Genomic DNA, 58,927 nt, shown 5'->3' with positions numbered 1-58,927 from the left:
CACGTATTTTTCATTTCGGGGCTCACAAAAAAATACTTTTTGTAAAAAAAAACTGTCAGAATGAAGATTAATAGTAGTATGATTACAAACCTGAAATATATTATTTTACTTTGAAATTTTTTGATTGGCCCTCCCATCAAAATCATTGGTTCGTGGAGGTAGATGTACCATTCGCATGGTACATCCGTTCCAAAAAAAAAAACAAAAAAAAGCCCAGGAAAAATATTGTACAGTATAGAAATATAAGGAACATTTAGTTAAAGTAAAAATAACATGGTATAGAATTGTAAAGAACATAAGTCTAAAGTGAAAAGAACATATTGTTAAAATGTAATGAACGTGATAAAAGAACATAAGAGATATACAAAAATTAAAGAACATAAAGCTATTAATAACAATGAACATGACACTATTCGGGTAAACGGGTCGGGTAAGAGTGGGTCGGGTCAACTCGGGTCGGGTCAATTCAGATTAATTCCATAACGTATGCGGATCGGGTTTGAATTGGGTCATGCTTGAGTCGGGTCACATCGGGTCATACTTCTTATCGGGTTTGGGTTGGGTTAATAACAGGTCAGGTTAAATTCAGGTCACGTGAACAATAGGTCAGGTTTAATTCGGGTTAAAACGGGTTAGGGTAATTCTCAGGTTCGAGTCGGGTTCGGTTCAAGTCAATAAATTGCTGGTTAGAATCAGGTCGGGTCATTCTCGGGTTTGAGTTGAGTTCAGTTCAAGTCAATAATTTGCGGATTATAATCAGGTCGGGTCATTTTCAAGTCAGGTCATTCTCAAGTTAAAATCAGGTTCAGTTCAAGTCAATAATTTGCGAGTTATATTCAGGTTGGGTAATTTCCAAGTCGGTTCATTCTAGGATTCAAGTCGGGTTATGTTCAAGTCAATAGTTTGCATGTTATATAATCAGGTCAGGTCATATTCGAGTTCTAACTATAAATATATAATTATCATTTTTATTAAGCTAATTATTATATGTTGTCATAAATGTTCGTAGTAGACTTGAGTTAATATTTTAGGGACACATCTCGGGGTCATATAATGCCGTTTGGAATCATATATGATCATTATATGTTGTCATAAATGTTCGTAGTAGGCTTGAGTTAATGAAATCCGTTCAAGTTATAAACCAGTAATTAAATTGGTCGTTTAAAGGAAAATTGGATGGTTCCACCAACCCAATTGGAATCCCAGAGGGTATTAAGTACCATGGAAAATATTTCGTAAATTTTTATTTCCGGGCCTAAAAAGTCATAAAATTCCAAATTGAAGACAAATATTCACGTTTTTTGAGAAATTTTTGGTGTCGAAAATTCATGAAATTTAAGGGGATAAATCTCGGGGTCATATGATGTTGTTTGGAACCATATATGATCATTATTTTCTATCATAAATGTTCGCGGTAGGCTTGAGTTAATGATTCAGGGCAAATTGTAAACCGGTTAACTGGTCGTTTAAAGGCAAATTGGATGGTTCCACCCACCCAATGGGACTCCCAGGCGGTATTAGGGATCATGGTAAACATTTTGAGAATTTTTATTTCCGGAAAAAAAAAGTCAAAAATTTCAAAATTGAAGACTAATATCCACGCTTTTTGAGAATTTTTGGAGGATTCGAGACCCGGTGTCGAAAAGTCTTGAAATTCTGAGCGATACATCTCGAGGTCATTTAATGCAGTTTGGAACCATATATGATCATTATTTGTTGTCATAAATGTTCGTGGTAAGCTTGAGTTAATGAAATCGGTGCAAGTCATAAACCGGTAAATAGGTCGTTTAAAGGCAAATTGGATGGTTCCACCCACCCTATTGGACTCCCGAAGGATATTCGGGACCCTGGTAAAAATTTCGGAAAATATTATTTCCGGGCGAAAAAAAGTCTAAAATTCCGAAATTAATGGCTAATAATATTAACGTTTTTTTAGAAATTTTGGAGGTTTCGGGGCCGGGTATAGAAAAGCCTTGAGATTCTAGGGAATACATCTCGGGGTCGTATAATTTCGTTCTGAACCATATATGATCTCTATTTGTTGTCATAAATGTTCGTAGTGGCTTGAGTTAATGAAAATGGTGCAAGTTAAAATTCGGATAATAGGCCGTTTAAAGGCAAATTGAATGGTTCAACCCAGCCAATTGGACTCCTGGAGGGTATTTAGGACCATGGTAAATATTTCGGCAGTTTTTATATCCGTACGAATAAAAGTAAAAAAATTCCAAAATTGAAGGCTAATATCCACGTTTTTTGAGAAATTTTGAAGGGTTCGAGACCCGGTGTCAAAAAGTCTTGAAATTTAAGGGGATGCATCTCGGGGTCATTTAATGCCGTTTGGAACCATATATGATCATTATTTGTTGTCATAAATGTTCGTGGTAGGCTTGAGTTAATGAAATCGGTGCAAGTTATAAACCGGTAAATAGGTCGTTTAAAGGCAAATTGGATGGTTCCACCCACCCTATTGGACTCCCGAATGGTATTCGGTACCCTGGTAAACATTTCGGCAAATATTATTTCCAGGCGAAAAAAAGTCTCAAAATTCAAAAATTAAAGGCTAATATCCACGCTTTTTAAGAAATTTTGGAGGTTTCGGGACTCGGTATTGAAAAGCCTTGAGATTCTAGGGAAGAAATCTCGGGGTCATATAATTTCGTTCAGAACCATATATGATCTCTATTTGTTGTCATAAATGTTCGTAGTAGGCTTGAGTTAATGAAATCGGTGCAAGTTATAAACCGGTAAATAGGTCGTTTAAAGGCAAAATGAATGGTTCAACCCAGCCAATTGGACTCCCGGAGGATATTTAGGACCATAGTAAATATTTCGGAAATTTTTATATCCGTACGAATAAAAGTAAAAAAATTCCAAAATTGAAGGCTAATATCTACGTTTTTTGAGAAATTTCAAATGTATCGAGGCCCGGTGTCGAAAAGCATTGAGATTTTAGGGGATACATCTCTGGGTCATATAATTCCGTTTGGATCCATATATGATCGTTATATGTTGTCATAAATGTTCATGGTAAGCTTGAGTTAATGAAATCGGTGCAAGTTGTAAACCGGTAAATAGCCCGTTTAAAGAAAAATTGGATGGTTCCACCCGCCCAATCGGACCCCCTAAGGGTATTAGGGACCATGGTAAACAATTCGGTAATTTTTATTTTAGAACGTTAAAAAGTCAAAAAATTCCAAAATTGATGACAAATATTCACGCTTTTTGAGAAATTTTTGAGGTTTCGGGGACTGGTGTCGAAAAGTTTTGAGATTTAAGGGGATACATCTCGGGGTCATATAATGTTGTTTGGAATCATATATGATCATTATTTTTTGTCATAAATGTTTGGGTAGGCTTGATTTAATGATTAAGTGCAAGTTGTAAACCGGTAAATTGGTCGTTTAAAGGCAAATTGGATGGTTCCACCTTCCCAATGGGACTCCCAGACGGTATTAGGGATTGTGGTAAACATTTTGCCAGTTTTTATTTCCGGACGAAAAAAGTCAAAAATTTCAAAATTGAAGAATAATATCCACGCTTTTTGAGAAAATTTGGAGGATTCAAGACCCGGTGTCGAAAAGTCTTGAAATTCTAGGGAATGCATCTCAGGGTCATTTAATGCCGTTTGGAACCATATATGATCTTTATTTGTTGTCATAAATGTTCTTGGTAGGCTTGAGTTAATGAAATCAGTGCAAGTTATAAATCGGTAAATAGGTCGTTTAAAGGCAAATTGGATGTTTCCACCCACCCTATTGGACTCCCGAAGGGTATTCAGGACCCTGGTAAACATATTGGATAAAATTATTTCCGGGCTAAAAAAAAGTCTAAAAATTCCAAAATTAAAGGCTAATATCCACGCTTTTAGAGAAATTTTGGAGATTTCGGGGCCCGGTATCGAAAATCCTTGATATTCTAGGAAAGACATCTCGGGGTCATATAATTTCGTTCGGAACCATATATGATCTCTATTTGTTGTCATAAATGTTCGTAGTAGGCTTGAGTTAATGAAATAATTGCAAGTTATAAACCGGTAAATAGGTCGTTAAAGGAAAATTGAATGGTTCAACCCAGCCAATTGGACTCCCATAGGGTATTTAGGACGTTGTTAAATATTTAGGCAATTTTTATATCTAGGCAAATAAATGTCAAAAAATTTCCAAAATTGAAGGCTATTATCCACCTTTTTTGAGAAATTTCGAATGAAACGAGGCCCGGTGTCAAAAAGCATTGAGATTTTAGGGGATACATCTCGGGGTCATATAAGGCCGTTTGGATCCATATATGATCATTATATGTTGACATAAATGTTCGTGGTGAGCTTGAGTTAATAAAATCAGTGCAAATTGTAAACCGGTAAATAGGTCATTTAAAGGCAAATTGGATGGTTCCACCCACCCTATTGGACTCCCAAAGGGTATTCGGGACCCTGGTAAACATTTTGGCAAATATTATTTTCAGGCGAAAAAAAGTAAAAAAATTCGAAATTCAAGGCTAATATCCACGTTTTTTGAGAAATTTTGGAGGTTTCGGAGCCTGGTATCGAAAAGCCTTGAGACTATAGGGAAAACATCTCCGGGTCATATAATTTCATTCGGAATCGTATATGATCTCTATTTGTTGTCATAAATGTTCGTATTGGCTTGAGTTAATGAAAATGGTGCAAGTTAAAATTCGGATAATAGGTCGTTTAAAGGCAAATTGAATGGTTCAACCCAGCCAATTGGACTCCTGGAGGGTATTTAGGACCATGGTATATATTTCGGTAATTTTTATATCCAGGCGAATAAAAGTTAAAAAATTCGAAAATTGAAGGCTAATATCCACGCTTATTGAGAAATTTCTAATGTTTCGGGGCCCGGTGTCGAAAAGCATTGATATTTTAGGGGATACATCTCGGGGTCATATAAGGCCGTTTGGATCCATATATGATCATTATATGTTGTCATAAATGTTCGTGGTAGGCTTGAGTTAATGAAATCGGTGCAAGTTGTAAACCGGTAAATAGGTCGTTTAAAGGAAAATTGGATGGTTCCATCCACCCAATCGGACTCACGAAGGGTATTATACTATTATGGACCAAGGTAATCATTTCGGCAATTATTATTTCCAGGCGAAAAAAGTCTAAAAATTCCAACATTAAAGGCTAATATCCACGTTTTTTGAGAAATTTTTAAGGTTTCAGGGCCCGTATTGAAAAGCCTTGAGATTCTAGGGAATAACTCTCGGGGGTCATATAATGTCCTAAGGAACCATATATGATCACTATTTGTTGTCATAAATGTTCGGGGTAGGCTTGAGTTAATGAAATCAGTGGAAGTTGTGAACTGGTAAATTAGTCGTTTAAAGGCTAATTGGATGGTTCCATCAACCCAATTGGACTACCGGAGGGTATTAGGGACCATGATAAACATTTAGGCAACTGTTATTTTCTGGCTAAAAAAGTCAAAATTTTCCAAATTGAAGTATAATATCCACCCATTTTGCTAAATTTTATAGGTTTCGGGGCCCGGTTTCTAAAAGTATTGAAATTCTAGGGAATACATCTTGGGGTCATATAATTCCGTTTGGAACCATATATAATCATTATATTTTGTCATAAATGTTCGTGGTTGGCTTGAGTTAGTGAAATCAGTGCAAGTTGTAAACCGGTAAATTGGCCGTTTAAAGGCATATTGGATAGTTTCACCCACCTAATTAGACGCCCAGAGGGTATTAGGGATCATGGTAAACGTTTCGAATTTCGTTTTCCAGGTGAAAATAAGTTAAACACTAGTAGAAAAATAGCAATGGGAACCGGTTCAAACCCGGCCTAAGGCACCGGTTTGAACCGGTGTCAATGTCGGGGGGGGGGGGGGGGGGTGCCCATTACCCCCCTTTTTGCCACCGGTTCAAAACCGGTGCCACAATTGATTTTTGGCACCAGTTAATCGGTGCCATAACTATTTTTTTTTTTTTGGAATTAAAGTCATTTGGCACCGGTTAACCGGTGCCAATTCATATATTTTTCTTTATTTTTTTTAGTTTGCTTTATCCACTTAAACATACAATCAGAGATATATTGATCAAAATTGATCAGTAAATAAGAAATATAATCAGAAACATATAACCAAGCTTGAATACGAAATATAATCAGAAATATATTGATGATTAAATTGTTATTTTACAATACAGAAAAATAAAATAAATTACAACATCAAAATCCAAAAAAAAAATTACAACATCGAAGAAAAAAACATTATAACATTGAATCAAAAATCCAAAATCAACACCTTGATTATTTACCTGCATCAATTAAAACAACGAAATTAATAAAAACTCACAATAAACTAAAATTACGAAAATTAAACCCAGAAAATAAACTCAGAAATCACGAAATTAAAAGCAAGAAAATAAACCCAGAAACCCCCCCCCCCAAAAAAAAAAAATACTCACGAACTGAAAATAAAAAAATTTAAAAAAAACCCAGAAACTCAAAATTATAAGAAAAATTGAAAAAAAAATACAAAATCCCCGAATTTTTTTTTAAAAAAAAAAACCAAGAAAAATCAAAATATAAAAAAAAACCCAAAAGACACATGCATGTACCCAAAAAATATTGATTAACTAAACCCAAAATTAAACCCAGAAAAAACGAGAAAAAATCGAATTAAAATACAAAACCAATTAAATTCGGATAATTATACCCATAAAAATTGAGAAAACTCGAATTAAAATCCAATAATCGTTTAAATAAACCCAGAAAAATTGATTTGAATCCAAAATCAAACCCAAATTTAAATCCAAAAAAATCGATTAACATCGAATTAAACCCATAAATTAAACCCTAACCTCGAATGATTATTGACAGGGTAAAGTCGTATCCCCTAATCAAAAGTAAATACCTAAATCCTCTAATTAAAGTAGATAGGGAAGTAGGGTCGATCTCCACAAGGAAACAAGTCTTTTTACTCCTAATTAATTATTATAATCTAAATTATCTAAGTAACCAATATTTATATTTGAGTATGAAACTAAACTACAAAGAATAGGAATAGGGAGAAAACAATATATAAAAGGATCTAGGGCATAGGTTCACCAATAAATAATACTCCAGGGTAAAACATAGTAATCAATCATTGACATTGCATAAATAACACGATTAACAGGCTCTCGCAATTTATTAATCAACATAGATCTAACAGGCTCTCGCAATTTACTAGATCTAAGTTCTTATTGAAAATAGCCTTTAATATCAAATTAACATCTGCTCGATTCATCAATTTAATATTGCTATACTTTTACAAGCCGCAATTGTAAAACGTTAAAACAATTCGATAAGAAATTATCATGCAATACCAACAATCAATAATAGCCAATCATCAATGCATCAATTAACCAGATTGAAAAGGGCTTTCGCTACGTATTACAATCACACAATTAATTTATCGGTATTAAATCTCATCTCTCGAATCTCGACTTAACCATTTATAAATTAACCTGCCTATTGAAACTAGACCTAAACATCAATTCTCATCTCTCGCATCTTGAATCAATATTGTCAAACTCATGCATAAAAGATAGGCCTAATCTAGTCACATAGCATTAAATCAATCAATAGGAAATTAATCTAGCATTGATAATTAACAACAATAAATTACTCCTTCATATTATTTATTAGATCCCCATAAACCCTAGAAATAAAACTACTCAGACATAATAGAAACTAAACAAATCAAAGCAATAAAATAAATCATGATGAAAGGAATAAAATAAACAATTAAGATTAAGGGAAGAGAAATCGTTACCAAAATAAATCTAGAATTAATGAAAGAATTAAGAACAAAGGTTTAGAGAGAGATTAAGAGAGAGAGAAAACTAAGTAGAGAGAGAAAGTCTAAGAAAAGAAGGTCCTAAAATCGTATTACGGAGGAGTATTTATACTCCGTACAAAAATCCTAAACTAAAGCAAATTAAAACGACGCTAATCGTCTCCTAAAAATACACGCGCTCGATCGGGCGAGGCACCGCCCGATCGGGCGCGCCTTTTTTGACTCTAACACTAATCTCGCGCCTGGCCGGGCGCGTCACCGGGCGCCAGACTAAGCTTCTCCCGCCCGGCCGGGCGCGCCTTCGGGCGCCAGCCTCTTTGGCCGGGCGGCTCATTTGGGCCACTATTTGGACTTCGATTGGGCTCCAATTCTTCGGGCCAATCTGGGTTTCCTCTTTGGGTCTTGAATACTCGGTCCAAATGCCCCGGTATCACCTATACTGATCCCTTAATCACCAATTCGATGGCTCTAACCGGCCCTGGGTTATAAACTCTGGTCGTGCTTCTCCAATGCTCGTGATTGCTCCAAAATATCTCGGGAAAATATTCCAAAAGTGTAAATCCCTGCAAAAGTCAACCAAATCTACGAAAACACTGGAAAACACCAATTAGTAATAAAAGTGGCTGTAAAGAGCCAAAAACACTACTAATTATGACCAAGGGACGGGGGTAAAATAATATATAAAATAGACACATCAATTATACCCAGAAATTGTTGTTGATGTCGGTGGGCATTGCGGCGGTGGTGATGTGGTGGTGGTGGGCTTTGTTTCGGTGGTCGAATTTTTGGTGGTGAAGATCGAAGAGAGAGAGGAGATCGTAGAAGCTAGGGAGAGGAGATGAAAGAAGATCGAAGAAGCTAGGGAGAAGAGATCGAATAAGGGAGATGAGAGGGATCGAATAAGGGAGATGAGAGGAGAGAGAAGGAGAGAGGAGAAAATGGAATGAAAGAGGCGGAATGAGAAGTTAATTAGGGTTATGTATGTGATGAACCGGTTTTTTGTTTTTTTTTTACATCTTTTGCCACCGGGTCAAAACTGAACTGGTGCCATATGTCTAGCCCGGTTTACAATTGCTTCAATCTTAGCCTTTTTTTCCACCGGTTTGCCTTGAACCGGTGGCAATATAGGGGTGCCCTTTGTTGTTTTTCTACTAGTGAAAAAATTCCAAAACTGAAGGCTAATATCCACACTTTTTGAGTAATTTTGGAGGTTTCGGGGTCTAGTGTCGAATATCCTTAAGAATTAGGGGATACATCTCGGGGTCATATTATGCCGTTTGGAACTATATAAAATAATTATATGTTGTCATAAATGTTCGTGGTAGGATTGAATTAATGAAATCGGTGCAAGTTGTTAATCGGTAATTAAATTGGTCGTTTAAAGGAAAACTGGATGGTTCCACCCATCCAATTGGCCTCCTGAAGGGTATTAGGGACCATGGTAAACATTTCTGCAATTTTTATTTCCGAGTGAAAAAAAAATCAAAAAATTCCAAAATTGAAGACTAATATCCACGCTTTTTGAGAAATTTTGGAAGTTTCTGGGCCCTGTGTCAAAAATTCTTGAAATCTTAGAGGATACATCTCGGGGTCATATAATGCTGTTTGGAACCATATATGATCATTATTTGTTTTCATAAATGTTCGATGTAGGCTAGATTTAATGAAATCGGTGCAAGTTGTAAACCAGTAAATTAGTCGTTTAAAGGCAAATTGGATGGTTCCACCCACCCAAGTGGACTCCCGGATGGAATTAGGGAACATGGTAAACATTTTGGCAATTTTTATTTCCGGGCGAAATAAAAGTCAAAAATTCAAAATTGAAGGCTAATAACCACGTTTTTTGAGAAATTTTGGTGGATTCAGGGCCTGGTGTCGAAAAGTCTTGAAATTATAGAGGATACATCTCGGGGTCATGTAATTCCGTTTGGAACCAGATATGATCATTATATGTTGTCATAAATGTTCGTGGTAAGCTTGAGTTAATGAAATCGTCGCAAGTTGTAAACCGGTAAATAGGTCATTTAAAGGCAAATTGGATGGTTCCACCCATACAATTGGATTCCCAAAGGGTATTAGTTACCAAGGTAAATATTTTGGAAATTTTATTTATGGGTGAAAAGAAGTCAAAAATTTCAAAATTGAAGGCTAACATCCACCCTTTTTGAGAAATTTTGGAGTCTTCGGTGCCCGGTGTCTAAAAGTCTCGAAATTCTGGGGAATATATCTTGAAGTCATGTAACGTCGTTTGGAACCATATTTGATCATTATTTTTTGTCATAAAGCTTCGTGGCAGGCTTGAGTTAATGAAATCGTTGGAAGTTGTAAACCGGTAAATTGGTCATTTAAAGGAAAATTGGATGGTTCCACCCACCCAATTGGACTACTGGAGAGTATTAGGGACCATGGTAAACATTTCGGCAATTTTTATTTACGGGTGAAAAAAAGTTAAAAAATTAAAAAATTGAAGGCTAATATCCACGCATTTTAAGAAATTTTGGAGGTTTCAATCGAGGCCCGGTAACGAAAATTCTTGAGATGTTAGGGGATACATCTCGGGGTCATATAATTCCGTTTGAAACCATATATGATCATTATATGTTGTCATAAATGTTCGTGGTAGGCTTGAGTTAATGAAATCAATGCAAGTTGTAAAATGGTAAATTGGTCGTTTAAAGGCAAATTGGATTGTTCCACCTAGCAAATTGGACCCCAGATGATATTAGGGACCGTATAGGAATATAAGGAACATTTAGTTAAAGTGAAAATAATATGGTATAGAATTATAAAAAACATATGTCTAAAGTTAAAAGAACATATTGTTAAAATGTTATGAACGTGATAAAACAACATAAGAGATATACAAAAAGAGCATAAAGCTATTAATAACAATGCACATGAAATTATTTTATAAAGAACATACAGTTAAATGTTACTTCTTTATCTTCGTGTTATTTGATTGTCAGTGTAGTGTATTTTTATTTGTAAATAATATTAATCACTGTGAAATGTTATTTAAAATTTGTTTTTATATTATGGTGGGTGAATGTAAATAATGTTCATTATATAATATGATCATGCTCTTTATAATACTAGGGATGTTCTCTAGATATACAAAAATAACATAAAACTGGATGTTCTCTGTAAAATACCTACACGTTCTTTACAAAAAAAATAGATGTTTATTCCGTCTTTTATCAAATATCCGGGTGTACCATGCTTATTAAATCTGCCTCCACAAAGACTATTTCACTTCTCCCCTACCCTATTCCCTAAAAACACTTATATCTTGGAAAACGAGGTTAGCGGTTCTTATTATAAACTAGAAAATGCTAAGTACTTGATTGAGAGAATTCACAAAGCCTAAGTGTTGGGGTATGAGACTGGGCAAGGGGGTGTGTGGCATGTGCACAAGACATGTGCGCCCAAGAACAAGGCATACAAACAACTAGTTTGGTCGTTTGAGGGTATGTCGTCGTTACCTTAACACATGATTATTAAGCACGAATGAGATGGTTCTGGGCATTTCCATGACTCCAAGGCCCTTTGGGAAACCATGGAATTACTTGGATGTATAATCTTTTCGGGTGAAAAACTGATGTACGGATTCCAAATTTGAAGGCTATAATACACGAACTTGGAGCAATTTAGGAGGTGACGAGACCCGGTGTCAGAAATTCATGAAATTATACAGGATTCATCGCAAGGTCATATGATGTTATTTGGTCCCATCTACGACATAAGTCGGCTACATAAAGGCCCAATGGAAGCTTATAGCCAATACAAGAGGCGCGTAAGAAAAAAATGGGTTTAATTGGATGCTTAAAGGCAAATTGGATGGTTCCACCCACTCAATTGGACTCCCGCAAGGTATTAGGGTCTATAGGTAACTTTCGGCAATTTTTATTTCCGGGTAACAAAAAGTCAAAAATTATCAAAATTGAAGGCTATAATACACGTTTTTTGGCCAATTTCAGAGGTTTCGGGACCCGGAGTTGAAAAGTCTCGAGATATTAGGGGATATTTCTCGTAGTCATATAATGTCATTTTGAACCATATATGATCATTATATGTTGTTATAAATGTCCGTGGTAGCCTCGAGTTTATGAAATCGGTGCAAGATGTAAACGGATAAATTGACTGTTTGAAGACATATTGAATGGTTTTACCCATCAAAATGGACTCCTGGGGTGTATTAGGGTCCATGGAAAGCATCTCGGCAATATATGTTTCTGTTTCTAAAATAATGAAAAATTGTCCAAAATTGAAGGCTATAGTACATGATTTCAGGTTAATTTTTGACGTTTTTTCAAAAAATGAACTGAATGCGTGGGGTGAGTCATGGGGCCATATAAGATGGTTTGAAATCATAACACACCTATAAGAATGTCTATAAAATACTAAGAATGAGTTCTGTTTCTATTTTGAAAGTCGTGAAATTTTGAAATATAATGATGTCATATAAGTATAATGATGTGATATGATTTGATCATAATTATGTCATAAAAGTATATTTAATTGATGTGACTTGACAATAATGATAATGATAGCATATAAGTATAATGATGTCATATTATGTAATTATATTTATAAATGTGATGTCATAATGATGTGGCTTGACAATAGTAATGTCATAAAAATAAAATAATTTCATATAAGGAAAATGGTGTCATGTAATCATAATTTTGGTGTGATTTGACTTGACACTAAGGCTTGGAATTGAAAAAGAACACATGTTATGATGTAGCTATGGATAAATCATATTACTATTCACATGTGTATTGATTAATGCGATGCAATGTGATGTGTTGATTGATAGACTATGGATAATAATCATACTACTATTCATGTTTATAATCTAAGTATCACTCTTATCTCATATTCCATCATCAATTAACATAAACTATTCCTCAATTACCCTATTTCGGGGTCAATTGACACATTCACAGTAAAAAACAACCCCTAACCTATAAAATGTGCAATAATGGTAATATGAGATGTACTAAAGTGTTAAAACCCATCCCCCTACTATTTCAAACTTTTTCTCCGTCTTTTGGGATTGATTTAGTAACTTTCTCTGTTTTTCCAATTACCGTCCTTTTGACTTATTTTTTTTTTTTTACTTTTGGGGCCTACAAAAAATATTTTTTGGAAAAAAAAGTGTCAAAATGAAGATAAGATTTACCTATTCTTTGGATTTCACCAAAAAAATTTGGGTGTTCTTATGAAAAACGAGATTAGCGATTCTTCTTATATACCTAATAACACATTGTATTCCAAGTGCATAAAATAATTTATGCCAATTGAAATGAAAAGAGTCATATTTAATTAATCAGATTACGATTTTCCCGTTGTTTATTATTGACTAAATGCTCCTAATTAATTTTTCTAACTCAACATAATTATTCACACATCTCATTATATCCATTGTTTACAATCTCCTAGACACACCATACATGTATTTCATTCCTTTGATAAGATAATAAGTTGGGGGCCGGGGAAGAGTGTGAGCACGGATCCAAGCGTGCATGAAATACAAAGAAAGTTGGTTCACACTACTCTATGAGTTATGATTTACGATATTAATTTAGGATGTCCAACAAAGGTTAAGTTATTACTGTCGAAGTTTTATTTTTTAAAACTGGAGTAACTCATTCTACGTTAGGAATAATAAATGTCACAAAAATTGTAAATAAATTTATAAAATTAGTCATAATCTACAATCTAACACTTGTTATCAATCAATGTCACCACTTAAAATAATCCTAGCCAAAAAAATTTAGTAATCAGCGAGTTGAGAAGATATGGTGGCTAATTCAAGATATATTAAGTAATGTGCAGGAATGTAGGATCAATGGAAAATGTAAATAAAGTGTAGTAAATGTTTATTAGGTACATCCATACATGTAATGTCATATGTGCTAGCGTATGAGATGCATATCAATTTTTTTTTTTCTAAAAAGAAAGATACACTCAAATTAAGAAAGCATACGTCCCAACTTAAATGTGGTGCAAACCGAGGGGCAAGCCCCTACATGTGTGCATTTTTAAAGATGCTTTTATAACACATTATAAATAAATAATATGATGATTTGAAAACCTTATAAATTAGTGGATATAGCCTCATGTACGTATATATCACTCGGCAAGAATCTCTAATAAATCATAATGATGTACAAAATACTATTAACATACAGAAAATTAAAACACATAAATATCAACATCATAAAATGATGTAAAAACTGGTGAAACGAATATTCACAATAGCTGGAGAGATTATTGTCAAGTAATTGCTATACCGTAGCCATCACCTTTCTTTTCTTATTTATGCCTTTCTTTTTTTCTTAATAGGAGTACCTTTTTTTTTAGCATTACAAGATTTACAACTCGTATTTTCATCCAAAATAAATACTACCTCCGTTAATTATTATGTGCAACTTTGAAATATTTTATATCTCACAAATAATGCCTCAAAGTTGCACATAATAATCAACGGAGGTAGTATATATTTTTGCTAAATCTTTTGTGTGGATGGTGGATAATCGAATCCTTTGAAAGAGGAGACAATAAAATCATGTTGAGTGGGAGTACTTTCTATAATTTTCCAATTAAGTCAAAAAGAAAGATCCTTTAATGTGATCCTAGCAATTTTTATGTACGTTGAGATATTAACCAATAGATTTGGATGATCATAAAAATGATCAAGTGGTGCTTAATTGCTTTTCATGTATATATACTTTTAGCAATTACATCCGATCCAATGGTTTTTGATCAATGAAGCTTAAAAGGCTTGGCAAGTTTAGTTAGAATTATCATGTCGGCTTCGTGGTCTTCAGTGGAACATTCTAGGTGTAATAATTATGCACTTCATATTGCATTTTGATGTTGATCGATACAAAGAAAAAAGGAATAAGTTGAGTAATGAAAATTATTTGTAGCTTTTTATTTCAATCAATAATCTTGTACACTCTTAATGGCATCATATTTTTTTGGATTTGTAGACTCTATCAATCACTTTCCCTTGCAAAACTCTGTTTAATTTGGAGAAATTATCATTAAAATATGAAATAAGCCTATTCATCTTTGGGCTACAATGGGCTGAAAATGGGCTAAAATGGGCTGAAAGTGGGCTAAAACTATATCTTTGGGCTGCTATGGGCTTCTATTTTTGTCACAATTAAGGTTGTATTCAATTCATGTCACTGGTCCTACTGACCTAAAAGATCATAATTTTGGTTGTTAGAAAATCACAACATACTAAAACCACTAGAACTAAGGAAACAACATTTCTAATACTAGAACATATTAAACAAACATTAAGACTAGAGCTGTCAATTCGGGTAAACGGGTCGGGTTTGGATCGGGTAAGAGTGGGTCGTGTAACTCGGGTTGTTCAATTCAAATTAATTCCATAACCTATGCGGGTCGGGTTTGGGTTGGGTCATGCTTGAGTTGGGTCATACTTCTTATCGGGTTTGGATCGGATTTAGGTCGGGTTAGATTCAGGTAGGGTGAACAATAGGTCGGGTTTTCACGGGTTAAGGTGATTCTCGGGTTTGAGTCTGGTTCTGTTCAAGTCAATAATTTGCGGGTTAGAATCAAGTCGGGTCATTATCGGGTTTGATTCAGGTTCGGTTCAAGTCAATAATTTGCAGATTATAATCAGGTTAGGTCATTTTCAAGTCGGGTCATTCTCGGGTTCAAGTCGGGATCAGTTCAAGTCAATAATTTGCGGGTTATAATCAGGTTGGGTCATTTCCAAGTCGGGTCATTCTCGGATTCAAGTCGGGTTATGTTCAAGTCACTAATTTGCAAGTTACAATTAAGTCCGGTCTTTTCCAAGTCAGGTCATATTCGGGTTCAACTAACTATAAATAGATAATTGTCATTTTTATCAAGCTAATTATTTCCTTTGAGTACAATATATATAGCAATATACTAGGGAACTATAGTCTATAATTTAGGAAAATAATTATCTCCTTTGACCATACATCAAATATATACTATATTTAACTCTTAAATTTGAGGATGATGCTCCTTTCTTTTGCTAGCTTGGACCGACTTGGTCTCCTAAGAAAAAAAAATGCTTTGATCAACAATAATAGGTGGTCTAAATTGCATTTAAGGTGATTTGAAATCAGGTCAGGAACAATTTGGGTTGAATTTAAGTCGCGTCAATAACAAGTCGTGTTAATTTTGAGTCGGTTTAGTAACAGATCGGTTTGAATTTTTTGGTTGGGTAAGTAAAGGTATGGTAAAATTCGGGTCAGGTCAATAACAATTCGGGTTGAATTTAGGTCAGGTCAATAACAAGTCGGGTTGATTTCAAGTCAGGTTTGTAAAAGGTAAGGTTAAAATCGGGTCGGGTAAGGAACAGGCCGGGTTGAATTCAGGTCAGGTTAAATTCGGATTTTGACGGGTTAAAACAGGTTTGGGACAATTTCAGTCAAGCCGGGTTCAGTGCAAGTTAATTAAATTGGCCGTTATAAACCGGTAAATCGGTGCAAGTTGTAAACCGGTAAATTGGCCATTTAAAAGCAAATTGAATGGTTCCACACACCCAATTGGGCTACCGGAGGGTATTGGGACCATCGTAAACATTTTGGCAATTTTTATTTCCGGGAAAAAAAAGTCAAAAATTCCAAAATTGAACGCTAATATCCATGCCTTTTGAGAAATTTTGGAGGTTACGGGGCCTGGTGTCGGAAAGTATTGAAATTCTATGGGATATATATTGATGGGGTCTTATACTCATATAATGCCGTTTGGAACCATATATGATTATTATTTATTGTCATAAATGTTCGTGGTAGGCTTGAATTAATGAAATCGGTTCCTGCTGTAAATCGGTAAATTAGTCGTTTAAAAGCAAATTGGATGGTTCCACCCACCCAATTGGACTGCCGGATGGTTTTCGGGACCATGGTAAACATTTCGGCAATTTTTATATCCGGAGAAAAAAATCAAGAAATTTCAAAATTTAAGGCTAATATCCACGCTTTTTGAGAAATTTTGAAGGTTTTGGGGCCTGATGTTTAAAAGTATTAATATGTGAGGGGATAAATCTCGGGGTCATATAATGCAGTTGAGAGCATATATTATCATTATATGTTGTCTTTAATGTTCGTAATAAGCTTGAGTTAATGAAATCCATGCAAGTCGTAAACCAGTAATTAAATTGGCCGTTGAAAGACAAATTGGATGGTTCCACCAACCCAATTGGAATCCAGAATGGTATTAGGGACCATAGTAAACATTTCAGCAATTTTAATTTCGGGCGAAAAAAAGTCAAAAAATTCCAAAACTGAAGACTAATATCCATGTTTTTTGAGAAATTTTGGAGGATTCAGGGCCCGATGTCGAAAAGTCTTAAAATTCTAAGGGATATATCTCGGTTCATTTAATGCCGTTTGGAATATATTATTATTTTTTGTTGTCATAAATGTTCGTTTAAAGGCAAATTGGATGGTTCCATCAACCTAATTGGACCCCCGGAGGGTATTAGGGACCATGGTAAACATTTCGGCAATTTTAATTTCCAAGCGAAGAAAAGTTAAAAAAATCCAAAATTAAAGACAAATATCCACGCTTTTTGAGAAATTTTGGAGGTTTCGGGGCCCGGTGTCGAAAAGTCTTGAAATTTTAGAGGATACTTCTCGGGGTCATATAATGCTGTTTGGAACCATATTTGATCATTATATGATGTCATAAATGTTCGTGGTAGGCTTAAGTTAATGAAATCGGTGCAAGTTGTAAACCGCTAAATTGGTCGTTTAAAGGCAAATTGGATGGTTCCACCCACCCAATGGGACTCTCGGATGGAATTATGGACTACAGTGAACCTTTCGGCAATTTTTATGTTCGTGTGAAAAAAGTAAAAATATTCCAAAGTTGAAGACTAATATCCAGGCTTTTTGAGAAAGTTTGAAGGTTTCGGGGTCCGATGTCAAAAAGTCTTGAAATTTTAGAGTATACTTCTCGGGGTCATATAATGCTGTTTGGAACCATATATGATCATTATATGATCTCATAAATATTCGTGGTAAGATTGAGTTAATGAAATTGGTGCAACTTTTAAACCGGTAAATTGGTCGGTTAAAGGCAAATTGGATGGTTCCACCCACCCAATGGGACTCCTGGATGGAATTATGGACCATGGTAAACATTTTGGCAATTTTTAATTTTAGGCGAAAAAAGATCAAAAAATTCAAAATTGAAGGCTAATATCCACGCTTTTGAGAAATTTTGGAGGATTCAAGGCCCGGTATCAAAAAGCTTTGATATTCTAGGCTTGAGTTAATGAAATCCGTGCAAGTTGTAAATCGATAATTAAATTGGTTGTTTAAAGGAAAATTGGAAGGATCCACCAACCTAATTGGACTCCCGAAGGGTATTAGGGACCATGGTAAACATTTCGGCAATTTTTATTTCCAAGCGAAGAAAAGTAAAAAAATTCCAAAATTGAAGACTAATATCCACGTTTTTGAGAAATTTAGGAGGTATCGAGGCATGGTGTCGAAAAGTTTTGAAATTTTAGAGGACACTCGGGGTCATATAATGTTGTTTGGAATAATATATGATGTCATAAATGATCGTGGTAGGCATGAATTAATGAAATCGGTGCAAGTTGTAAACCGGAAAATGGGTCGTTTAAAGGCAAATTGAATAGTTCCACCCACCCAATGGGACTCCTGGATGGAATTATGGACTATATTATACATTTAGGCAATTTTTATTTCCGTGCAAAAAAAAGTCAAAAAATTCCTAAATTGAAGACTAATATCCACGCTTTTTGAGAGATTTTGGAGGTTTCGGGGCCCGATGTCGAAAAGTCTTAATTTTAGAGGATACTTTTTAAGGTCATATAATGCTGTTTGGAACCATATATGATCATTATATAATGTCATAAATGTTCGTGGTAGGTTTGAGTTAATGAAATCGGTGCAAGTTTTAAACCGGTAATTTGGTCGTTTAAAGGCAAATTGGATGGTTCCACCCACCCAATGGGACTCCCAGATGGAATAATGGCCCATAGTAAACATTTCGGAAATTTTTATTTCCGTGCGAAAAAAGTCAAAAAATTCCAAAATTGAAGACTAATATCCACGCTTTTTGAGAGATTTCGATGGTTTCGGGGCCCGATGTCGAAAAGTCTTGAAATTTTAGAGGATACTTCTTGGGGTCATATAATTTTGTTTGGAACCATATATGAACATTATATAATGTCATAAATGTTCGTGGTAGGCTTGAGTTAATGACATCGGAGCAAGTTGTAAACCGGTAATTTGGTCGTTTAAAGGCAAATTGGATGGTTCCACCCACCCAATGGGACTCCGGGATGGAATTATGGACCATAGTAAACATTTCAGCAAATTTTAATTTTCGTGCGAAAAAAAGTCAAAAAATTTAAAAATTGAAGACTAATATCCACACTTTTTGAGAGATTTCGGTGGTTTCGGGGCCCGATGTCGAAAAGTCTTGAAATGTTGGAGGTTACTTCTCGGGGTCATATAATGGTGTTTGGAACCATATATGTTCATTATATGATCTCATAAATGTTCGTGGTAAGCTTGAGTTAATGAAATCGGTGCAAGTTGTAAACCGGTAAATTGGTCTTTTAAAGACTAATTGGATAGTTCCACCCACCTAATGGGACTCCCGGATGGAATTATGGACCATGGTAAATATTTCGCCAATTTTTAATTTCAGGAGGAAAAAAAAGTAAAGAAAATTCAATATTGAAGGCTAATATCCACGCTTTTTGAGAAATTTTGGAGGATTCAAGGCCCGGTATCAAAAAGCCTTTAATTATATTCTAGATAATACATCTCGAAATCATGTAATGTAGTTGAGAACCATGTATGATCATTATATGTTGTCATAAATGTTCGTAATAGGCTTGAGTTAATGAAATCCGTGCAAGTTGTAAATAGATAATTAAATTGGTTGTTTAAAGGCAAATTGGAAGGATCCACCAACCTTATTGGACTCCCGGAGGGTATTAGGGGCCATGGTAAACATTTCAGCAATTTTTATTTCCTAGCGAAAAAAAGTGAAAAAATTCCAAAATTGAAGACTAATATCCACGTTTTTTGAGAAATTTTGGAGGTTTGGGGGCCCGGTGTCGAAAAGTCTTGAAACTTTAGAGGATACTTCTCGGGGTCATATAATGCTGTTTGAAACCATATATGATCATTATATGATGTCATAAATGTTCGTGGTAGGCTTGAGTTAATGAAATCAGCGCAAGTTGTAAACCGGTAAATTGGTCGTTTAAAGGCAAATTAGATGGTTCTACCCACCCAATGGGACTCCCGGATGGAATTATGTATCATAGTAAACATTTCGGCAATTTATTTCCGTGTGAAAAAAAGTCAAAAAATTCCATAATTGAAGACTAATATCCACGCTTTATGAGAGTTTTGGAAGGTTTTGGGTGCTGATGTCAAAAAGTCTTGAAATTTGAGAGGATACTTCTCGAGGTCATATTATGCTTTTTGAAACCATATATGATCACTATATGATGTCATTTATTACATAGTAGGCTTGAGTTAATGAAATCGGTGCAAGTTGTAAACCGGTAAATTGGTCGTTTAAAGGAAAATTAGATGGTTCCACCCACCCAATGGGACTCTTGGATGGAATTAAGGACCAAAGTAAATATTTTGGCAATTTTTGTTTCCGTGCGAAAAAAAGTCAAAAAATTACAAAATTGAAGACTACTATCCACGCTTTTTGAGAGATTTTGGAGATTTCGGAGCCCGATGTCGAAAAGTCTTGAAATTTGAGAGGATATTTCTCGAGGTCATATAATGCTGTTTGGAACCATATATGATCATTATATGATCTCATAAATGTTCGTGGTAGGCTTGAGTTAATGAAATCGGTGCAAGTTGTAAACCGGTAAATTGGTCGTTTAAAGGCAAATTGGATGGTTCCACCCATCTAATGGGACTCCCGGATGGAATTTTGGACCATAGTAAAATTTCGGCAATTTTAATTTCGGGCGAAAAGAAAGTCAAAAAACTCAAAATTGAAGGCTAATTTCCACGCTTTTTGAGAAATTTTGGAGGATTCAAGGCCCGATATCAAAAAGCCTTGATATTCTAGAGAATACATCTCGAATTCATATAATGTCGTTGAAAACCATATATGATCATTATATGTTGTTATAAATGTTCGTAATAGGCTTGAGTTAATGAAATCCATGCAAGTTGTAAATCGATAATTAAATTGGTTGTTTAAAGGAAAATTGGATGGTCCCACCATCCTAATTGGACTCCCGGAGGGTATTAGGGACCATGGTAAACTTTTCGACAATTTTAATTTCCAAGCGAAGAAAAGTCGAAAAATTCCAAAATTGAAAACTAATATCCACGCTTTTTGAGAAATTTTAGAGGTTTCGGGGCCCGATGTCAAAAACTCTTGAAATTTTAGAGGATACTTCTCGGAGTCATATAATGTTGTTTGAAACCATATATGATCATTATTTGATGTTATAAATGTTCGTGGTAGGCTTAAGTTAATGAAATCGGTGCAAGTTGTAAATTGGTAAATTGGTCGTTTAAAGGCAGATAGGATGGTTCCACCCACCCAATGGGACTCTTGGATGGTATTATGGAACATAGTAATCATTTCGGAAATTTTTATTTCCGTGCGAAAAAAGTCAAAAAATTCCTAAATTGAAGACTAATATCCACGCTTTTTAAGAGATTTTGGAGGTTTCGGGGCCTGATGTCGAAAAGTCTTGAAATTTCAGAGGATACTTCTCGGGGTCATATAATGCTGTTTGGAACCATATATGATCATTATATGATGTCATAAATGTATGTGGTAGGCTTGAGTTAATGAAATTAGTGCAAGTTGTAAACCGGTAAATTGGTCGTTTAAAGGCAGAATGGATGGTTCCACCCACCCAATGGGACTCTTGGATGGAATTATGGAACATAGTAAGCATTTCAGCAATTTTTATTTCCGTGCGAAAAAAATTCAAACAATTCCTAAATTGAAGACTAATATCCACGCTTTTTGAGAGATTTTGGAGGTTTCGGGGCCTGATGTCGAAAAGTCTTGAAATTTCAGAGGATAGTTCTTGAAGTCATATAATACTGTTTGGAACCATATATGATCATTATATGATGTCATAAATGTTCGTGGTAGGCTTGAGTTAATGAAATTAGTGCAAGTTGTAAACTGGTAAATTGGTCGTTTAAAGGCAAATTGGATGGTTCCACCCACCCAATGGGACTCGTAGATGGAATTATGGACCATGGTAAACTTTTTTGGCAATTTTTAATTTCGGGCGAAAAAAAATTAAAAAATTTCAAAAATGAAGGCTAATATCCACGCTTTTAAGAAATTTTGGAGGATTTAAGGCCCGGTATCAAAAACCCTTGATATTCTAGAGAATACATCTCGATGTCATATAATTCCGTTGAGAACCATATATGATCATTATATGTTGACTTAAATGTTCGTCGTAGGCTTGAGTTAATGAAATTCGTGCAAGTTGTAAATCGATAGTTAAATTGGTTGTTTAAAGGCAAATTGGATGGTTCCACCAACCTAATTGGACTCCCGGAGGGTATTAGGGACCATGGTATACATTTCGGCCATTTTTATTTCCAAGCGAAGAAAAGTCAAAAAATTCCAAAATTGAAGACTAATATCCACGCTTTTTGAGAAATTTTAGAGTTTTTGGGTCCCGGCGTCGAAAAGTCTTGAAATTTTAGAGGATACTTCTCGGGGTCATATAATGCTGTTTGGAACCATATATAATCATTATATGATGTCATAAATGTTCGTGGTTAGATTGAGTTAATGAAATCGGTGCAAGTTGTAAACCGGTAAATTGGTCGTTTAAAGGCAAATTGGATGGTTCCACCCACCAAATGGGACTCCCTGATGGAATTATGGACCATAGTAAACATTTCGGCAATTTTAATTTCCGTGCGAAAAAAGTCAAAAAATTCCAAAATTGAAGACTAATATCCACACTTTTTGAGAGATTTTGGAGGTTTCGGGGCTCGATGTCGAAAACTTTTGAAATGTTGGAGGATACTTCTTGGGGTCATATAATGGTGTTTGGAACCATATATGTTCATCATATGATCTCATAAATGTTCGTGGTAAGCTTGAGTTAATGAAATCGGTGCAAGTTGTAAACCGGTAAATTGGTCTTTTAAAGACTAATTGGATAGTTCCACCCACCTAATGGGACTCCCGGATGGAATTATGGACCATGGTAAATATTTCGCCAATTTTTAATTTCAGGAGGAAAAAAAAGTAAAGAAAATTCAATATTGAAGGCTAATATCCACGCTTTTTGAGAAATTTTGGAGGATTCAAGGCCCGGTATCAAAAAGCCTTTAATTATATTCTAGAGAATACATCTCGAAATCATGTAATGCAGTTGAGAACCATGTATGATCATTATATGTTGTCATAAATGTTCGTAATAGGCTTGAGTTAATGAAATCCGTGCAAGTTGTAAATAGATAATTAAATTGGTTGTTTAAAGGCAAATTGGAAGGATCCACCAACCTTATTGGACTCCCGGAGGGTATTCGGGGCCATGGTAAACATTTCAGCAATTTTTATTTCCTAGCGAAAAAAAAGTGAAAAAATTCCAAAATTGAAGACTAATATCCACGCTTTTTGAAAAATTTTGGAGGTTTGGGGGCCCGGTGTCGAAAAGTCTTGAAACTTTAGAGGATACTTCTCGGGGTCATATAATGCTGTTTGAAACCATATATGATCATTATATGATGTCATAAATGTTCGTGGTAGGCTTGAGTTAATGAAATCAGCGCAAGTTGTAAACCGGTAAATTGGTCGTTTAAAGGCAAATTAGATGGTTCTACCCACCCAATGGGACTCCCGGATGGAATTATGTATCATAGTAAACATTTCGGAAATTTATTTCCGTGTGAAAAAAAGTCAAAAAATTCCATAATTGAAGACTAATATCCACGCTTAATGAGAGTTTTGGAAGGTTTTGGGTCCTGATGTCAAAAAGTCTTGAAATTTGAGAGGATACTTCTCGAGGTCATATTATGCTTTTTGAAACCATATATGATCACTATATGATGTCATTTATTACATAGTAGGCTTGAGATAATGAAATCGGTGCAAGTTGTAAACCGGTAAATTGGTCGTTTAAAGGCAAATTGGATGGTTACACCCACCCAATGGGACTCCCGGATGGAATTAAGGACCATAGTAAATATTTTGGCAATTTTTGTTTCCGTGCGAAAAAAAGTCAAACAATTCCTAAATTGAAGACTAATATCCACGCTTTTTGAGAGATTTTGGAGATTTCGGAGCCCGATGTCGAAAAGTCTTGAAATTTGAGAGGATATTTCTCGAGGTCATATAATGCTGTTTGGAACCATATATGATCATTATATGATCTCATAAATGTTCGTGGTAGGCTTGAATTAATGAAATCGGTGCAAGTTGTAAACCGGTAAATTGGTCGTTTAAAGGAAAATTGGATGGTTCCACCCATCTAATGAGACTCTTTGATGGAACTATAGACCATGATAAACATTTCGGCAATTTTTAATTTCAGGCGAAAAAAATTCAATAAATTCAAAATTGAAGGCTAATATCCACGTTTTTTGAGAAATTTTGGAGGAAATTCAAGGCCCGGTATCAAAAAGCCTTAATATTCTAGAGAATACATCTCGAAATCATATAATGCCGTTGAGAACCATATATGATCATTATATGTTGTCATAAATGTTCGAAATAGGCTTGAGTTGATGGAATCTATGCAAGTTGTAAATCAATAATTAAATTGGTTGTTTAAAGACAAATTGGATGGTTCCACCAACCTAATTACACTCCTGAAGGGTATTAGGGACAATGGTAAACATTTCTGAAATTTTTATTTCCAAGCGAAGAAAAATAAAAAAATTCCAAAATTGAAGACTAATATCCACGGTTTTTGAGAAATTTTGGAGGTTTTGGGGCCCGTTGTTGAAAAGTCTTGAAATTTTAGAGGATACTTCTCGAGGTCATATAATGCTGTTTGGAACCAGATATGATCATTATATGATGTCATAAATGTTCGTGGTAGGCTTGAGTTAATGAAATCGGTGCAAGTTGTAAACCGGTAAATTGGTCGTTTAAAGGCAAATTGGATGGTTCCATCCACCCAATGGGACTCCAGGATGAAATTATGGACCATTGTAAACATTTCGGCAATTTTTTTTTCCATGCGAAAAAAAGTCAAAAAATTCCAAAATTGAAGACTAATATCCACTCTTTTTGAAAGATTTTGGAGGTTTCAGGGCCCGATGTCGAAAAGTCTTGAAATTTTATAGGATACATCTTGAGGTCATATAATGCTGTTTGGAATCATATATGATCATAATTTGTTCTTATAAATGTTTGTGGTAGGCTTGATTTAATGAAATCGATGCAAGTTGTAAACCGGTAAATTGGTCGTTTAAAGGCAAATTGGATGGTTCCACCCAACTAATGGGACTCCCGAATGGCGTTAGGGAACATGGTAAATATTTTGGCAATTTTTATTTCCGGGAAAAATAAAAGTAAAAAAATTCGAAATTGAAGGCTTAGCTAATATCCACGTTTGTTGTGAAACTTTGGAGGATTGGGGCTTGGTGTCGAAAAATCTTGAAATTATAGGGGATATATCGCGGGTCATTTAATGCCGTTTGGCTCAATATATGATCATTTTTTGTTGGCATAAATGTTCATGGTAAGCTTGAGTTAATGAAATCAGTGCAAGTTATAAGTCTGTAAATAGGTCGTTTAAAGGCAAATTGGATAGTTCCACCAACCCAATTGGAGTCTCGAAGATTATTAGGGACCATGGTAAATATTTCTGCAATTATCAATTCCGGGAAAAAAAAAAGTATAAAAATTCCAAATATAAAGGCTATTATCCACGCTTTTTTAGAAAATTTTGAGATTTCGGGGTCCGGAATCAAAATGCCTTGAACTTCTAGAGAATACTTCTCGGGGTCATTAAATGTCGTTGAGAACCATATAAGGTCATTATATGCTGTCGTAAATGTTCGTAATAGGCTTGAGTTATTGAAATCCGTGCAGGTTGTAAATCGGTTGTAAATAGGCATTTTAAAGACAAATTGGATGGTTCTACCAACCCAATTGGACTCCTAGAGGGTATTAGGGACCATTGTAAAGATTTCAGCAATTTTTATTTTCAAGTGAAAAAAGGTCAAAAAAATTCCAAAATTGAAGACTAATTTCCACGCTTTTTGAGAAATTTTAGATGATTTAGGGCCCGGTGTCGAAAAGTCTTGATATTTTAGAGGATACTTCTCGGGGTCATATAATGCTATTTGTAACCATATATGATCATTATTAGTCGTCATAATGTTTGTGGTAGGCTAGATTTAATGAAATCAGTGCAAGTTGTAAACCTGTAAATTGGTCGTTTAAAGGCAAATTGAATGGTTCCACCCACCCAATGGGACTCTTGGATGGCATTAGGGACCATGGTAACATTTCGGCAATTTTTATTTCCGGGCAAACTAAAAGTCAAAAAATTCAAAATTGGAGGCTAATAACCACGTTTTTTGGGAAATTTTTGAGGATTCGGGGCCCGGTGTCGAAAAGTCTTGAAATTAAAGGGGATATATATCGGGTCATTTAATTCCATTTGGAACCATGTATGATCATTTGTTGTTGTCATAAATGTTCATAGTAGGCTTGATTTAATGAAATCGGTGCAAGTTAAAGGCCGCTAAATAGGCAGTTTAAAGACAAATTGGATAGTTCCACCCACCCAATTGGATTCCCGAAGTTTTTAGGGACCATGGTGAATATTTCGGCAATTATTAATTTCGGGTAAAAAAAAAAGTATAAAAATTCCAAATTTAAAGGCTAATATTCATGCTTTTTGAGAAAATTTTGAGGTTTTGGGGCCCGGTATAAAAAATCCTTGAGTTTCTAGAGAATACATCTCGAGGTCATATAATGCTATTAAGAACCATATATGATAATTATATGTTGTCATAAATGTTCGTAATAGGCTTGAGTTAATGATATTCGTGCAGGTTGTAAACCGGTAATTAAATAGGCCTTTTTTTGGCAAATTGGATGGTTCTACCAACCCAATTGGACTCCCGGAGGATGTACGGGACCATGGTAAACATTTCGGCAATTTTTATTTTAAAGAGAAAAAAAGTCAAAATTCCAAAATTGAAGACTAATATTCACGTTTTTTGAGAAATTTTGGAAGTTTTGGGGCCCGGTGTTGAAAAGTCTTGATATTTGAGAGAATACATCTCGGGGTCATATAATTCTGTTTGGAAACATCTATGATCATTATATGATGTCATAAATGTTCGTGGTAGGCTTGAGTTCATGAAATCGGTGCAATCTGTAAACTGGTAAATTGGTCGTTTAAAGGCAAATTGGATGGTTCCACCCACCCAATTGGACTCCCGGATGGCATTGGGGACCATGGTAAACGTTTCGGAAATTTTTATTTTCGGGCGAAAAAAGTTATAAAATTCAAAATTGAAGGATATTATCCACGCTTTTTGAGAAATTTTGGAGGATTATGGGTCCGGTATCCTAAAGCCTTGATATTCTATAGATTACATCTCGTGGTCATATAATGCCATTGAGAAATATGTATGATCATTATATGGTGTCATAAATGTTAGTAATAGGCTTGAGTTAATGTAATCTGTGCATGTTGTAAACCGACAATTAAATTGTCCGTTTAAAGGCAAATTAGATGGTTCCACCAACCTAATTGGACTCCCGGATAGTATTAGGGACCATGGTAAAAATTTCGGCAATTTTTATTTCCGGACCAAAAAAAGTCAAAAATTTTCATAATTGAAGACTAATATCCACGCTTTTTGAGAAATTTTTGAGGTTTTAGGGTCGGGTGTTGAAAAGTCTTGAAATTTTAGAGGATACATCTCGGGGTCATATAATGCTGTTTGGAAACATATATGATCATTATATGATGTCATAAATGTTCGTGGTAGACTTGAGTTCATAAAATCGGTGCAAGTTGTAAACCGGTAAATTGGTTGTTTAAAGGAAAATTGGATGATTCCACCCGCCCAATGGGACTCTCGGATAGCATTAGGAACCATGTTAAACATTTTTGTAATTTTTATTTTCAGGTGAAAAAATTCAAAATTGAAGGCTAATATACACGCTTTTTGAGATATTTTGGAGTATTCAGGGTCCGGTATCCAAAAGCTTTAATATTCTAGGGAATACATCTCGGGATCATATAATGCCGATGAGATCCATATATTATCATTATATGTTGTCATAAACGTTTGTAATAGGCTTGAGTTAATGAAATCCGTGCAAGTTGTGAACTGGTAATTAAATTGGTCGTTTAAAGGCAAATTGGATGGTTCCACCAACCCAATTAGACTCCCAGAGGGTATTAGGGACCATGGTAAACGTTTTGGCAATTTTTATTTTCGGGCGAAGAAAGTAAAAAAAATTCCAAAATTGAAGACTAATATCCACGGTTTTTAAGAAATTTTGGAAGTTTTGGGGCGCGGTGTAGAAAAGTCTTGAAATTTTAGAGGATACATCTCGGGGTCATATAATGCTGTTTGGAACTATATATGATCATTATATGTTGTCATAAATGTTCATGGTAGGCTAGATTTAATGAAAACGGTGCAAGTTGTAAACTGATATATTGGTCGTTTAAAGGCAAATTGGATAGTTCCACCCACCCAATGGGACTCCCGGTGGCATTAGGGTCCATGGTTAACATTTTGGCTATTTTTATTTTCGGGCGAAATAAAAGTCAAAAAATTCAAAATTGAAGGCTAATAACCACGTTTTTTGAGAAATTTATGAGGATTCGGGCCCGGTGTCGAAAAGTCTTGAAATTCTAGGGGATAAAACTGGGGTCTCATTTGGAACCAAATATGATCATTTTTTGTTGTCTTAAATGTTCGTGGTAGGCTTGAGTTAATGAAATCTGTGCAAGTTATAAGCCGGTAAACAGGCCGTTTAACGGCAAATTGGATAGTTTCATCCACCCAATTGGACTCTCGAAGGTTATTAGGGACCATGGTAAATATTTTGGCAATTATTATTTTCGGGCGAAAAAAAGTATAAAAATTTCAAATTTAAAGGTTAATATCCACGCTTTTTGAGAAATTTTTGAGGTTTCGGAACCCGGTATCAAAAAGCCTTGAGCTTCTAGAGTATACATCTCGAGGTCATATAATGTCGTTTGGAACCATATATGATCACTATTTGTGGTCATTAATGTTCGTAATAGGCTTAAGTTAATGAAATCCGTGCAAGTTGTAAACCGGTAATTAAATTGGTCGTTTAAAGGCAAATTGGATAGTTCCACCCACCCAATTGGACTTCCGGAGTGTATTTGGGTCCACGGTAAACATTTTTTCAATTTCTATATCCGAGTAAAAAAGTCAAAAAATTCCAAAATTAAAGACTAATTATCCACGCTTTTTGTGAAATTTCGAATGTTTCGGGGTCGGTGTCGAAAAGTATTGAGATTTTAGGGGGTACATCTCAGGGTCATATAATGTCGTTTGGATCCATATATGATAATTAATTGTTGACATAAATGTTCGTTGTAAGTTTGAGTTAATGAAATCGGTGCAAGTTGTAAACCGGTAAATAGGTCGTTTAAAGGCAAATTGGATGGTTCCACCCAGCCAATTTGACTTCCGGAGGATATTTGGGACTGTAGTAAACATTTCGTCAATTTTTATTTCCGGATGAAAAAAAGTCAAAAAAATTCTAAAATTGAAGGCTTATAGCCACACTTTTGAGAAATTTTGGAGTTTTCAGGTAGAGCTGTCAATTCGGGTAAACGGGTCGGGTTTGGGTCAGTTCAATTCGGGTTGGGTCAATTTGAATTAATTCCATAATCTATGCGAGTCGGGTTTGGGTTGGGTCATGCTTGAGTCTGGTCACGTCGGGTCATACTTCTTATCAGGTTTAGGTCAGGTTAAGGTTGGGTTATATTTGGGTCGGGTGAACAGTATGTCGGGTTTAATTCGGATTTTCATGGATGAAAACGGGTTAGGGTAATTCTCGGGTTCGGTTCAAGTCGATAATTTGTGGGTTGGAATCAGGTCGGGTCATTCTTGGGTTTGAGTCGGGTTCGGTTCAAGTCAATATTTTGCGGGTCATAATCAGGTTGGATCATTTTCAAGTCGGGTCATTCTCGGGTTCAAGTCGGCTTCGGTTTAAGTCTATAATTTGCGGGTTATAATAAGGTTGGATCATTTAATTTCCAAGTCGGGTCATTCTCGGAGTCAAGTTGGGTTATGTTCAAGTCAATAATTTGCAGGTTACAATCAGGTCGGGTCATTTCCAAGTCAAGTCATATTCGGGTTCAAGTAACTTTAAATACTACCTCCGGTCCAAATTACTCGCAACTTTGGAATATTTTATATCTCACAAATAATACCCCAAAGTTACGAATAATTTGGACCGGAGGTAGTAGATAATTATCATTTTTATGAAGCTAATTATTTCCTTTGACTTTAATATGTATGACAATATATGCTAGGGAACTATAGTTTATAATTTAGGAAGACATAATTATCCCCTTTGACCACACAACAAATATATACTATATTTAACTCTTAAATTTGAAGATGATTCTCCTTTTTTTTGCTGCACTGGACTGACTTGGTCTCCCTAGACAAAATGTTTTGATCAACAATAATAAGGTGGTCTAAATTGCATTTAAGGTGATTTGAAATCGGGTTAGGAACAATTTGGGTTAAATTTAGGTCGGGTCAATAACAAGTCGTGTTGATTTCGAGTCGGGTTAGTATCAGATCGGGTTGAATTTTCGAGTCGAGTCAATAACAAGTCGCGTTGAATTTGGGTCAGGTCAATAACAAGTCTGGTTGATTTCGGGTCGGGTTTGTAATAGGTTGGGTTAAATTTGGATGGGGTTAGGAACGACCAGTCGGGTTGAATTCAGGTCAGGTTAGTAACAAGTCAGGTTAAATTCTGGTTTTGACATGTTAAAACGGGTTTGGGTCAATTTCGTTTTAGGTTGGGTTCGGTTCAGGTCAATTTTTTACAGGTTACATTCGGGTCGGGTCATCTCTAGGTCAGTTCATGATCGGGTTCGAATCTTACATAATCGGGTCAATTCGGGTCTAGAGTTGGTTTCAGGTCGGGTTTGGGTCACCATTTTTTCAGGTTTAGATGGGTCGGTTATTAATCGGGTTTGAGTCGGTATTTCGGGTCGGATCAACTTTTGACAGCTCTAATTATGACATAATAATATACACTAGAGGAAAACACTTTCCTTAGCTTGGGTAGCTTAAGTAATCCAATATGTTTTCTCAGTGTGTACACAACTTTTCGAATTGGAGTACTCTCGCTCGCTGTTTCTTTTTATTTGCTAGGATGTTTATTTACTTATAAAGATCAATGTTTCCATCTCCTCACACGAAAGATTCTAAATGGAACGTACATAAACGAGCGAAACAAGCAGCAATCTCAATAATGAAATGTACGTCGTAGTAGTTAAAAGAGAAGATATACTTACAATGCATACATAACTTCCTACGTTGAGAAGATGAAATGCTTCGAAATGATGACTGCATAGTAGCTAACATTCACATGTTAGGTTTTTCTTTGTTTCTATACTCACTCAATCACTTACAATGTCACCTCTTCTTTTAATTGACTATTTCCACAGTGATTCTAACCACTATTCCACCTTCTTACGTTCACTACATCACTATAAATAGATCATCACTTGCATACTAATCTATCATCGATTTAAGCTACTTTAGCCAGCAATCATTATGTGTTCGAAAATGAGCGTGTTCAATGTTTTGGTGCTAGAGTTACTACTACTAGTAGTTGTTGCTCATGCAGCAAGACCGCCGAAAGCCTTGAATAAAACATGTCTTGAAGATGGCAATGTAGCCTATTCAGGATCTTCTCCAAGTGGTGTACTGCGAGTTGATGCGTATCAAGATAGCTGCCCTGATGCTGAATCAATAATATTTTCGTGGGTCGAAAAAGCTGTGCTTAATGATCCTAGAATGGCTGCTTCTTTGCTTCGCCTCCATTTTCATGACTGTTTTGTTAATGTAAGCATCATCTCTATCTTTCTAGTCTAACTCTTACTATTAAACTTGTTGCAAAATAACATGTTACAATAGAAGAAATTTTAATGTAACTAAGTATTCCCGTTAATTTAGAGTTAATAAACTGAGTATGACTTTAATGAACTTATGTATGAGTGTATGACTTTGTTTGCCAAAGAGGTGGAACTTAATCAAATGGTTTATAATAATAAAAAAATTGTCGTTAAAAAATAATATTGTACTCGATGAGATTAATCCTAAAGCAATTATTGCACGTATATTATTTTACTTAATAATTCAAATGGAATAAGATATAACTAATGGTAATTATATCAAAGGTTTGACCTCAAAAGTTAATTGGGACTGTTTTGTTGAATGCATAGATTAACATGAAGCCCTATACAAATTTGTTTTAATGTTACAATAGTATATAGATAATTTGATTTTTCTTTGTATTTGTAGGGATGTGATGGTTCGGTATTGTTAGATGACACTGGTAACTTTGTTGGAGAGAAAACCGCTGCACCGAACTTAAATTCTCTAAGAGGCTTTGAAGTGATTGATTCCATTAAATTGGAATTGGAGTCTAATTGCCCTGAAGTTGTTTCTTGTGCAGATATTTTAGCTGTTGCGGCTAGAGATTCCGTTCTTATGGTAATTTCTTGGTTGAGTTTTATTTTCATGAATAAAAATTAAATATTTTTTTAAAGGCTACTGAGCTTTGTCTGATAATATTTTTATAGTCTAATGGGCCTGGGTGGGAGGTCCAGACAGGAAGGAGGGACAGTTTAAGTGCTAGTAAATCAGCAGCAAATACCAACATTCCAGGCCCAAATTCAACAGCCCAAACCTTGGTAAAAATGTTTCAAAATGTGGGCTTAAGTCTCTCTGACATGGTAGCTCTCTCAGGTAAAATATGCTTTAAGTTTGGCTTGCAATTTATTTATGCACACATTATTTTGTTGCAAGTTAATTTACACAAATTTAATTTAATAATGGCGAAAAAGTTGCAACTTCTTGCATGCACTCAGATGTAAGACGATATTGATGTTCATTTCAATTCCAAATGGTTAGACTTTTACTTTATTTCCATCTGTTCTAAGTACACCCAAGTGTATAATAGATTGCAGCGAAAAAGTTAGGAAAACAATGTATACTTGTATAGCCGTATAGTCATGAACTAAAATTTTAAAATGACATTTTTTTTAAGGTGCTCATACTCTTGGTAAAGCTCGGTGTTCATCCTTCAATTCTCGGCTTCAAACCAGCAGAGGGGACATCAATGTTGATTTCTTGCAATCATTGCAGCAGCTTTGCTTACAATCTAACAGCAACAGCAATATTCTAGCTGACTTAGACCTAGTAACTCCAGCTACATTTGACAATCAATACTATGTTAACCTTTTATCCGGAGAAGGATTACTGCCCTCTGATCAAGTCCTTGTAGGCGGCGATATTGATCAAACAGGTGAGATTGTCCGATCATATGCCGAGGATGAAGGTGCATTCTTTGAGGACTTCATTGCTGCAATGCTCAAGATGGGAAGCATAGGAGTTCTTACTGAGAGTGGTGAAATTCGTCGTAATTGCCGTGTTATTAACTGATGATGCATAAACAAGTAGTTGGTGGAGTATTTTAATTTATACTATTGTGTGAACTGCGAAGTGTTGCTGTTTGGAATTTTCTAATTTATGTGTTAAATGTAATCGTGTACTATGTATGGCTAAGAAGTTGGTGAACTCTGATTTGAAAATCATCTGAAATAGAAATCCATAAAAACTATCCTAAACATTGTGCACTGCTCTTTAAATTGTGTGCAAATTCTGTTTTGGGTTAGATGCAAATCAAGCAATAGTAGAGTTTTGTCATTTTAGTTAGGAAGATTGAATTGGACTGATCTACATGACAAATTGACAAGTGAATAATTTATATGATCAAAATTTTCAGACTATCTCAAATAAATTAATTTCACGAAAATAAGTTGAACGAAACTAAACCTTAAGGTGATCAGACAACCCACAAGTCAGGACAAAGTGTGTTGTAGCAAAGATCAAAATGAATACTTTAAACTTAGTAAAAATACTACCTCCGGTCCAAATTACTCGCAACTTTGGGGTATTATTTGTAAGATATAAAATATTTCAAAGTTGCGAGTAATTTGGACCAAAGGTAGTATACACTTTTAAAGTAGCACGTAAATAAGCTCCATGCCACTCTTTACCAACACAGTAACACCGCCCAATTCCGGACACAATTCATATACTATCCGTTCCTAATTATGCCTTGACTTTTATGGTCACTTTCTGAAAACTTTGATCACAAAACTCACCAACACAAATTACAAACCTCAAACAATATCAAGAGATCTTGTTAGTCAACTTTCAATACATTTCAAAATTTTAATGTTATAAATTCTAGGTGTGTTTAAAATAAAAAGGGACAGAGAGTAGTTTATAATATAATGATGATGTTATTGAAAGATTGGTGTAACACTATCATTTTTCTTTATTTTCCATGGTATGAGTGATTATCAATAAATATATGGTACATATCTATGCTATTACTTTGGCAACTTCCCACTCCAAGTTGGGATTAGAGCACCTACTCTCATGACTCTAGTCAGTTACCAAAATGATAGCGGGGATGAATAAGTTACTACATACTACACTATTAAAGCTCCACCTAGAATGCCTCAATAATAGAAGCAATAACAATGCTGCGATCAGGAGACCTACTGTAGACAGTAAACTAACTTAGGCTGATAAAATTATCAGGACGAGAGCAAAATACCCAACATTTACATTACATACACAGCGCCCAGGTATTTGTAACTGATGATACATTGGCTCCAAAACGTCATGGATTCCATTGACCCAATCCTTAACTAGACCATCACTCAGATGCAGAGCTGGATTATGAATTCAGGTTCCTACAGGTATGCCAAAAAACAAGATGAGAAAATCAGCACTATTTTACTCAGCGGGGAGGGGGGTGGGGGTGATGGGGGGAGTTATTTTGAATGTCCAAGCGAAAATGAAATACTTTGACTGACCACCAGAGTTGCTCTTCCAATTCCATTCCTGTGCAGCCTGTGGGCCCTGCAATAAATGAACCCATAAGATGAAAAACTAACTCTAAAAGACACTAACTTTATTCAAAGCAGAGACTACAAGAGAGCTAGGAAGTACTTGTTGGAAGCGAGCATTGGCTAAATTAGCAGGTGCCTGTAATTGTGGATAAGAAGCCTCCTACAAAATAAAGCACAGTATATCAACCCCTTACAATTATTTAATATACACACACATGCAGACTTGCATACACAATCGCGGATGTTAGGCCTTATATATCTCAGTAACAATTAATGAGAAGGAAAATAAGACCTCAGATGGGACAAAGTAAATACATGAAAAGTTGAGCCACCCTAAAAATATTAATATATTATACACTTCCTAAATTTAACAGGTTGTGCTTTGAAACATGTCATAATAAGTGATAACCTTGACAAAAAACAAAACTTGCACTTACATTGTTAAGACATAAAATTTGATATAATGAACAATAGTTGTAGTATATCAACTCTTAATCCTTAAAACACCAAATAAAATGTTGCCCTCCTTTCAAAAAAAAAAATAAAAAAAAAAAAATGTTGCCCTATTATATCTTTATACGGACAAAAAAGAAAAATCCATCTGTTATTTTTGTTCTTCCTACAAGGAGTTTTTTTTTTCGCGAGACAAAAAGTCTGAGAAGGAAGAACATTAAAAGAGCAGCAGGAGTATTAATTAGACAAGAATACAGTACATGCATTTCAGAGGATTCAAAAGCTGGTGATACTGCATAGGATGACCTCCCTCTACGTCCATTATTGCTACCCACTCCTTATCTATACCCTTCTGTAAATAAATTTTACCCAGAATAGGTTACAAAACCAAGTTCCACAAACACCCTAATCCCTACCATATTAATACTGCAAATTCTAATCACAATTCTTCAAATTAACATAATGCTATGTTCTCTGTCATCTTTTCAATATATGAAGTTCCTAAAGAGTTAAGATTATAAACACAGACGACTTGTAAAAGAACCAGATAAACTAATCAAGATTTAACCCTCCAAATCACCCAGATAGCCCGATCACTAACAGCCATAAGTACAAGCTTTACACAAAATAGATGTACATTTTGGGTAAAGAGAGTCTTATGGTTCTAAGCCAATCATCGAGGAGCAGACAGAGCCTGGAAGCAAAAGGCAAAGACTTGAGGCATAGGGGAAGCTGCTGCATATAGTGTAGTAATACAGAACAACCAAAGTAGTCAGTAATGGAAGCACCAGAATCAAGGCAAGATCAGCATCACAAGCAGAAATGTCAGCAATAAGGCTTGGACACTGATGTGACATGCCGAGGAAACAGGGTCGAGATAAGAATTGGCAATAAGACTGCAATGATGGCAATTAAAAACCCAGACAAGGCAAAGGTGAAATTTCGAAACATAGCTATTGATATTGTTGGTTTAATTAATAGTTTGGGTTTTACCGATAAAGGCTAGGAGCGGGGGAAAAAAGAAAGAAAAGATATAAATGAGCTGCCTTTGAAAACAAGTGCATGATTTGAAGTTATACAATAAACGGTTGTAGCATAGATTAGAATCGGGACAAATATGTCAGACAGTGCCCAGAATAAGCCAAGTTATACCACCCTTTATATTGACAAGAAGCCTGAAAAAGGAGAGTACGAAATTGAAATGCTTAAACAGTAAATTAAGCAACCTACCTGAGCCATAACGTTGCCCATACCTCGCGGAGCCTGGTACTATAATCATAAAGAAAACAAGACAACAAACAAAAGTGAGCAAAAGCATAGTAAATTGTAAAATAAGCATTTATAATAGAAAACATGGACGATGACTAACCATTGATGACAAAGGCGGATTCTGTAACTGCTCAGTGTTGCGAAATTGTGTCTGAAACTGCGGTGGTTGTGACTGAGTTGCCTGCTGATTTGGAAGCAGGCTTGGCTGGTTAGATGGTGGTAGAGCAGTTGGCTTCTGCTGTTGCTGCTCATATAACGCCAATTCCTCGGGTTTCACCCACTACATATTTTGAATGTACAATTTCACATGTTAACTTAAATGAAAGAAAAAGTAAGACAACAAATCTAAGAAGTGAAAGAAATACCATCTTACCCTGCTTTCACCAGTTATACTGTTATAATAATATTTGTACCCATCAGGAGAGGTATGCTCTGTCCAGTTACATTTAACTGGAGCTGGTCTAGCAGCAGCACTTGCAACAGGTGTAGAAGATGTGGAAGGTGTGTCAGAGGGTGGTGGGACAGCAGGTGTACTGGAAGCTGTTGTTGGTGTGGCACCAGCCCATTGTGACTAAACAAAAGGGCATTGCTTATTAGAGTATGAAAAGACTAATAACTACTCAGTGCATGACAACCAAGCACAGAAAATAAAGCTCACAAGACAAAGATTATGGTAAGATAAGCAATTAAGATCAATTAAAATACCGTAGTATAAATTTATCTACATGACAATCCCTGTACAGTCAACATTTACAAACCACAATTTCAGTAAATGAATCCAAACACGACAATACCTGAACAGATAACCTTTACAAACCATAAAGTCAGTGCATGAATCCATACAGCTGGGTATGCTTGCACGGATGCACACACACAACACAACACAGCACACACACACACACACACACACACACAAACACACACACACACAAACACACAATATCACTTGTCTGCAAAGACGAGAGGTGAAAACATGATATATTACCAAGTAAGTCCAGAAACAAACCCCTAGAACTACAATTCTTTCATGGAAAAAAATTATCATACAGCTAAGAAAATCATACAAAAATCCATATTAGTATAGCATAGTATCAAATTGTTAAAACAAACAAGCAAATAAGAAAAATGCACTTGCAGAATTGTCTTTTGCCCACCTGCTGCCTGGAAGCCTGAAAATTCTGCTGTACTGGTTGGTTATGCATTGATGGTTGCATCATTTGAACCTGTTGTTGAAGTTGAGAGAATGCCAGCTGAGATGACTGAAAGCTAGCTTGCAGATTCTGTCGCTGTTGTGATAACATCTGTGTTATCTGAGATGGAGATTGTTGATAAGGAAGCGGTTGCTGTGGTGTTGAAGTAGGCAGCTGTGAATTTGTGTTTGTAGATGCAGCATTAGGTCGGGGTTGTATGGTCATAGGTGTTGTGGCACTCTGCTGCGCTTGAAACTGAGTAGGCATACTGCCAGTTGAACCATGAAGCTGTTGCAATGGATATGGTTGGCTGTATGGGGCTTGAACACCAGCTTGGGGATAATGGGGCCTCACAGAAGCTTGAGAAACAGGTGCCTGATTATATGTTCCTGCACCTTGACGTAGTTGTAAGGGAGTCGGGATGTGCTGAGGTGACTCAAGGGGCTTCTGCAAAGGTGATATTTGCTGGCCACTTGGAGGCACTTGTGAAAAAGATTGCTTGAAATTCTACAACCAACGTTTAGAAGTTACTAATAGCACATGAAAGCGTAGAGAAAAAAAGGAACACAATGGACACACTTACATAGAAAAAAGACTTACCTGTGGAGATGTTGAAGCAGCAGGAACAGTTCCTCCAATGGAAGCTTCTGTGAGCCTGCCTCCAGGACCAAAATGAGAACCCTAGCATTTGGGGCAAAATAAGTGACTAATTCACAGTTCATACTACTCGAGTTATTGCTATTTAAAAAAAAAAAAAAAAAGAGAGAGAGAGGGAAAGATTGGCAATACATTGTAGCAAAACCCTCATGCTAAAATATGTAGTAAGAGAGGTAAAGAGGTGTAGATATAGTGGGGTAAGAGGGGTATGATGGTAACTGAGTATATCAAAAGATTTATCTAACTAGCATAGTTCAACCACATATATTTTCTCTGATTTCAACTTTAACAACATACTACAGTGAAGATAGATGCTCCACGTCCACCTATTTTTCTGAGAAGTATATATACGTGATAATACTTCACATATATCCCAGGCCTTAAAATACTCCCTCCGTCCTTTTATTAAGAACCCGTATTCCTTTTTGAGGAGCCCAAAATTAAGAACCTATTACTATTTTAAGGTTGTACTATATGAGAATATTCTCCACTTTTTGATGAGTTGTCATCTCTATTTTGTACTTTTACATCAATTCCCAACACTTTCTCTCTCCCTCTCTTCAACTATTCCCAACCACTTTTTTTCTATCTCTCTCTAACTCCACATGCACTTATGTACTTTCACCAACTTTCTTAATTCCCGTGAAAAAACCCAAATAGGTTCTTAATAAAGGGACAAAGGGAGTAATTTTTTTTGTTTCTTCTTCACAGGGATGTCAGATGTTTTAAGAAGTGAACAAAATTAGATATTTTCCACTTACAGGAGTCGCAGAAATTGCTGTGTCACCAGACCTAGGAGGAAACTGATTGCCAAACCCATGGACACCAACGCTTGGAGATGGGCCTAGATTTTGCGGGCTCATAGGCTGCCATGCATTTGGTGGTCCCCGACCACCCATAGGAACAGGAATATTGATACCTGAGGCTGGCCTGAAAACATAAATGTATAAATAACAAACATCAACAAACAGATCGTCAAAACAACTTATAAATTGTCAACAGATAGATCATCAGACCATTTTAAATTAACATTTTTCTGAACTTTGAAATTGATAACAAAAAAATTCTTGCTTCCCCACCCCCACAAAAGAGAATTTTATGAAAAATTGTACTGTACCGGATTCCTTGTGGTGGGGAAGGACCGAAACCTGGACTTCCAAAAGCAGGATTAGCCCTAAGAAAAGCAAAAGAAATATATTGAATAAACCACCTTGAAAACCCCCTTTGAAACCAAGATATATTCATTTGCAATTAAGGTATATCAGTAGCAGGCTAGCAGCCAAATATTTAGCATCAACCCAAAGAATTCACTTACACAGCATTTTATACCTGAAACTTCCTCTATTAAGGTAGTGTAATATTATAAGAAGTCAATTTTTACTAATCAAAAGCCTATGTTAGACATTAAGTCCCATGGTAAGAAGAGTACAGCAATCTCTGTATAATTATTCAAAGGATGAAGAATATCAAACTCTAATTGAAGTTAGAGAGGTATTTTCTGCATTATTCACAGGTCTCATTCACTGGTTGCTCCACAATGCCGGACACAATATTCAACAGACAACACCACAGTAAAAAGAGCACAGCAATCACATTGATATACTTTGTCATATGATGAAGATTATCCAGAGTCATTGTCTGCGTATAAGTTTTGTTTATGGGTCTTATTTACTGGTTGCACCACAATGTCAGAGATAATATTTAACAGAATAACAGCTAACATTGAATCAGATAACACCATAGATGAGCCAAAAAACATAGATAGGCAAATATTAAAAGGCCCGGTGGATAAAATGCTAGCAAACCACAATCCAAAACAAAAGAAAATTACTGGACACATGAGCAAGTTAAAGACTTACAGGTAAAGAAACTATAAACAACACCAAAATGTTCAATGATATTATTGTTCTACAAGTTGGGGTTAATTGCAGCATCTAGTGTTTATTGACAAAGAACAGAGACGTTGATCATCACAACAGTTCCAGAAGAAACACATAATGTAAGATACAAATTATAAGCATAGTCAAACCTTGGTTCTCCAGCCCTAGGCCTCTTTGGATCAGCAAACCGAACAATCAGAGGTTGATCACAACCCTACAAGCAAATTGAGTTTGTCGAATAAGATACTATCACAACCCATGCATACTATCAATGGGAAGAAGATAGCAACAAAATTTTTTACAAATAAAATAATCATAAAATATATAAAAGCATACTCTCATTGTAAATATTCCATTCAGAGTGTTGATAGCTGCCATTGCCGAATCCTTACTGGAAAACTTGACAAATCCACAGCCTTTACAAAAGTAGTCATAAATCAGTGACAAAGAAAAACTGGTGACAACTAAGAAACAAACAAAGCAAAAACTACACTAGGTATGTAGAAGGTTGTCAAGGTTTCTTCTATGGGGTTAAATAGAATCTCTCTCCATCCAAAAATAAGTGTCACGCCTTTCATAGGGAAAATACAAAAAATGATGACTTAATCAGTGAACCAATCTCTATACATACCTTTGCATGTGTGTATAATTTGGCTACTGCTAAATAGTGAATAACTAAATACTGATTGAAAGTGGGAGGAAGAACTTCATAACAAGAATTCTTAAATTCACACACGGGGCCAGAAAAGAATTATCATTTGGACCACACAGTGACAGATATTACAAACCAAAAAGTCAAGACACGGAGAAAATTTAAATTTTCCTTTTCCTCCACGGCCCAAGGCTAGATAGCTATGTTCCAATCACCAATGCTTTAACAACAGGGGTATCAGTTCCACTGAGACATAGTGCCAATAGATGGATCAACAGAGTTACTCTCCATAAATAAAAGAATTATCAATCAAACGACTGAGAAAGGTTCACATAAATCTCACTTGGGGTACAAAAAGAAGCATTAAAAGTAAAAGTATAAATGAATTTTTATTTTCAGGAGGGGTGAAGGGAAGGAAGAAGGGTAAACATAAGATAGAATAGTTATTAATAGAGGAAAAAAAAAACATAAGATAGAATAGTTATTAATAGAGGAAAAAAAAAATTATCAAATTAATCAGCAAATAGCACAAACCTCTACTCTGCTTCCTTTCATCACGCATGAGGTATACATCTTCAATACGACCATATGGTGCAAAAATCTGTTAAACGGGAAAATGCAACTAAATATGTAGCTAGCATTCAAGGAATTATAGCACAACAGAAGTAGATAATTTTACAAAATTAGAAAGGCCTGAAAATTAGGGCATGAAAGAGCAGGTAACACCATAACAGAAAAAGACCAAGGTTTACATATGAAACAGCAGCAGAATTACAAAAAATATTTAATACGGAGTAACTACTAGTAGACATGACAAGACCCCACCCAGGCACCTATCTCAAGCTGATGACTCCAAATGTCCCTAAATCCCACCAAGGATTTAAGCTACACTAGTTTTGTGCCCCGTGCGATGCCCGGATTGTTTATTGAAGTTTAAAATAAAACAATTTATCTAAAATATATATGTTATACGAATTTTCTACTCATGGATTATTAATCACTTGATAATCATACTTGTCCGTTTATGGGTATTAATAATTGTACAACCAAAAAGTACGGCCAACTAAAACTGTGATCTCTTTTAATTTTATCTGAATATCTAGTGAAAAAACTTAAGAAAACAATTATATACATGCGTCTTTGATATTTTATTTTTTCCTTCTATACGTCTATGGATCCGTCATTTGTATAGAAATATTGGTATTTTATTGAAAATAAAATTTAAAACTAAAATTTCTATTGAAAACAAAACTCTAAAATAACTTTTTTACCCTACTAGATCTATCTAAATTTCATTGAAAATAAAACTCTAAAATAACTTTAATTTTTTATCCAACTTTTTTATCATAATTTTACAAAAACAATATATTCAAATAAATCTTACATGGCATGATTATAATTAATTGTCACCTATGTGGCACGGCACTTGGCGAACAGTTGGAATACCTAGTGTCGTTATCTCGTGGCCTGGCTAAAAGTTTAGCTTTATATATTAGTTATATGATGTGGCTTGGAACAAATACAAAAGGTTAAAAACAATATTTTTGCACAATGAAATTTTTGGTTCCAGTAGTACCATGAATTTTTTTGTTACTAGAAAGTCTTATGATAGTAAAATGAAATGTATGGAGGTGCTCAATAATGTTTGGTAGGACTATTGAATATAAAAGTTTGTCCCACACGTGAGTAGTGCCTTGGTAGTACTCTATAAATGTTTGAGGTTGCTGGAAAACCTTTTGGTGGTACTAAAAATGGTTCTGAAAGACCTAGGAAGGTTTCTAGCAGTACTGGAAAGTGTGCCGGTAGTACCTCGCCAGGTAAGTGAACAATGCAAGACCGATGTGTATTGGCAGTACTATGAAGGTTTTTAAACGATACTAGCAAGTGTTGGGAAGTATTATAACATTTTATAATGATAAATTGTAACGTTTTGGTAGATCTGTCAAGTTTAAAGTTCTTTTCATACGAGCCTTGGCAGTACTATATGATGGTACTAGAATATTATCAGGTGAAAGTTAAAAGGTTTCCGGCAGTATTAAAAATTAATCTAATAGTATCTCCACAGGTAAGTTAATTGACACAAAATGAGTAGCTTGCCCCAGTTATTGGCCAAGTGACCTCCCATTGCTATAGATACAATCCCCAACCCCCAAGCCCCCCCCCCCCCTCTCTCTCTTTTCCCAGGCACATACAGAAGTTGAAAAATCGGGTATCACTGTATCCTGTAGGCATGTTTTGTGGAACGTGGAGACAAGTTTTACATATGTGATTGGGATTTACTTAGTTGCATTTGAGGCACTCCAAAAAGGAGATTTTGTGGAAGTACAATGAAGTTGATGATCGGTTTACCCAAGTTCATTTGAGAGTAATCAGAACTCAATTCAAGTCTTTGCACAAGAAAAGCTCTAATACATTATTCCTTAGATCTAGTTCAAGCTGTTGCCAACCATCCAAGGATAATTTGCAAGGAAATCAATGGTAAGATGGCAGTAGAAAAAACTGCAAACCTAGACCGCAAAAAATCATTTCAACACAGAAACTATTCAAGTGAACTGAAATCTTTCACAATCATCCATTAACAGGTTGTTGAGTTCCTATCTGTAAGTACAAGTGTACAACATAACTATGATGGATGTAAAGACCTTGATGGCTAAGGCTGTAAATGCCGTCATGATAGAGGTAAAGGAGGAATACAAATCCCCCTTACCAGACAAGAATGGTAACAGCAGTTCTTCACTAGGTTTGGGGGAAGAACCTATAAATTCTGAAACTAGCTATTTTATCATATATTGGCACAACCATAGACTAGAAAGAGGGAGCTATCAAGTAGAAGCCGTTTTGAGAAAAGATTTAAAAATCTTGCGATAAGCAGATTTAAAAACCTAGCGATAAGCTAAAGGTAATAATAAATTAATAATATCAGATCAAAAGATGTACCTAAAAATCTAAAATTACAAGTGCTTTAAATGAATAGATGGTATTAAAACACTTAGCGGAAGGCTTGCAGAGCTTCTCCATCATAATGCCCTTTGATTTTACCTTAGGAGTCACTACAGCTCGAAAGCCGGCAGTATTACACTGAACTTTTGAACTCCAGCAAAAATTCTTACAGTCTTACTGTAATCACTGCCAATCAATTATTCACCTAAAACTACTAATAGAAAGGGACGGGAGACCCAAAATTTAAGGGAACAAGAGTAACTTTTAAAAATATTGAACCAAAAAAAAAAAAAAAAATCAATCTTTTGGTAAATGGAGAGAAGCAGAACACAGCATAAACAACAAGAATACCAATAAAATCATTTACAAGGAAAGGAAGGTGAGCATAAAACTGTAAGATTGGTGAGAAGGTATTGTTATAAGAGAGAAAGATGAATCAGTTGTTTAACAAGAAGAATAGGTAGGGAGGCAGTAGTGCTGAATGGGGGTAACATAGAGGTGAAGGAACACTTTAAAACTGTTTCTAATGGTTTGTAAATCAAAGAGTAGACCCTGGGTGAGTAACAAGAGTCTAGGACCTCATGAACCCCCCCCCCCCCTCTCAATTGTTCAGATGGAAAGAATTTTAATGCCTATAGGAAAAAAAAGATATTAACATTTATGCCATTAGATGTGATGATTTAAACAGATTTCGGCTCAAAGACAGCAAAAGATCCAATTAGGTTTAGAAGATGAACAAGACATTAATCACAAGAATAGTGGTCTTCATATTAACAGATGACCTGATGACGTGTCATTCAAAAAAATTTCAGCAAAGTTGAGCAATAAGGTGAAGTGGTAACATACTTTTATATTTATTAACCTCATCAGCTGGATCATATGAAACAGACTACGGACTACAAATACCAAAAAAAAGATAAGAATTTCCAAATAATACCTCCTCCACTTCCTTCTCTGTAGCAAGCTTGTTCAGTGAACCCACAAACAACTTGTACTCAACTGTGCCTGACAAATTAAACAACACAATGAGCTTTAAACAATCAAGCAATAATGCAGAATGGTGCCTATTTAACTAGTTCATGTCATCCCTTCAAAATTTAAAATCTCCCACCACCAAATTCCAAAATCTCCAAAACAAGCAATACAAAAGATACATAATTTTTTTAACAAGAAAAGAATGCAAAAGATCAATGGAGACAGATGCACCCCCACTGGCCCAAAGACATTTTAAAACACAAAAGGGAATCATTAACTTCAAGAGAGATAAATTTGCAGCTAAATCATACAAAAATACTCCCTTCGATTTGGTAGAGATACTCCTAGCATCCTAGGCCTCCAGTGATGATCACATACGCAAGGAAGAAGCATGGCAAAGGCAGTAAAACCAATTAATAATGCAAGGGCGGGGGAATCATTAGCATTTATAATTCTGTTAAGAGGAGTTTGTTATAGTGAGAGAAGAATCTATTAGCAAGTGGTTGGCAGGCTAAGTTTAATTAAGGGAGGGAATTCAGTTGTAATAAGCATGCGAAAATTATTGTTAAGCTTTTGCTTAGTTGGAGAGCTCCTTTCCTCTCGAATGAAAGGGTATATTGAGTGATTACACTGATCAAACAATACAATCTATCCCCCCCTCTCAATTCTAATTGCTGTTTGTAGTCTGAGTTTGCTTGTAGGTGGCTGATTCCTAGCATGTTCATTTATGTTTGTAGTCTGAGTTTGCTTGTAGGTGGCTGATTCCTAGCACGTTAGGTGGCTGATTCCTAGCACGTTCATTTATGTTTGTAGTCTGAGTTTGCTTGTAGGTGGCTGATTCCTAGCATGTTCATTTATGTTTGTCAAATTTGGCATATCACATTTAAGGAGAAAGAAACTTTAACCTAAACATAATCATGAGGTATCTTGAGAAATTTGTTTCAATGTTCAGTTTCAATATATTCATTTTATGAGTATAAATTATACACAATTAAAGATAATACTAAAAAAATAAGTATTGAAAGTTTGAAAATGTCAAACGGGACAAACTCAGGGAGCCATGTATAGTTAGCATAGTCAGGAACCAAGATAAAAATAATATTAAGAATCTAGTTAATAGGGTGAAAGAATATGGGAAGGAAGAAAAAACAATTTTTTAAATGAAAGCCCAGAGCAGTATCTCAGAAGCTTAACACATAGAACCCTGAAGATTACATACCATTACCAAGACGTTCACGTTCACCGTCAGCATATCTAACTTGTATAGGAGCAAGTCCCTGAAGATGACAAACCATGTATAGTTAGCATAGTCCAATATGCCAAACTGGCTCCAGAGGCAAGATAACTCACCCCAGGCAAAGTATATTGGTTATGTAGTGCTCTAATTGCCCTGTCTGCTTCTTCAGAAGTACCATATTTGATAAAACAACACCCTGCAGAAGTCAAGAATTTGCCCATAAAATGATTCACTGAGCTACTTTATGCATCTAGCAGTGAGATATTAAGCAATGAGACAATAAAAAGGGACAAATAACACACATAATGCACAGATGGTGCAATAAGATGATACAACTCTAGTAAAATGCAGTGAGAGCTACATAAAATGACTTTTGGATTAAAGCATCAAATGTCAGTGCAGTTAGACTGGTCCTGAAAATGAGGAGCCAAAACGGCCACGCATGACATAATGAACCACTCACACAGCTGAATCATTTAAAAAGGTTCACAAGTGAACATTGGAAACTCATATAACTTTCCCATTTTTAAGAATGAAAAGCAAGATATTCTTGCCCTAATAATCCTGGGTAAGCACCAAGAATTGCATAATCCGAGAGGGAAAACAGCTCTTGAATGTTCACAAAGAAAGCAATACATGGGAAAAAAAGTGTCGCATTTAGCCAACATAGTAACCAACATTAGTCTTACAACAACTCTCTATGAAAACCAACATAGACGACTCAAGAACATAATCTGCATATCCTGATGTAACTTCCAAAAGCACCAAGTGGGTCCATTGTCATAGGTCAGTGAATGAAGACGGTGTGGCCCCAAGGAAGAGAATCGAAGGGGGAAAAAAAAACTAAAGGCACCTCATAAAATCGCAGCCTCTATTCCAAATTAGTATGAAAGCAGGATAGCAGCAAATACGGGTAAAAAATACTTGAAATTTTGTACACCGGGCTCGGGAACACGAGCTTAACAATCCGGATAATACTCCGGATTGACACACCTCATTAACAAGGCATAAACCATTGGATAAACTAAAAGGGTCTCCATATCATAGAAAATTAGATACCATAAAATCAACTACTCCCCCCTACTAAGGTATCTGGCAACGGCAACCGGTAGTTCGGTGCTCAACATTCATAAATGACAGTCCAACTACAGCTCCTTAACAATGCCTATGTTGATCCAGAATAACGCATTAAACTATTAATGTATAATAGGTCCATCTTGTTTTGCTACATTACTGATACGAAGCCTCACTACAACTCAATCAAAATTCAAGAATTAAGGTCAAAGATACATCATGCGACGACCGTTGCAGCCCAAAATTCAGCACTTTGTGGCATCAAACATATATAACACCAATAAACAAAATATTTCTTCCCAAAAGGATTCTAATAATATTATACCTAACCACGGCAGGCAAGCTAGTCAGGCCTAGAATGTAAAACGATGTGACAAGAGCTCAACCATAAAGACCAAATAGAAAATTAACAATAAATACTTGTCTTTCCCAAGATAAGATCATAGCAATACATCCAAGACACACAAAAATAAACCACGCAAAAGAAAAGTGGAAATAATATGCTACAGATTTATACATAAAAGCCCCTGCAATGCCATTGGTTGAATATGACAATAACGACATAGCAAGATAAGGATGTGTGTCAGCTGGTTCAAGTGACAATTCCTCCAGCTCAGCTCAAATAGCTACAAGTTTTACTTAATATCGACCAAACTAGAGACATTTTTGGTAGATGCAATATTAATTCCAGCTAGTCACAAATAGTCAACTACATTCTCAGACATGGTTTGCAGATATCAGTTGGAATCGTGAAACTCATTGCATGAAAAGAGACGAACAGTGCCCAAGATCACACAGTAAATAGGTAATATGGGTCATGGGAAATATTAAATTGCGCACAATTACAATCTTGAAAATTATTGCTCCATGAAAAATACTGAGAACCCAGAATAATACATCGCTGAGAACCAGCAGATACTAACTGCAGCACAACACTTGCTTCAAAAAGCTTATCAGCCTAACAAAGTTAAGGATGAGCAAGAATAAAAAAAGATACTACGTATATCAAACTTGTTGCCATCTAAGAATATGGGCACCATACAATAAACCCTTGAATAGAAAAAGCTGTCACAAGTCCAAAAGCTTTCACGCATCCTGTATTCTTGACTACCAAAAACTAAAGAATGATACCTTTAAGATTTTAAGGAAAAGCTGCCAGCATAACAGACACATAGTATTTAAAAAAAACAAGGCAAATGCTGAAAGGAATTGTCACTTGCTACAAGTTTCACCAAATCAACAACTCAAACGACCTAGAATCCGTCAGATTTCGTAACCTGGAATCCGGGAAGCTCACAGCTGAGCCAGCTTTTTTATAGATTTGAAGCTGAGATATAGGAAAATTTTATCCACGTTACCATAACCTGTAACTAGTGTGCAACATTAAAAGGATGCATTGGAAAATATTGCTTATCTTTAACCTAAACTTATATATCCAAGCACCCATCCCACATAGTAGTGTCTAGTGATAACCAATAGACATCAATAGTAGTAGCACAGAGATTAAAATCATTCAATTAGGACGGAACATCACAACATTCAGCAACATCTTAGATGGTATCAGGCATCAGCAATATTAAAAGGAAAAAAAAAAAAAAAAAAAAAAAACCCGATCACTGCAAAATTCAACCACACGAGACCTAGATTCATAATCAGAGGCGCAGAATTCAGTACTGAGAGAAAAATAGCTAACTTTACGAAATAACGAAATGGCTTGGTTTCGTGTGTTCAATTGAATCAACTGTCATATGGCCGTACGATGGGGATAAAGCCCAAACTAAGGTAAAATATATTCCGGAAGGTTAATGGTCAAAAACCAGGAAAAAATCCCGCCATCTGTGATTAGACAATGCTACACCTTCGGCAGATGAGGAACCAACCAATTCCTGAAGATAACGCTTGTTGCCTCAAGCACTTTAATCTTTAAAACAAAGAACCAACCCAGAAACAGATATAAAACGATACCAACTACCATGAGAAAAAATACTAACTATACAAGCTAAATATAACCTTGTTAAATAAATGCAAAAGAAAAACTGAAAAAGTAATGAATCAAAATGTATCCACGATAACACACTGCCGCATTATGAAGAAACGTGCAGTATACCACTAGACAGCTACCGAATCTTAAAAAGCCAACATTCTAAGTGAATCCAGCTAAACTGAACTCATTAAAACTAAATTGCCCACAAAGCTCAGGACTACACTTTTCAGATTCACCGAGTGGAAAATGTCTGTATCTAGCATAAGAGACTTGGAATTCACTGCAATTTCTTCAGCAATAAATACAATCATGTCCAAATGTCAAAATCCTACAGTAGGATAATGTGTGGAAACTAAATATGTTCTGATGCCTTACACCAGTGACCAAGCTTTATACGGAAACAAGAACTTAATCCATTGAATCCCTACAGAAAGAAGTATTGCCATATAAAACTACTAGGCCAACAGCAAGAGGCCTGAGAGGTTCAGGAGGCAAATCATCAAAATATCCCATAATTGCACCATAAAGTGTCACCAACATCAAAGCCAACTCATCCAACATTCAGGCAGCTAAAAGGAAATCCAAACTTATCAGCCTAACATGGTAAAAGAAATCCAAGGCATCCAAACTTTTGCTATATACCATGGTAAAAGAAATCTGACCAACAGGAGCCCCTTTAGATTAAATGTCATAAACACCCATTCAAATTATAATCCAAAATTTTTGAGTGTACAAGAGTTTCAGAACAAGACATCCTGACATACAATTAGCTATAGATCTGCAGAAGACATTCCCATTACAAATGACTTGCTGGGTAATGCCTTCCCCACTGCTAAAGCCACTAGTACTAGAGCAGGTGCTCCAATTTTAAGACTGGTCTACACAGTCAATCTAAGTAGGTCTACATCCCTTGCATCTTCTTGTTTGACACTGCAGACTTAAAAGAAAGGTCGCAACCAAAATCAACAGGCTCGAAATTGTTGCAAAAACTAACTGAGACGAAACATAGCTTACACTTGCTCCCCATCAACCGCACATCACAGAAGCACACCTGAAAGGGGAAAGGGGTACAAACAGTAATTATTTAAAACAACTCAAAACACATACCTTGTTGCTGCCCAGTTCTCTTGTCTTTTATCAAGGCAACCTCCAACACCTTTCCTTGTTCTTCAAACAATGGTCGGATCTGACAAGAATAATCATACATATTAGAAATTTTTCCAAAAAGTGCAAAGAACCATAACAAGGCAAGTAGGCAAGCAATTGAATCCACTCGCAAGTTGAATAGTACATTACAATTGCTGATTCCCACCTACATTGTTTCTGTTCTTAGTATATTCTTCTATTTGTAAGAAATTGCTAATATGTTTTAGAAAACAATTGCGCAGACCTTCCAAAATTCAGATAAATTATATTATCTCCACCAGATTTAAATGGTAAGGGGTAAGACTGCATATATATCTAGATCACCTCAAGCTCTGCCTATGGCAAGATACAAACTGGATGGTAGTCTTGTCATTCTAGCTGCAGATTGTGCGCAATATAGTCTAATGATCACTACCAGAACCCTCACAGAGGTTTGGGGGAATAAGAGAGAGGTGTTGGACATAAGAAAGAGACGCAACCAGTACAGACAAGATAGTGCCAAGAAAACCCTCTGCAAGCACCCCCCCCCCTCCCCAAACAACCCTAAAAAGAGGAAAAGCAAGCATAAACAGTCCAAGTATCATAATAGGTTTGGGGATATTGTAGATACAGCATTTAAAGGATTCAAACTATCAACACAACCCACAAAACTAGGTGAAATTCAAATTCACTTTTTGCCATAAGTTTGTTTCCACCAAAAGTGAAAACATAGTAAGAGCATGAGTCATATCCAGCTCAAATAACCTAGGATATGCATTTACACAATAGATGGAAATGGAACAAGGAGCATGGACTGCATTAAGCCTTAAACAGCATCAAATCTACTGCCAACCCATATGTACATCTACGCACAAAATGCAAATAAAATGTTAACACAGTCACATTAGGCCACATATTCTTTAACAACAAAGAGTTTCTCATCCACACACACAACCAAAATTAACACCAAATACAATTTTCTTTGACTTTGATTACCAAGAGTCCAAAGATCAGAAGGAATTACATGTGAAATAGAATAATTTAGACTAGCTTACCTCTTCTTCTGTCACAGTTCTGGGTACAGAGCCCACAAAAAGCTTAACAAAATTTTTCCCATCAAAATGCTCTGGAAATGAAAATAACCAGTCAGATAATTAACAGGGAAACAAAGATACATATCATATAATGACGACCAATTCTTTTCTTCGTCCTTTATTTTCACAGAGGAAAATGATGGTTAAGAGGGAGAAGGCATGAGCTGAAATTAAATAGAAATAAGAGGAATGTACATGTTCCACATCACACCAAACAAGGAAAAAAAATCAAATAAAGATGAGATAATTAGTCAAAAATCAGTCAACTATAAGAAATGAAAAAAGATCTTTGACGAGAAAGTGTATGTAGATTGTAGACCATGAATCACAACAAAAAAAAACAAAGAAAGCAAATCACTTAGTCAACAATCAAATGCGCCTCATAAAGACAAAAATTACACCAACAAGCTCCAATGAGAAGCTACATCTTCATGAGTAACAAGATCACAGAACTAACAATCATGTCCATAGTAAGAGAAATGTCAGAGCGAGGAACACTCAAGCTACATTTTTCACTATAAAATTTGCCAAATTAAGATCCTAGAGTCGCAATTCAACCCCCTTTCTATGTTTAGAATTTAGATGTTTCCTAGGCCTTTAAATCAAGTTTTCTAGGCCTTATACACAATTATTATGTTACAGCCAAACCAATCAATGAAAAAAAAAAAATTCAAACTACCTACCAATTGTCGTCTTGCTTTAATACTTGTATAGTGTTATAGACCCTCAAACTCAGTTCTTGATATTTAATTGATAAGCACGCACACCACACCCCAATTGACCCTTGTCCCAGTTTTTATCGTCAATAGGCAAGAATGCCTCATCTTAAAATCAGACGCCCACTTGTATTCCTGCGTGCAAACAATTGACAAGCCCCTTTTCGCTAAAGATACTAGGCAAAATGAGTAAAGACTATAGTTACAAGAGCCTGAATCAATTAGGGGTGGCAATTCGAGTTAGCAGGTTGAGTTCGGGTCAGATTTCGGGTCAATTTCGGGTTGATCTTAGAAACTATCAAAAATAGCGTAACACTTAATATTATTAAGAAATATGAAATTTGGGTCAAACCGGGTCGAATTCGGGTTGTTCGGTTGGGTTCAGGTTTCTCCCAATAACTTCGGGTTCGGGCCGGGTCATAGATTGCTAGCCCTAGAATCAACCAATTAAAATGCTTATCACCGGTTATTCAAAATGAGATTCAAAGTGAATTTGGTAGATTTTACAGTTTATGAAACATTTTACTAGTTATACACAAGGAAAATAAGGATATTTAGTCAATAGAATTTCACCATGCAATGTAACATATGGTAGCATTTTTTAAACTTTACTCATTGATAAAATTAAATGGAAGAATCAAGATCCACCTAAACAATCCAATGGTAGTAATTAAGTGATTATTGAGAAAATAATTAGACCTCATTATTTATATTCTATAAGTATTCCTTCCTCCCTTGGCATTTCATATACCATGATCCGAGTTCTACACAGCTTTTATAAAGACTATACCTAATCTATACAGAGCCTGACTAGGTCTTGTCTTGAATGTGGTTCATCTCAAGGTAAGTTTAATAGTGAAAGAGGTTTACTTTGCAAAATATAGAAGCTCTCAAGCTAAAGTGCATAACCCATATAAGCCATAATCAACTTAAGCTTGTAGAGGGCTCACTTGATAGAGAAGGTCAAAAGCTCCTTTGGCTTAGTAGAATCCAATATCCTGGGCTTAAGCACAACCCTTGCAAGGCCATCCAGTGGGGCTCATGAACCCACACGATAGATTTCTAGGACATATAGACTCCTTGAACTTACCTTTACTTTGAAAGCATGTCAAAGTACCCCTAGGAATATGACATCTCAAGTGCGTCATTGCATGGGGGTAGCTATGTTCAAGAAGAATTAGGAGATATAAATCTTTGTGCGCAAGAAGCGTTGGTGCAATTGCACACTTTTTACCAAGATGTGTTAAGTCATTAATGCAAAAACTATCTCTCTCTCTCTCTCTCATCCTAATCACCACCCAAGATTACTAAAACTAAATAAGTAGCCAGCGATTTCAAGCTTCTCTCTTCTTTATTTCTGCCTCTTCTTCGACTTCTTCATCCATCTTGTTATCCCTCCCCCCCCCCCTATTATTTATTTGTCTTTTTTTCTTTACATCCATTTTTCCCTCTTATTAACCTTTGTTTAATTTTTCTTCTGCAATTTTATACTGAACCCCCCCCCCCCACTCTTCTTCAGGCAGTACCAATATGTCAGAATAATTAGTGACTGAGTATGTTATGAAATATTAACTTTGTGGTAAGGATTCGTATCATTTATAACTATACAAGTGTTTTTTTACGATTTAAAAAATGGACTAAAATAATCCCTCGAATTTGAGGACTGCCTTCGCAGAATCATTGGATCCTAAAAAGCCAACTGGAAAAAATTTAAGGCCAGGCCTCAACAACATGAACTTAGAAGTAAATTTATCAGATTTTAAGCAGGGGGAGCATTTTGCATGAAACAACACTTGGATGGAGAAATTAGATATGGCAGATGTGAACATATGCCCTCTGCTCTTGAAGGAAAGAAGTAAAGTCCTGTAAAAGTAATAAATCGCCTGATATAACTCAATTTGAGAAAGATGAAGACTGTGTTGATGTGAGCTTGTAGGTGAAGTTAACTAATTTATTAAGAAAATAAAGTTCCTCAAAGTTGTAACACCTTCGGAGAAAGTGTTCACAAATTCATATTGAACAATTACTAGCTCGGGTTAGGTTTTTTGGTGTTTTTATAGGGAAAACCCATTGGGGAGGAACCTCAGTAATTGATTAAAATCAGGTTCCACAAGATAGTTAAACGTTAAGAGAAAAGGTTGACACATACATGTTGCACCACCATTAGAGGCCTTCCACACGAGAAGAGTGGGCAGTTACTAACTTGGTTCATGACTCATTCTAGTAGCCAATTTCTTCCAAACTAAATTAAATCAAGACAAAAAAAAACTCCTAACTTGGGAGAGGCAATTATAGGTTGTTTTAAACTAAATTAATTCAACATTCAGATCCTCTACAATAACAGAGATGACATTGCAATTGGAACACATAAAGCTTAAATTATACAAGTATTAAATTCAACTGTGAGAGAGAAGATAATTTACCTGGAGAAGCACCACGACCGGAGAAAGGGAAGCCACGTTTCTGCCCAGCAATAGAAGGAGTAGGTTGTTGCGGCATCGGCATCGGCCGAGGCGGAACCGGTAATTCATTCCCAAAACCAGCTTCAGGAGCTCCGACATCCCCGCCCAAACGCCAAAACCCACCAACGGGAGGATGATGAAAACCTCCGTTATCGCTAACAGGGGGTAATTGCCGAGGAGGGCTTTCGAACCCGCGGCGGCTACCAGAGAAGCCGCCGCGGTAATTTCCAGGACTACGGCTGTGGTCCACCGGAGGACCATCGGAAAACCGAGAAGGGCGGCGTTGTTGGTGGTGGAAATTGCGGTCACGGTCACGATAATCTCGGTCGCGGTCGCGGTCACGATCACGGTCACCTCTGTGCCTTTCCATCATTGGAGAGTGGTCGGAGAATCGAAACCCAAACCCTAACCCTAAGAAGGTTGGTTCGCCGGAGAAATAGAGAGAGGAGGTGCGGAAGAGGAAGAGTGTGTGTTGCCAAGGGTGAATATGTGCGATTGATGGCCTGATGTGATTAGAGTGCCCGACTAATTGTACTTCTTGTGTTCGATCTAATTGTAGTACTTTTTGTCAAAAAAATAAAAAAAATAATCTAATTGTAGTACTTGTACTAATCCTTTGAGATTGCTTTCGTTATTTCATGATTTTTACTTTATTTTAGAAAAAAATACACTTTATAATTCACTGATTTATTTTTTAATGGTTTATTATCATAATTCGTATTATGCTATTAGTTTGCCTCCAAGGTCACAATGATCGATAATCGGTTGAAAGAGTTTTTTTTTTTTAATAGCCATATACCGTGGTCCAAATTTTTTAAAAAATTAAAAACAATTAAAAAAATAATCCAAAATTTTCAGCCATTTATTTTCCACCGTCAAACCCTAACTCCACCCCTAACGGTCTAACCTCGCTAGAAACCAGCTGGTCACCCCCCTAACCACACACCTACACGGTTGGCCGACCCTTTACACTCCCCATGATCCACCGGATCCCCGAAACCACCTCCTAGCCAACTTCGACCCCAAAATTGATTACACAAGATTTAAATGTATGGTTAGCACTTAAGAAAGGTGGAAATGAATTAAACTATATTTTTACTTTTGAAATTAAGATAAAAACAATGCTAAAAATATTAAAATGAGTATATTCATTGAAACACTGTTTTATTAAAACGGTAAGTATGTTGGCTTTGATTCTTACATTTTTTTTTTTTAGAGCTTAGCATATATATTCCGTATCACCTAGCTAAATAATAAGTTAATAATAAAATTAAGTCAACCTAACAAGCTCTGCCTCGTGCCTTAAACTCGACACGACCCTAACATATGGGATTTGTTAAACATCGCCCGCAAATCTCCACATAAAGCCCACAAAATCCACTTGATTTGACAATATTGCCCTTGACCTAAAAAAAACACTCACACTCTCATCACTCACAATCTCATCGCTCATCTTCTTTCAACATCTCAAAAAAAAAAAATATTCAAACAACGGCAATGTCGAGGCGACAAGGCAAGGAATTGGCGGCGGCGGCGGAGGGAAGGTGGTCTCAAGGAGGCAAGGTACAATTTGTTAAAAAAAAAAAAAGGGAAAACCGCCGTGACGGAGGAGGGGCGCCTTGGCCGGACGCCCAGCCAGCGGTGGTGGCGCCAGCTGCAGACGCCGCAACCAGTAGGCTGGCGCCTGGGCTGGACGCCATAGCCACGGTTGTGGCGTTTATTCAAAGCGCCGCAGCCGTGGCTATGGCGTCCAGCCCAGGCGCCAGCCCACTGGTTGCGGCGTCTGCAGCTGGCGCCACCACCGCCGGCTGCGCGTCCAGCCAAGGCGCCCCCCCCCCTTTTTTTTATATATATTTGTATTAAAATATTGTTTTTTTTTTGTGTAATATCTTTTTCAATTGTTTTTATATTTTGTTGTTTATTTTTATAAATTTTATCAATTTTGTTGTATTTTTTCTATGTTTATATTTTGTTTACAATTATTTGTTTGTTTTATTTGTACATTTTAAAAATATAACTATTTTTTCTATGTTTATATTTTTTCTATGTTTATATTTTGTTTACAATTATTTGTTTGTTTTATTTGTACATTTTTATTTTTATTCTCAATTTCAATTTGTTAGTACATTTTTTTGTTCATTTGATATTGTTTTTGGTTAGTTAATTTATTTTAATTTTTATTATTGATATTGTTTTTGGTTAGTTAATTTATTTTAATTGGGAATGAATTATTTATGTTTATATATATTCTTATGTGTTGGTTTTATTTCCTTTCTTAGTGTATTTTTTATTCTATTATTTTTATTTAAGTGTTTTGTTAATTTCTTTATTATGTTAATTTGTTAGTATGTTTTTAGTTTATTTGATTTGGGTAGTGGTAGCTATTTTTCGTATAATTTTTTGTATGTTTATATATTTTTAAATTTTTTGTAGAATTCACTGCGTCGTCATGGTGCGGGGAAGAATGTAGAGCTTCTTAGTAGAAGCTATTCAGTGGAGAGGTCGGGGCATAGACATGTTAGATCCCGTGGTATTTCGACCTCGGCTCGTAGAGAACGGATCTACCGTCGGGATGAGGATGACGATGACGATGATGATGCTGAGGAGGGTGACCAAGAGGAGGAGCAGGAGGAGGGCGCGGATGAGGATGAGGATGTGGACGATGGCAGTGGACCGTATGATGATTACGGTCCATTCAGTCAGAGGGTTGATGACATGTACGAGACACATATGGTGGAGGTGCGTAAGGGTAGGGGTGGTAGGTTTGTTAGTAGACCTGGCACATCATCTGCGTCCACTGTATCTGGGGCAAGCAGGAAACGGTCGAGGGTCGTTAATGATTCTTGGGTTGTTAGGAGTGAGGTGCCCGGTGGGCCTGTTGACGGGAGTGTGATTCCTAGCTTTCTAGGACACATAGCTGCCCGTATTTGGGAGGACCAGGAGAGGCCTTCAGTTACGGGGTTGTTGAAATGTCATACCCAGGAAAAGACTTGTAGCTTTTTGCGTACATGGGCAGAGGCTTGGCCGGCGGAGAGCGAGATGTTCGAGCGACTGGAGGGCACTGGGGTGAATCACGTTCCTGCCACCATGCACGATAAGATTGGCAGTACGCTGATCACGGCTTTCATTGAGCGATGGCAGCCGGATACAAACTCTTTCCACCTTCCGTTCGATGAGATGAAGATCATGTTACATGACGTCGAGGCCATTCTGGGGATTCGTGTTGAGGGTAAACGACTTTGTGCTGTGGCTGATGCGGATCAGGCAGATTTGCTGGCGGAGTTGTTGGCGGTGGACAGGGCTGCACTGTACACCGAGGCGCTTGGTGTTTGGGAACACGGCGGTGTGAAGATCGCATCCGTGTTGCAGCGGTGTTTGTACCCCAGTGCACGTAGGACGCACGACGCACATCTGAGTGCAGCGGCCGCCCTCTGGGGTTCCTCCCATGTGTGACCATTACTACATGGAATGGTTCAACCGGTATTCGCACCCGAGGTTGATCGCAGATCTCGACCACAGCGATGATGATTATGTGCCACCGCCTACTGCCATGGAAGCGGTATGTCTCATATTATATTTATCGTTGTCTTTTAATTAAGTTTTATATGTTGTTATTGTATTTCATCTTTTGTTTTTTGTTGTATGCAGTGGATGGGAAAGATAATGCAGGACGTACAGAAACTCTCTCTTGAGAAGGACAGCATGAGTGCAACAGTGAGAGCTGTTGTTGATAGTCTGGAACATACCCTTGCGCAGTGGGAGTCGTCGTCGAGGAGGGATTACTGATGGTTTTGTCATTTTATTTATAGAGCACTTTAAATATTATCGTTTTAATTTATTAAATTGGACATTATGTTGTAAGTTTGTAACATTTTAGATTGTTCTTTTAGCTTCCAACTTAAACATATTATCATTGCTGTTTTTAAATTTTGATATAACCGTTCGTGGATCCGCGCAACTTACCCATGCAACATATAGAATGCAGTAAGCAATACAATATAAAAGATTAATGTTCTCATTAAAAGAGCAACGTACAAATAAGATTACATAAGAAGAATGTAAACATGAAAAACTAAAATGCAGCTAGGGTGTTCCATTCGTGGATCCGGTCATGATATAGCGCATCCCAACCCTCTACGCTCGCTGTGCGAATGTTGTACCACCGAGGTATAATCGGTGGCACTGGAAAATCGGATGACATGTCTAGTCGGATGAAATGTCTGTATGACG

General features: G+C 36.1%; 2 protein-coding genes across 3 annotated transcripts; one reads left to right on the top strand and one right to left on the bottom strand.

Annotated features, from left to right (window-relative positions):
- The first annotated feature begins 31,583 nt into the window (after positions 1–31,583).
- LOC110738198 (peroxidase 40) lies at positions 31,584–33,690 on the top strand. The gene is made up of 4 exons (XM_021918569.1): positions 31,584–31,903; positions 32,363–32,554; positions 32,644–32,809; positions 33,111–33,690. The coding sequence occupies exons 1-4, from the start codon at positions 31,613–31,615 to the stop codon at positions 33,503–33,505; spliced, it is 1,044 nt and encodes a 347-aa protein (XP_021774261.1). The 5' UTR covers positions 31,584–31,612; the 3' UTR covers positions 33,506–33,690.
- A 658-nt stretch (positions 33,691–34,348) lies between these two features.
- Positions 34,349–55,274, bottom strand: LOC110738210 (flowering time control protein FCA-like). Of its 2 annotated transcripts, none has more exons than XM_021918580.1 (19): positions 54,659–55,274; positions 51,481–51,551; positions 50,408–50,486; positions 46,356–46,438; positions 46,225–46,282; positions 44,968–45,035; positions 41,625–41,691; positions 40,775–40,854; positions 40,588–40,652; positions 39,676–39,732; positions 39,320–39,488; positions 38,502–38,582; positions 37,866–38,408; positions 37,085–37,282; positions 36,812–36,991; positions 36,673–36,711; positions 35,090–35,149; positions 34,944–34,999; positions 34,349–34,830 (listed from the first exon to the last, which is right to left on the bottom strand). In XM_021918580.1, exons 1-19 carry the CDS (start codon positions 55,068–55,070, stop codon positions 34,815–34,817), a joined length of 2,382 nt encoding a protein of 793 aa, XP_021774272.1. In that variant the 5' UTR covers positions 55,071–55,274; the 3' UTR covers positions 34,349–34,814. The 2 variants fall into 2 exon arrangements, with proteins under 2 accessions (XP_021774272.1, XP_021774273.1); XM_021918581.1 differs by having other exon boundaries at positions 34,954–34,999; positions 54,659–55,070.
- Between the last annotated feature and the right edge of the window lie 3,653 nt (positions 55,275–58,927).

The sequence above is a fragment of the Chenopodium quinoa genome, unplaced genomic scaffold (assembly GCF_001683475.1).
Source record: "Chenopodium quinoa cultivar QQ74 unplaced genomic scaffold, ASM168347v1, whole genome shotgun sequence".
Classification (NCBI taxonomy): Eukaryota; Viridiplantae; Streptophyta; class Magnoliopsida; order Caryophyllales; family Amaranthaceae; genus Chenopodium; species Chenopodium quinoa.
This window is presented reverse-complemented; position numbering and strand designations above follow the sequence as displayed.

Coding starts and splice junctions, on each gene's coding strand:
- LOC110738210 (XM_021918580.1), bottom strand. CDS start 55,070: ATGATGGAAAGGCACAGAGGTGACCGTGATCGTGACCGCGACCGCGAC. Junction 45,036..46,224: donor ACGTGAACGTCTTGGTAATG/GTATGTAATCTT, acceptor TTAATTTGTCAG/GCACAGTTGAGTACAAGTTG. Junction 36,992..37,084: donor GTATAACTGGTGAAAGCAGG/GTAAGATGGTAT, acceptor CAAAATATGTAG/TGGGTGAAACCCGAGGAATT.
- LOC110738198 (XM_021918569.1), top strand. CDS start 31,613: ATGTGTTCGAAAATGAGCGTGTTCAATGTTTTGGTGCTAGAGTTACTA. Junction 31,904..32,362: donor TTCATGACTGTTTTGTTAAT/GTAAGCATCATC, acceptor TTGTATTTGTAG/GGATGTGATGGTTCGGTATT. Junction 32,555..32,643: donor CTAGAGATTCCGTTCTTATG/GTAATTTCTTGG, acceptor ATATTTTTATAG/TCTAATGGGCCTGGGTGGGA.